At 34.2% G+C, this 72089-nt stretch overlaps 1 protein-coding gene across 6 annotated transcripts; it reads left to right on the forward strand.

Moving 5' to 3' along the window:
- Positions 1 to 4079: 4079 nt before the first annotated feature.
- On the forward strand, positions 4080 to 39154 carry POSTN (periostin). Of its 6 annotated transcripts, XM_027590981.1 has the most exons (23): positions 4080 to 4435; positions 5736 to 5834; positions 10415 to 10479; positions 12389 to 12546; positions 14122 to 14286; positions 15181 to 15327; positions 15841 to 15982; positions 17086 to 17298; positions 17867 to 18001; positions 19124 to 19272; positions 20384 to 20520; positions 21608 to 21738; positions 22243 to 22373; positions 22479 to 22581; positions 22688 to 22755; positions 23412 to 23457; positions 26657 to 26737; positions 29670 to 29759; positions 30489 to 30578; positions 31296 to 31373; positions 31747 to 31830; positions 36159 to 36200; positions 38375 to 39143. In XM_027590981.1, the coding sequence occupies exons 1-23, from the start codon at positions 4317 to 4319 to the stop codon at positions 38410 to 38412; spliced, it is 2511 nt and encodes an 836-aa protein (XP_027446782.1). In that variant the 5' UTR covers positions 4080 to 4316; the 3' UTR covers positions 38413 to 39143. The 6 variants fall into 6 exon arrangements, with proteins under 6 accessions (XP_027446782.1, XP_027446783.1, XP_027446784.1 ...); XM_027590982.1 differs by lacking the exon at positions 26657 to 26737 and having other exon boundaries at positions 38375 to 39154; XM_027590983.1 differs by lacking the exon at positions 31747 to 31830.
- Positions 39155 to 72089: the final 32935 nt, after the last annotated feature.

The raw sequence follows: 72089 nt of genomic DNA on the forward strand, positions 1-72089 counted from the left end.
CCTCCACTGGAAATATATTGGGGGTATGGCTTCTTGTAGGCTTTACACTGTGTCAGCCACAAATACCTGAGCCTATTTATTGCCCTTTGACTTCTTTAAGTCGGGTGATTTTTCAATTTTATTTTAGCTATATTTTAGCTAAAATTTTATTTTTTTATTTTCCTTAAAGATTTTATTTATTTATTTGACAGAGAGAGAGAGACAGAGAGAGCACAAGCAGGGGGAGCAGCAGAGGGAAAGGAAGAAGCAGGCTCCCTGCTGAGCAGGGAGCCTGATGCGGGGCCAGATCCCAGCACCCTGAGATGGTGACCTGAGCTGAAGGCAGACGCTTAACCACCCAGGCGCCCTATATTTTAGCTAATATTTTAAAGAGGTAGAAAAAAATCACAAAATTTAATTTTTGCTTAATTTGAATTCCTTTTACTGTTGGCTTGCCCGCACTCAAAGGAAACAAAGATCACTGGGCCTTTGTCAGAACTTCAGTTTACAGGGCTGCAAACCCTGTCCCAAAAAATGCTAAGACCTTCACTGGCCAAGCACTTGGACACTGAGACATGCTGTCCCCATGAATGTGTGGCATTAACTTCAAGGCCTTGTCATGTTTTATAATCAAGCTCTATTATCTGTAGTTTACAAATAAGCCAGTAAGAAAGCAGTGATACTCAAGAAATGTTTTTAAGACCCCACAGATGATATATTAAAAAGCAGGAGTTTAGACATGACTTGGGGCAAATAACTACTCTGGATCTTTCAAAACCAAGGAAAAGCCTTTTAAAAAAATCTACTCTTGGCTTAGGTATCCAGGCTTATTGAATCCATAGACAATGTCCAAACCTAGAGAGTGAGGACATGTTGGTTACATGCTAGTGAGAGTAAACATGATACTACAATGACTTCACAGTCTCCAGAGGCTACAAGACTTGCTACAAAGATCCACTGGATAATTTGTGAACTGCCCATAAATTAGCATCCTGATAGCTAGGAACAAATGTCTCCGTCTTTCAGACACATTATTTTTCTTTGGTTGCATAAGAAGCCATTTCCTTTTCATTAATGACTTACATTTCCAGGTCAGACTTTACAACCCTGAAGGTCAGATTCAATTGCCAAGATTTCAATCCTCCTCAAAACTGCGAATAAAATTACGCAGCCAACCCAGGGGCAGTATCCTTTCATGAAGCAGAAGAATAAGGGCCCTGTGTGGGGAGAGAGAATGAGAGAGAGATTGATGCCTGCTGAGTGCTCTGAAAAGAAAGAATGGTGTCCCTCTCAAGCTTTTTCTCTCTTTTCCACATCTTAGACTACCTTTTCTCCCATTCTCTGAAACTATTTTCTTCCCTCACCCTACCCTGCACTGCCAGATATAGACTAGGATTCAATTATTAGCCTCCCTGAAGCTAGGATCCTGGCTAAAGAAGTTGTTTGGAGTTTGGACCACTCCATAATACCGTATAATATCACACTTCCAGGCTGAGCTTGGCATTTTTAGTCGCAGTGCTTTCATGTTTTTATATTTACCCTAAAGTTTTCCTTCTCTTGGAATGCTCTCCAACCTCTACATTTACATGTAGTCTATATGTACAGTCTGGCCCTCGTTTTCAAGATCCTCCTTGATGGCCTTACTCATTCTGAGTGTAAATATTTGCTGAGGGCTAGCATTTGTTGACTTCTATGGGACTTACACAATTTCCAATAAGATGCTCAGGATGGATAGATTTAAGACTCTATTATTTGAAACTCTGAAAAAAAAAAGATTTCAGAGCCTTTTTAGTATATGAGCATATATCATGCTTTTTATAAAAAGTAAACCTGTATCTCCAGCCAGAAAGGAGCCGTCCTCTTTTGAAATATGAATGCATATTCATTTTTCTTACTCATCTCATGTAATTATTTGTCCATTTAGACCACTGAGGGAATCAGTGGTCTAGGTGAATGGATGCCATTGATTTCAATGGTCACAAGGAACTAGGTCAAAATCGTTCTTAAAAATAATATATTTTCAATGTCCTGCAGACACTACGAAGAAAGTAGGTAACGGGAAATTACTGATTCTACCTTCACCCCTGTACTTATAATCAAATCTTTTTGTCATCATTTAGGACTGTGTTTAAAGACATCTTTTAGCCTTGATACACATTATCCAAGTCTATAGCTTTTTCTTTCAATACCTCAGTCCTTCCTCTCCAGTCAAACCCCATTGGATTTAAGCAGATTTCAGCTTCATTACAGAAAAGCTTATAAATAGTTGCAGCTGTCTAATAGGAAAAGGGTTGCATTAATAGCAGTGAGCATCCCAGTAAAGAATGAATGACCATTCATAATGGTGTTGTCAGAGACATCTCTGTATTATAAGTTTGATTTATCCTTCTATAATTCCAAAGTTCCATTATTGTCTTAGAAGATAAGTAATCTACATTATAATGTCTAATCAGCCTAGAATTGAAAACTTTTATATAACTATGTTACCAAGAATATTCTAACAGTTAACTTACTGGTATTAAGAAGCCTGCTTCTCCCTCTCCCACTCTCCCTGCTTGTGTCTCTCTCTCTCTCTATCAAATAAATAAATAAATAAAATCTTTCAAAAGAAAAAAAAGAACTTATTTTCATAAAACAGTCTTTCCATGCTACTCAGTAAACAATTACTGACTACCTAACAATTTACACACATAAGAATAATAGAAACTTATGATATAAAGCAAACCAGTAACATACAGATGCAGTTAGATAATTCCATTCAAAGATATATAAATGTTAGATAAATCTTCTTCCTGCAAGGGACCAGGGACAGAATTTATCTTTTATGCCCTCTTCTCTCCAGGTCTCCTTTTGAATTCCTCTTTCATTTTCTATACCAAGATTTTCAAATTGAAAGCAGCATTCTGAATCATATTTCAGAATATTGTCTAATTGTAGGCTTTCTTAATAGACTAGCTGCCAGTTGCAGAATGATTTTGGTGCCTCAAAGCAAAATTCTATAACAAGTTTAATATAACTCTCCTGATACCTGAAATCATCTCGGGCCAATCCAGCCTCTCCTTAAAGACTTTGCAATTGGAAAACATGGTGAGGAAGTTATCAAATTTCTCTATACTGCCAGTGAGGAAACAATACCGACGTGCCATAACAGAAGGAACACTTTGCAACAAGACTGGAATTACACTTTTATTTTAGGATAGCGTGCAACTTATGTATTCAAGAAGACTCATGTCAGGTTATCGTTTCGGCTTATTGTTGACATCTGACATTCAGATTTCTTTTACCCAGTGTTCTGAACATTTGATGTACCATGTGTGGAGGGGTAAGAGCGCATATTCCCTTGGATTGGAATCACATGGTGTAACAGTAAGACATTTTGGTTACTCTTGATAAAAATCAGAAGAAGATTTCTGGCAATGCTCTTGTTTCTTAATATGTCTTTAATCTATTACAGCTAGATTAGTAATACTTGTTTCCAATAGGGGCTGTTTTTGTCCAGTGGTTATGAGATGTGTCGCCTAGACAAGTTCATCATCATGTGAAGTACGTAATGAAAAAACAAAAAAAAGCACAACTGTTTTTCTTTTCTGCTTCATTTCAAGAGTTAGGAAAACTTGCCAGAAGTAGACTTATGTTAACTCTATCTATTCCTTGATATTTGAAAGGAGGAGTGAAATGGGAAGGATCTCCCCAGTTTAGTAGTATTGCAAGGAACATGTGGTCTCTCCTATATTTTTCATCAAAAATTAGAGTTCTTATTTCATATTTTGTACAAGTCTTAAATCTATCCAACATCTGTTTTTAATCAACAGCCATTACTGTCTTATGATTATCAAACCTAATCTATAATTGCTTTCTGGTGAAAAATAATAACCCTTCAGTTCTGATGTGAACTAAATGTAAGAGATGTGATAAGATCAAACAATGATCTCATCGAGCACAGGGACATATACTCTGCAAGGGATGGATTGCAGAAGAGTCCTTCAACCCCAAACAAAACCGTTTTCCATAAACCCCTCCAAAGTACAAAAGAATAAAACTGAAATATGAACATGCAAAGGGTCAGTTATTAAAGAGGAAAATAAATAATTTAAGAATAAAAATGAATATCTTCTTCAGAATGCGGTGTAAAAGAGGCTCAATGTGTTCAGTAAACATCACTAACAAAAGTGGATGTTAGCTGCCAACTTGAAGTTGCTGATGTTTTTTGGAGAGAGCTCAGATTCCCAGGTTATACAGTGCTCCCTCCCACGACTCTGACATGTATATAAACTCTGAGCTCTCCAAAGCCCACTGCCAGTTCTCTTCATGAACTAACTGCAACGGAGAGACTAAAGATGATTCCTTTCTTACCCATATTTTCTCTACTCTTGCTGGTTGTTGTTAACCCTGCAAATGCCAATGGCCATTATGACAAGATCTTGGCTCATAGCCGAATCAGGGGCCGGGATCAGGGGTAAGTCAGTGGTTAGGTTTTATAAAACTTTTTTTTATTTTTCCTTAGCTTGTTATATGTATAAGTATCTCTAAAGTTCCTTATATACACCAGGGTTTTTTTCTACATATCAAAAAGTAATAAGAAAAAGGAGAAAAGGAGTATTCTGTGATTTGTATATGTGTTTTAAACTTTAAAAATTACTGTCAAAATAATTTGCACGTAATTTTTTCTGAAGCATTATATAATTTTAATCTAATTGATAACATTTAACAGAGCATTTCATTATTATTTCACTTATTTGTATTTTTATTTCCTTCCAAAAATCTGAATGAGGTTTTCAAAATTAAAAATATATGGTTAGGGCTTTCATTATGTAAACAGCTTTGAATTATCTCACATGATGTTAGGGAAATTTTCCTTTAAGTTCTGTATGAAAATCAAGTAATGATTAATGTTCTTTGAATATTTTAAAGCATTTAAGCATGCTTTTGAATTCTACATTCTGTAAAATTTGCAAACATAACATATTTCTTGGAATAAATTCAACTACAACTTAGCATTTTTAAAGTTAATAGGCATAATTTAGTAACTTAACCAACCATTTATAATTTTCTTTTGAAATGGATCTTGGCACTTCTTCTAATGTCTCAGAAGGATTTTCACAGTGCTCAAAAGTTCCTTTGCTTTACAGTGCAAATATGACTTCCTATCTTTTTAAGAGAGAAAGACTTAAAATTCTGGCAGAGGATGTTGCTGATCTACTATTTCCACTCAGAGAAATAGATTTTCCTTTGTGCAGCCATATTATTCAGTTAATTTTAGCACTCATTTATTTCTGTGATTACTTACCTAGAAAACTACAGCGTGTCGTGTCTTTGGACCTAGTAAAAACCTGTCTCTTTTCCTCTCTTGATTCCTCATTGTTCCAGAGCCCGTCGTTCCAGACTAGAGTCCAAAATGAGCACATGTTTGGTTTAAAAAGGGTCAGTAGATTGTCTTACTATTAAAAGTAATAAGAATGAAAACAAAATTAAGTTGAACTTAATGCTCCTTGAATACTCCTACTAGATTAACTTTTGAAACACCAGTGTTCTCCTTTCGAGGATGTATAATTTCCTATTTTTCTCTCCCATAGACTTTAGTTTTTCTGATGATTCAGTATGCTTGCAACAAGAAGCAGATTTTTGCAAGACTAGAATCACATCTTTGAAAATTGAGTCCACATGTTAACTTTTTTTCCTGAACCATCTGACCTGAAGATATGAAAAACTCATTGTCATTAGGACGCTAACTTTCTTTTCTTCTCTCTCTATTCCAGCCCAAATGTCTGCGCCCTTCAACAGATTTTAGGCACCAAAAAGAAATACTTCAGCACTTGTAGGAACTGGTACCAAGGTGCCATCTGTGGAAAGAAAACGTAAGTTTCATCTTTTTCTTAATGCGCCAGTCCCCAAGATGTCTATGTCTTTCCTTAGACATATACACCATTTTACTTGAAAATACTCTCCCAAATTGCAAGCTTTAAAACAAAAATTGTATCATAAATGTGAATAAAGGAATTCTCCCTGCATTTCTCCCTCTGCTAGTGGACCTCTCATGAGCCCTGAATTTATCTGTCATGGAGGTCCAAAGGAAAAAATCACATGGCAATGTATAGAATCAGTGTGTGACTATGTCATTTCTACCCTTGGTTTGGCCCTCTTTTTTGGGCAAGACACTTAATCACTATGCCTCATTTTATAAAAATGGTTTCCTCAGTTTCCTCATTTTATAAAAAAAAAAATGAGCCAAGAATAAATTGATCTAAAATATCAGGATTTTTGAAGCACTATTTAATGTTTGCCTACACTCATTTGGAAATTATCTGAAATACTCCAGTTTACCTCAAAATTTTCATCGAAGTTTGAAGTTGGAAAGAACTTAAGCTTCATCTCTTCATTTAATCCAGTTATCCCACCCCAAACTACCAGATCCACAGGGGTCCACAAAGGTGATAAAGCCTGTTATTACATATATTATTTCAATAGCCAAAATGACAATTATATTTACTTAGTTAGATATTTCACTGATTAACTTAAAATCAGAAAATATTTTTCATTACTTGATAGAAATGTGTATTGATTTAATCTGTCAATAAATGTTGGTAGGAAAATACAATCCTGAGCATATAAAAGTTGAGAATGACCCATGTGGTCCAAGTTCTTCATTTTAAAGTGAAGGAGTTGAGTCATACAGTAAGTTACTATATCAGAAAAATTAGAGATACCATTGCTGGTCAAAAAAACAGTGCTTCCTATTAATTTGGACACCACTCCCAATGAAAGATGCCTTGAGAACCAAATATCTGAACGAGAACCTGCTTACTACATCATCATTAAACTTCAGTTACCCTAAATAGCTGGAAGGATTGAGGGATTGTTAAAATCTTATTCCTAATTTAATAATGTTGGTACAAATACTAAACATAGCATCACTTAACTTCTTGGAGCCTTCATTTCTTTACCTGTGATATGTGGATGTTATAGTTACAGAGTTTTTTGGGGTAGAATGATTTGATGAATGTGAATTTGCTAAGTAACTCACAATATCAATTGTCCTTAAATTTAAAGTACTTAAACAAATGGATATGTGTGGGTGGGAAAAGGAGTTATGACCAGAGGCCTACCTAAAATGCTAAGATTATCTTTATTTCCAGATAAAAATCATGTATTCAATGCATATCACCTTAGCTGGACTCTACTTCTCCATGGTCACTAAATCTAGGACACCACAGAACTTTGCTGCCTGTTCCTGTTCATTTGCTTAATAGAGTTTCAACTGATGATACGTTTTGGCCTAGACCTTATTCTTATTAGTTTGCAGACATCTGCTAGACTTGTGAGTCATTCACACAATTACAATGTAAGTCAGTGATTGCAATGATCTTGGCCATGATGCAGGCTGGGACCCAGTTGGGAACTCTGAAGCTCAGGATTCTCTTCCCTTTGTTCTTCATATTCGTGGTTACCATGAGGCATATTTGGAATGCACACCAACTACATAAGGACTTGCTCTCTGAATTATTCAGGGGATATCTTTATTACATCCTTCCTGGAATTTAGGAAAGTATGATATAATCTCACTCCAACCATCTAAATATATTAGAGATGCCAAGGCTTGTACAAAGGTTATGCCAACATTCTTTCTTGTTCTCCATTTAAGAAAAAAAAAATCCTGCTTTGAAGCCTGGCTTTTTACCAGGGACATAACAGCGTCTCCTTTGTTAAATTAAATTAGCTTATTTCCCCGAGTAGCTTAATTTTCACAAGCACATTTACATCTGTGCTCTGAAATAAATGTAAATGCTAGACGTTAGTTTCAAATAATCAAATAAATCAATAACATTGACAAGAGGAATGCGTGTTTTGCCATCTGCATGCAGCTGCTAACGTTTCCAGAGACATCTTTAGGACTTTTTGTATCAGTTGACAGAAATGTTTGTCTTTTGCTTGAACAGTTGCTTTGCAGATTTGAAGGAAGTAATTATGCAGGTCTAATGATAAACATGAATTTCCTAAGTTTAAGACATTTCCTACAACATATACTGGCCAAATAGTACAGTATTTTGTAGACGTCTTTTCAGCTGGCATTTTTATGAGATTTTAGATAACTAATCAGAAAATGGAGATAAGTTTTCCACTTTTAGAGATGTGCATAGTAATGATTTTTCTTTACTCTTGTTTTGTCCTACTAACCATGCGGGAAATTTAAGTTTTGTGTAGAATAAATGTTCTCCTGAAAAAAAACCTACATTTTGTTTCTTAGAATATCAACTCAGATAACCATATTGTTCAACTATCAGCTGAAATTGCAACTGATTGTTTTGGAATTTTATTCCATCTGGTGTACCAATTGTCTACACTAAGGCTAATCTTTGGTTCATATTAGCATGTGTTACAGAAATTTTTGTTACATTAATTTCCTCTTCTATTCACTCTTTTACTTCAAGTTAGTACTATCAATACTGGACCAATAAATATGTAGCTCAATTTTTTAAATTGTATACAATATATGCTAAAGCTAATGTGTAAGCAATTCTGAATCAATCCTTTGGCATCCAAATATTCACATTTATTTATATGGGGATCTAAGTAAATAAATTGTTTCAGGGGCCATCTTAGGATTTGCATAAGTCTCCCATACAGTTTCCATATGTTTCTAATACCAGCTATTCTTGAAATTATTTTAAAATTGAAGAACAAGGGCGCCCGGGTGGCTCAGTTGGTTGAGCGACTGCCTTCAGCTCAGGTCATGGTCCTGGAGTCCCGGGATGGAGTCCTGCATCAGGCTCCCTGCTCAGCGGGAGGTCTGCTTCTCCCTCTGACCGTCTTCACTCTCGTACTCTCTGTCTCTCATTCTCTCTCTCTCAAATAAATAAATAAAATTTTTAAAAATAAATAAATAAATAAAATTGAAGAACAATTTGAAATTGGCATGTCTCACTTAATTTTGTCGATTTTTTTTAATCTATCAACTATCTTTGAGTCAGTTTTCCATGCCAGAAATTTTTTTCTCATTCATCTTTCATATTTTACTACATACGTGTATATGCATAAATAATGTTATATTGTACTTTTTAAATTGACATCAAGAAAATAGAGAAATAGGAATCTAAGATCACAAACAAGACCACAAATCATGGATAATCAATTAATAGACCTGGCTTTAATTTGAAAAGCTTATTTACTTTTTAAACTATAGAAGACCATTTCTTATATCATTAATAATTCTACTTTTTACAAGCTTTCTTTTATTGTAACTTTTATCATACTAAGAAAAATTTTTTCATTCTTATAGTGATCTTTTTCTTAAATATATCCAAATTCTCTCATTCATTCATACTTTTTGAATACGATTATCACAACTAGGAAAAAAACAGAAATAAATAATATCTGGACTAGTCAATGTGTGTTTAATTACTAAATTAAAGATAATCAGTCCTTAAGTAATTATCTTAAACTGCACGACATGGAATTTATCTATTAAAAATGACAAAATGGTCTGTAATTCCTCTTTACTTGTAATATTCCCCCATTTACAATTTTTGTTTTGTACATTCACCTTCATATTTCTATTGAGAGGAAACAAACAAATAAAATTATGTAAAATTTTAATTAAAAATACTACTTATGCTAGATTTTGAAGTAGTCCAGAAAATGTCAAATGGAATTTGATGAAATGAAGATCGGGATTATATTTTTAACAAAGTAAGAAATAAAAACAACTATATAGATGATTTTAGGTTGCTATTTTCCCACAAAACAGAGTAATTTAAACAAACTTATTTTGGATATATCTTTGTTTGCTGAATTTTCTGGTTTGTTGCCTTAATTATACCTTTATATAACTTAATACACTTTGTTAATTTTGAAAAAATAGCACTTTCTTGAATATTGTATTGTAGAAGATTTTTAAGATTGCATTTAATATGATCAAACTAATAGCTCTATTGGCAATTCAAATCTAAAATATTATTTTAGTTAGCAGTAGAATAGCTTTTATTGATTGGAATGGGTTAATGTATTTACTGATGTTTCTAGTTTCTAATAACCTTATACTAATAAACATTTCTAACTATTTATAGTTCACAAAATGATCTCAAAAGCATCATTTTATTTGAGACTCACAGCTAGCCTGTGAGTAGGTATCATAGCTACTACATCCATGTTAAATAGGTGGAGAAACTGAGACTCAAATTTGTTAAATTACTTGCTCAAGGTCACACATCTACCAAGGACAGAGCTGGGAACCAAACCTCATCATCTGCCTCAAGATCCTGGAACAATGTCATGACACTACATAGAGAAATCAAACTAATATAAGTAACTTGGTATCAGGAAAAAAACAATTCTAGAGTCTCATAAATTATAGCAATAAGTGGCATATTTTTGCTAAGTTTATATGGAAATGAATTCTATGTAGTTCCTCATTTTAATATTAGTTTCTTCTGCTATACAGGACTGTGTTATATGAATGTTGCCCTGGTTATATGAGAATGGAAGGAATGAAAGGCTGTCCAGCAGGTAAAATTTCAATTATTGAAATAAATGAGGAACTTGTCTTGTGTAAGGAAAAAGATTTGAGGTAGCTCAGCTTATAGAAAAGCCAAATGTGTGTGTGTGTGTGTGTGTGTGCGTGCGTGTGTGTGTGTGTGTGTATGTGTGTGTGTATTTAGCACCATGGTAAATCCTAAGATATACCACCATCTTTGTGTTAATCATGACTTTGTCATGATTACAAAGTATTAAAACATACTGCTCATGCACTGAATGTTGGACCATACAACAGAAGATCGATCATAAATTTAAATTAGTTCAACTTTCCTTCAGGAATGAAAATCCTCTCTACAAAATCCATCTTTGAATTTGTCTAGAAACATGGAGTGGACTAGTTGGGAAGGCATAATCTTCTGTAATTGAACAGCTCTGTTCAATTTTTTTTTCTTAAAGATTTTTTATTTATTTATTTGAGAGAGAGAGAAATGAGAGCCAGAGAGCATGAGAGGGAAGAGGGTCAGAGGGAGAAGCAGACTCCCCGCTGAGCAGGGAGCCCGATGTGGGACTCGATCCTGGGACTCCAGGATCATGACCTGAGCCGAAGGCAGTTGCTTAACCAACTAAGCCACCCAGGCACCCTGAACAGCTCTGATTTTTAAAACTTCCCTCATATTGAAAATTGGTTTTCTAAATTTGCCAAAAATAGTTAATCCAGTTCCTCTTTGAAATAGCAGCCATTCAGATATTCAACACCAATCATCACATACGTCCTCTGGCTAACCTCTCTTTCTCAACAGATTTCTCTTCTCTGAGCTATCACCCCCCAGTTCTTCTAATATAACATAAACTTTGGGGCCCTCACCATCATGGACACCAATGCATAAAAAGTCTCTAATCCAGTCATTGTCTTTCTGAATGTGATCCTGGACTGGTGCCTGTATTCCCTGTGTGTCCCAGCAGCTGAGAGAATAAAATCAAGACACTTCCCTTTTGGGGTCCCCTGAACTTTGGTTAATGTCATTGGTAACCACGTCTTATCATTAGCTCATAATGAATTTATGATCAATTAAAATTAATTACAGGACTTTATATCAAGTCAGGCCTTTCTCTAGGATTTATTTTTTCAACTTGGGCATAAGGACATATATGGAGCTCTGTTACCTTTAACTTGTTAATTTTGACTCGTTTTCTTCATCTTTTTGGGGTCTGATTTTATAATTTATTAATTGTGTCACCTAGTCTTTATATATCTGCAAATGTAAAACCATTTCTCCTGTGATATTATCCAAATCATATGAGTTTTCAAATAAGATAGGGTCAAAAAATAAATAAATTAGCTGCATCAACTTTCAGGTTCACATTCATATATTAATATTTCTTCTGAAGTTCAGGAAAAATATTCTGGAAGCATTAGATACTTCCATCTATTTCCTTCCTGAAATTATGCTGAGAGAAGTAGATCTACATGTTTCTTCCAGAAACCCAAATCTATAAAAATGAATATCCCAGTACCTAACAATATTATGCCATTTAGGAATTTAAGCCAACACGAAAAAAAATATGACCTTTGCCATCCTCAGTGAGAAGTGAGGAGCATCTTTTTTTTCAGTGAATCAAAATATTTACTGATAATTATAACTGAACTAGTACTGACATAGCAGGAGTCACACCTACATACACTAGATGTTAACCAGGATGATAATTTAAAATTCATTTTCCCTCAACACACAAGATATATGAAATAATAATTTTCAATGGCATTTTATTAGTTAGCCCTCAAAAGGCAACTTTTATATAAAATTGATAGTTCATAGAATTTTATTGCCAAAATTATCAGTGAAATGTATTGAGGAACTTAGTGTAAAATTTAAATGATTGTGAGATAATATTTGTGAAATATTATCCTAAGTAATTCTTCATTTCTTGATTGTTTCAGTTTTGCCAATTGACCATGTTTATGGCACTCTGGGCATCGTGGGAACCACCACAACACAGCGCTATTCTGATGTCTCAAGACTGAGAGAAGAGATTGAAGGGAAGGGATCATTCACTTACTTTGCACCGAGTAATGAGGCTTGGGACAACTTGGATTCTGTAATTCATTATTTTTATTAATATCATCATTTTTATTGTTGTTTCATTTTAATTGTTTTAACTTGGAAATTAATAGAAATTTTATATCTTTTTTGTTATACATATATGAGGATACATAAAAGAATGAGTTATTAAGTGTAAGGATGAAAGCATCTTAATACATCCATAAATGGAATAACTCCCCAGCAGGTTCATAGACTGATTAAAAAAGGCAAACCAAGAGTGGACTGAACTGGTGTTTATCATTATTCTAGTTTACTCCTTTCCTCTTTCCTTTTTGATTGGGAAGAAACATATTGAATTTTAGATGACATATGTAATAGAAAGGTAAGTTAAGAAGCCTAGTGGAATTTAAAATTTATTATAAGGCATATTATAAAGATATAATTAATTATTTTTAATTATATGTAAATATACTTGGCTGCTCGGATATTGACATATTTATAAACGTGTATGGATATTTAAATGAAGTATTATAAGCAACGCATTTGATTTTCAGACTTTTTGTACATAGTCTGTAATACACAAAATTTCCAATCTGTAACACTGGTATATTCCTGCTTTCTACTCGATATGAAGGTGAATCGATAATTACTACTAGAGTCAAATAATACTTAGTAAAACTTAGGCAGATTTCTCTAGATATTATCTTGCTACATTAACCGTGTGGTTAATTGCTTGCATTACAGAACTCTCTCTGCTGGTTGTCCTTGACCGCGTCTCTTAACCACCTTTCTAGTTCCTTTTGCTGACTCCTCTTCTTCCTTCACTTGAGAATGAGTCTTATTAAAGTCTCTTCTGGGAATTAGACTTTGCTCTTTATATACACTTTTAATGGCTTCAGCTATCACTTTAGTGCATATAACCATGAAATCTGTTTCTGAAGCTTGTTCTCCTTGGAACCTCAGGAGAATATTTCTAATGTCCATTTTAATATTTCTCCTTAGATACACCACTGCATCTTTAAACAAAAAGTTATCTAACATATGTGCCACTTTCTTTCTCCCCACAAACAATTGCTTTTCTGCTGTCTTTTTTTCCCATAATTGGCAGTACCTATCTTAAGTGTTTAGACTTGAAAATGGTGAGTCATCCTGCTTCTGCTCTAATTCTTACAAGCTACTGTTAGTCATCGAGGTCTCATGTTTCATCCTCCTCTCTGATACTCTCATTTTTGCTCTGCATTAGCACCAGATTAACCTTCCCAAAGCCCAGTCTAATCATTATATTCCAGTGCCACAAAATCTTCAGTGTCTCCTTTTTGCCAGTTTACTCAGGCATTAAAGTCTTCCACATTATTGTCCCACATACTTTTCTAAAATTCCTTCTTAATATTATCTAAGAAACATAAAAGTATGTGCTAACCAAATGTACAACACCTGCTCTCCCAACATTCACCCCTGTGTCAACAACTGGACTTAGAATGGTCACTACTATTCCTACCCTATGTACCCTTTAAGGCCTATACCCACGCCTTGAATAGCTGCCTTTCCTTATTTGACCCATAGTGTGATTATAAGTATTTTAATAATGAACTGCAATAAAATAAACTTCTATCATTTCAATTTTTCCTAGGATATCCGGAGAGGCTTGGAGAGCAATGTAAATGTTGAATTACTGAATGCTTTACATAGCCATATGGTTAATAACAGAATGTTGACCAAGGACTTAAAAAATGGCATGATTATTCCTTCAATGTATAACAATTTGGGGCTTTTCATTAACCATTATCCTAATGGGGTAAGTTTCATGAATAAAAAATACATTTCTGAGCAATATCACCTTTAATATTTTCTATACCTTTTATATCATGTTCATAGAAATAGTAAAATATTAGTGAATGTAAGGACTATATTATACTTTTTCCTCACATTTAGAGCATGCAAATTTCTAATTCATTGGCTGACTTCTACTAGAGAATGATTGGGAGGAGGAAATTAAATTCACAGTTGATTGACAGTAGCCTTAGATGTCCTAAAAAAGGGAAATTTTAGTAGTTGATGTGTTTGAAAAATAATAACCAAAGAAAAAATAGTAAATAAGAATTTATCAAAGAATAATCAGAGAATGGTATTCCTTTATTCATCCTCTAGCTACTATACTGATTTAGGTTCTTGTGTGTGTAGATAAGAGTCTTTGTGGGAAACTTTCAACAGGGTCATAGGGCTCTTTCAACAAATTTCCAGGGAGAAAAAGGGTCAGTGATGAGGCAATAATTGGGAAATCACTGGAATAAAACTGATTATATTTGTGCAATAACTATTTCTCTCTCTCAGAACTTCCTTTAGGGCTGATAGACTTTTTCATGTAATTCATTGGCCTGCAGTTAAAATAGTTTATGACTATCTCTATAAAGAGAAGAGAAGGGAAAAAAAAGCAATAACTCAAATGAAAAAAAATGCTTTTTTGTATGTTAAGTGTAACTGGATTGGGTTTTCAACTGGTCCTGTTTTCTCTTAGTTTCTTTTTTAGACAGAGCAATATATGTCTTTATCCTCAACATTTACATTTAGAATGTAGGCTTCTTCATGTTACCTTTACTAGTAGAAATGAAAAATAGATAATGGTCTTGCAGTCTCAGTGGTCAATTGATGGCTCTGATTTCTGCACTTTGATCTTCCCAAATAATTATAGGTTGTCACTGTTAACTGCGCTCGAATCATCCATGGGAACCAGATCGCAACAAATGGTGTTGTACATGTCATTGACCGTGTCCTTACACAAATTGGTACCTCAATTCAAGACTTCATTGAAGCAGAAGATGACCTCTCATCTTTTAGGGTAAGCACAGGAAATAAAAGCAGATTGTCTTGCATCATTGAAATTTCTTTTTCTCTGTCAGAATCTAACAATAAAAATGCTTTTTAAAAAATATGGCAGAATTGTAACAAATATGTTTCTTGAAATGAAAAGAGTTCTATTTTACACTGAAGAGGTCATCCCATATGACATAATAATACTTGTGTGGACATGATAGATACAGAAAGGTTAGTTATGTGCCTATAGTGTATTTACTGCATTTAGTATGTGTCCATCTCAGTTACATGTACTGTTGGATATTGCTACAGTCACACAAACATGGGCAGGATTCCAATTCTTACAAACAGGTTTGAGGAAAGTTGGAAAGGACGCAGTTGGTTGTGCCAAAAAATAATATTTTAAAGATCTAACAAAAGCAAACTTCCATAATTTCCTATAGAATCAACTCCCTCCTGACAGCCTAGGTTAAGTGTATTGTAATTTTCTTTTGGATTTGCAATGTGCAAGCCTCTAAAAAGCACATTTGTGTTTCAGGCAGCTTCTATCACATCTGATATACTGGAGTCCCTTGGAAGAGATGGTCACTTCACACTCTTTGCTCCCACCAATGAGGCTTTTGAGAAACTTCCACGAGGTGTCCTAGAAAGGATCATGGGAGACAAAGTGGCTTCTGAAGGTACTAAAATGTTCTCTTCTATGAGAAGCCTCCCAGAATTCCAAGAAGAAAAGAAAATTAAAAAAAAAAAGATTAAGTCATGCCAGTATTATCAGCTTTGATAAGCAAAGGCAAAGAAAAACTTTTGTTCTCAGGTGGACCACAAAAATCTTAAAAAAAACAAAGTCCTTGAAAGAGTCAGCAGAATAATTGAATAATTAATAATTAATTTAAAAATAAGTATATTATAAAGATCACATTCTTTTTTACTGCTTTCAAGTAAGTAAGTAGCAGGCATTAAAAGTTGGTCACTGTTGAAAAGAAATAATAGATCAAATTTTAGTATCATATACGTATTATGTAATGCTTTTAATTCTAAATTTATGCTAAAAGGTATAATTAAGTTGAGAAAATTGCATGGTTCTCTTGAGCTATTACTTAGTTATACACAGAATTTAGCTTCGTTCCAGTCTCCCTTTCTACTCTCAAATAGATTTTACATTGTGAGTAGTACATTTAACTTAGCCTCTCCCAAAATACATTTAACCAATTTAAAATGAGAAGTTTTGATGATACAGATATAGATATAATACAGTTGAGGGATAGATACCTTCAGATATCTTCCAAGAAATCATCTTTATTTTGGCTACTCTCCAGATGCTTTCTGTAGGGAATTATTTGTCTTACCCTTATCTCTTTACAAATCATATGCAGTTATTCTGTCATGAGCAGCTAATGCAAGATGCTGTTTGGGTGTTTAGGAATAGGTATCTCTAATAAGTACAGGAACATTCTTCTTGTTTTCACATCAGAAATTTCTTTCTTATGATAGTGGTTGGAACCTGCCTTAACACATTTTCTAAGTGCTACACAAATCATTTCATGCAACCGAACTTCTCTTCTTATTTCCTACTGAGCTAAGCTATTTCTATTGTATAGTTCTTATAGTTAATTGAAAAAGTGTTCCTAGAACATAAACAGAATTTAAAAACCTTCAGTCAATACTTAGGTCTTATGTGTATTGTATTTCTTAGGAATACTTAGGTCCACAGTGAAACGTCTTTTAAGGGTTAAGTGCAATTTCCCTTGATCTCAAAACTTGCTGCTTTTAATTTGTCCTCCAGCTCTCATGAAGTACCACATTTTGAACACCCTCCAGTGTTCTGAAGCTATCATGGGAGGAGCAGTCTTTGAGACTCTGGAAGGAAACACCATTGAGATAGGATGTGATGGTGACAGCATAACAGTAAATGGAATCAAAATGGTGAACAAAAAAGATATCGTGACAAATAATGGCGTCATCCATTTGATTGATCAAGTCCTAATTCCTGATTCTGGTGAGCAACAGTTTCAGATTCTTCCACCTACTATGTTTACCAGTTATGATGCCTCTAGACTAAATCCATGAAAAATGAATGTGTGGTATAAGGAAAGGCATGTGAAGCACAAATAACAGCCTACTGAACTGAGTACCAAGTAGCCTGTGTACTTATGGGCTCTCCACGCAAGGAACTCTTGCTTTCCAGGGCTTCTAACAGTATTTATAAAGGGTCTCACAGTACCACAGTTTTTCTTGAAAATGAAAGGAAAAAGGTATAACGAAACGGTCAGCTTTGGATAACTGAAAGGGCTATGACACTCACAACAGAGGCAGGAGGTAAGCAATAGAGAATTAAAGACAATGAAAATAAGAAGCCAGAAAAATATTTTCTTTCTGAAATCCTCTGTGGTTATCAACCCCCAAAAAGGAATCTGGAACTCTTACTAGGGAAGGGCAGGATATCTTATCACATTGTCATTGCAGCAAATAGTTTATAGAGAACAACCAAGAATTGATTTACTAATTTCAGGATGATGATAATAACAAAGATGACATTGTTGGTACGGTGATGGTTTACTTTACAGCCAAACAAGTTATTGAGCTGGCTGGAAATCAGCAAACCACTTTCACAGACCTCGTGGCCCAATTAGGCTTGGCATCTGCCCTTCGGCCAGATGGAGAATACACTTTACTGGCACCTGTGAATAATGCATTTTCAGGTATGTACTGGACACTGTCCTTCCTACTCTCCCTCCCCCACCAACCCTCACACAGCTTTTCTCTTCACCATATTGTTTGCATTAAGGAATAACAGACGTTTTACAAGGTGTTGATTATTTCTTTATTGGGTACACATCATTAGCACTATGTTGTCTCTACTAAAATGTCCTTCATTTCAAAACATTTCATTTTAATAGATAATAACCTATAGAGAGTGAAAGTTTGTAATAAAGCGTATTCATTTATTTTATGAATCTAATCATATTTCCAGCACACATAAAGGATATATTAATAGATCTTAAGAAAAATTGATCTGATTTGTTTATTGAACACCAACATAATATTTAAGAATAAATAGTTTCATTTTTCATCTCAAAATTTGATATAAGGTGTCAAATTATAAATAAAAACAAGAGACTATTTTATTATAACTTTTATATTATGATGTAAACTATTATTATAAGTATTTTATCTAGTAGCTGCTCCTCAAGGATGGTGTTTAGATTAATGTAACCTGCCACTTTTTCCAGAAAAATGATTTCACAAAGACATATTTAAATTGTAAAGCAAAATTTAGTAATTAAAAAGTATTATTTTAAAAATATTTTTCCAAATGCTAAATTGTGATACATAAAATTATTAATAAAAATTCAAATTCCTAGAAATGCTATTATTCCTCTTTGTAATAACTATACTCAGATGTGTTGACATTAACCTACCTTTAGGATGGTGGATGTGTTTTGATTTTCTTTTCAGAAGTAAAGATAAATTTACAAATGATTTGTCAGTACTGTTTTATATGACCAATGTATATCACAATCTCGGCCAATATTAGAGTTTAATTTTGCCAATGACCACATAAAACTATGTTACAGAGATGGAACCCATTGTTTGAACCCCTTAGAATAATGTTACAGTCATTTGATGGAAGAGCTCACAGAGTCTCTAATTGGTGCATGGAACACACAGCCTTGAGCATTTAGCTGACTCATATATTTTATGAGTAAAAAAATCCATAATATCCATAGTATTAGGGGTTAGCCATTTTCATGATTTTCTCTTATCAGGAGGAATTTTAATGCTTTCTAAATAATCCTATTTCTTCATGAATTTATTTATAGATGATACTCTAAGCATGGATCAGCGGCTTCTTAAATTAATTCTGCAGAATCACATATTGAAAGTAAAAGTTGGCCTTAATGAGCTTTACAATGGACAAAAGCTTGAAACCATTGGAGGCAAACAGCTCAGAGTCTTCGTCTATCGTACAGTAAGTGAATCAGAAAAAGATAAAATATCCACATTGCCCTAAATGTCAAATGCAATGTCCTTGTCTGAGAATATTGTTACAACAAATGTTTCCAGAATTTTATTACTGTGGTTTTAGTAACAGTAAATATTCACAGGAAGATCAGGGAACTGAGTAATGTATGAAAAGACTGTGAGAAAAGCACACAAAAAGTGGTGAGTATTAATAATTCAGGTAATTTGCATTCATTTAATTATAAATAACTTTCTGTTCTAAACAATTAATTATTTCAATTCTAGAAATCATTGAAACTCCTTTAAAATAAGCTTTTGATTTATGGAGTCCTGTAAGTTTACAAGGTAATTTTTTATAGACATATAAAGATCTCTGAACTCTATAAAATGGTTCTAACATACTTTATCTGAGGGAATATTTCTAGAAAATATTGCTTATGAAAATTACAATGCAAGTAGTGGTGCTGTTCAATTTCTGTCCTGGCAACAGATGCATCTAGAGCTCAAAGATTTCACAGGAAGTCGAACATTACCTGATGCAATACACAGCAGCTGCTCACGATGGTTCCACAATCCCAAGACACACATTTTACAAGATGCAGAAAATGGGCTGCATGTACATATATTTGTTCAAAAACACTATAACAAAATCAATAATGTGACATGATTGATAGAACCTTACAGTCAGGAAAATATAGTAAATATCTACGGAGATCGCAAAAGGCACTGAAGTCAGGAAACTTTATGGTTAAAGAGGGTCCTAAAGAGTTAAAGGGTGAAAGTTTCTTAAAGAGGGTGTGGATGAATGGTTCAAACCTGGAGAAGAATGATGAAAAATATAGACATGGAATTCTACGGAATTTTTGTTATTTGTGGATGAAACTACCTGCCTGACACATAGGATAGCTTAACCTGTGGTAGAAAACCTGATTGAATAAGAAGTGTGAGGTCAGATAGTGCCCAACCTTAAAAACAGAAGTGAGATGCTATTTCCTCGGGCTGGAGAGGTCAGGAGACCTCTTAGAAAAGTCAATCCATTAACTCAACTATGCATCTACTTCCACATAGGATATTTCAAGTAGTGAAATGGACAGTTGTATCTTTCCCTTCTTTGCTAGGCTGTCTGCATTGAAAATTCATGCATGGTGAGAGGAAGCAAACAAGGAAGAAATGGTGCCATTCACATATTCCAAGAGATCATCAAACCAGCAGAGAAATCCCTCCATGAAAAATTAAAACAAGATAAGCGCTTTAGGTAAGCCTATTGGTTTTATCTCCACAAAAAAACAAAAACAAAAACAAAAACCACCATGAGAACTATTGAAATAGTTTTGTTTCACAGTTAGTATTCCCAAAGGCATTCAGTATTCAGTATTACTGAAAATAGGGGAGTATGTCAGAGGGGGAGACGAACCATGAGAGATGATGGACTCTGAAAAACAAACTGAGGGTTCTAGAGGGGAGGGGGGTAGGGGGATGGGTTAGCCTGGTGAAGGGTATTGAGGAGGGCACGTTCTGCATGGAGCACTGGGTGTTATGAACAAACAATGAATCATGGAACACTGCACCAAAAACTAATGATGTAATATATGGTGATTAACATAACAATAAAAAAATTAATAAAAAAAAGAAAAAAAGAAAAAAATAAAATAAAAAAAGAATTTAGAATAAGAAGTCCATGCAAATGTTTTCAAAACTGAAAGATATTCTTAACACTATTTTGCTTCCTGGTGCACCATAATATGATTTGTTGAGTGAAACAATCTAATAGATTGACCTACTCCTTGCAATGTTTTTACATTTAAGTTTTTGAAAAAATGACAGTAAACTAGCAAAGACTATTTTGTGAAATATTAAATGAAAAACACACACTTCTATTTTGTTATGAAATGTGACCTTGTCAAGTTTTATAAGATAAAAACTGAGTTTAGGAAATTTAAAAACCATATGTATATTTAAATAATTTCCCCATGATAAAACTTTTTTAACAGGTAAACTGCATTTGAAACATGAAAATGGATGAACAGGGGGGCCTGGGTGGCAGAGTCAGTTAAGTGTCTGACTCTTGGTTTTGCTCAGGTCATGATCTCAAGGTTGTGATCTCAGGGTCATGAGATCTAGGCCTGTGTCAGGCTCCACGCTCAGCACAGTCTGCTTGGGCTTCTCTATCTCCCTCTTCCTCTGCCCCTCCTCCACCCCTTCAAATAAATAAATAAATCTTAAAAAAAAAAAAGAAAATGCATGAACAATTTCTCATGCTTTCCACCATAAATGGATTCTATTCTATTCCATACATACTTAAATCTAAGTCTAACAAATAAACATGTGTCTTTCCTGCTTAGCATCTTCCTCAGCCTACTTGAAGCTGCAGACTTGAAAGAGCTCCTGACACAACCTGGGGATTGGACTTTATTTGTTCCAACCAATGATGCCTTTAAGGGAATGACAAATGAAGAAAAGGAAATTCTGATTCGTGAGTAGAAGTGAATACCAGATATTTGCCCCTAGAGTTCAGGATCTCATTTCTTCTTCAAGCATTCCTGCCCAGAAGTCAGCCTCAAAAATGTCCCCTCTTTAATATTCATGGTTAGCCTTAGTTTCCTTTAATTCACTTGGAATATGTGGAGGGTCACTCGTTAATGTTCTTAATTAACTACTTGCTGTTGTGGTTGTTGAGCTAGATGTTCACTTATGCTATTTCTATTAAAGTCCACACAGTTAGGTGACAAAGAAAGTAATCACAATCCCAAAAATATTTTGATTTTCTTTCCTTCCAATAAGTTGGCTAATATTTTGATTGAACAGACTGAAGTGACTGTCTCAACAGGGCATTAATAGCAACTTAAGAGAACAATGACATGATGAGAAATTACAGTGTGGAATAAACAAAGACAAAGAAATATTTGTATCCTTAATCTTTCCAGCATCAAAATACCAAAAAATATGACATGTTATAAATATACATTTCCCCCCCCAGGTGACAAAAATGCCCTTCAAAACATCATCCTTTATCACCTAACACCAGGAGTTTTCATTGGAAAAGGATTCGAACCTGGTGTTACTAACATTCTGAAGACCACACAAGGAAGCAAAATCTATCTGAAAGGAGTAAGTTCTCTAGAATGAATTTATGGTAGCATTCATCCATTGTTCAGTTATCTTAATGTTAATTTTTCATTAAATTCTCATTGACATTATCCACTGTTTTGATAGGTAAATGATACACTTCTGGTGAACGAAGTGAAATCAAAAGAATCTGATATCATGACGACAAACGGTGTCATTCATGTTGTAGATAAACTCCTCTACCCAGCAGGTTGGTAATTATTGAACTCATTAATGAATTGAATCTTTTTCAACAGAAACCTAGATTTTTATTTCACACTTTCTTACCAATATTCATTTAATCTTCCTCTTCATAGACACACCTGTTGGAAATGATCAGCTGCTGGAAATACTTAATAAACTGATCAAATACATCCAAATTAAGGTACAGAATATTATTAGATTTGTTTATAATGTGCTGAATAGATATTGCAATTTTAACATAAAAGACTAGAAATGTATAAATTAATGGGTAGGTGTACACTGGACTTGGATTGCTTTTTGTTGATTCCATATCACTGGCCCACCTGGAATAAATGACATAATTTCTTTATGGTTTTATTCAACAAATATCTATTAAAAGCTACTCGGGTCCAAGCAGTGTATTAAGTGTAGTGGAAAATACAAGTTGAATCAGAGATGGCCCTTTATTTAAAAACTTACAGCCAGTTGGAAAGAAAAGACATGATGATAAAATGGCTATAATCTTTCTATTATTAAATACCTTTGCGACAGAATATAAGGTAAAGTATTTACTTGTAAAAAGTTGTCACTAAACACAGTGGTTAAGGGCAAAAAAGTGTTTTGCTCCTTTGTCCTTGTAGGGTCTAAGCATCAGAAAACCTATGAAATACTCTTTAAAAGCCTACTTAACCTTAGATTAACTATTTTATAATTTTTAAGACTCTGAGTATCAAATCCAATAATTTTTATGCCATCTGGCCCAATAACAGGAGATTGTAAAATGAATTAAAGTGGTGCCATAATTTTGTTAATAAAACTACTAATTTCACATTACTAAATACAAATATTTATTTTCAGTTTGTTCGTGGTAGCACCTTCAAAGAAATCCCCATGACTGTTTATAGTAAGTACATAATGAATATTTGTCACATACCAGTGGCAAGATGTAAAAATAAGAAAACAAAATAATTTTCTTTGTACTTGGAGGCAGAAATTATTGATAATCTGGTATTTAGAATTCCAAACAATGGCAAATTTCATCCCACTTGAAGCAGGCTTAAGGTCTGGATGAGACCTCTCAGCCAGGGCCATACCCTTCAGCTCCTATGAACTGAACTGAACTTCCCCATTCATCAAATAAACAGGAATGATAAGATATGAGAATAGCAGTAAAATATAATAGCTAGCATGGAAAAGAGGCAGGGAAAAAAAAGACATACAAACATACGAAGAGGAGAGACAGCTAAAAGGCACTCCAGAGTTATCTGAAAATTCAAATGTGTAGACATAGAAATAACACAGCTGAAGGATTTGTAGCTCATTCCACCCTCAAGCCGTCAGCTGTCTAAGAACAGGGTGGACTGTGGTGGGTCAAAGCATCCTAATGTTTATGAATTGGCAGTTCAAAAACTCTCCCCATCCAAAACTGGATGAAGGAACAAAGAATTTGCCAGACAATAAACCTAAAATTTCTAGATGCCAAGGTTCTTTTATCCCTGACTCTACCAGATTATCAAAATTAAACCTCTACTACTTAATAACGGGAAAGGGTATTTCATTCTCATAAATGTAACTTGTAGTATTCCTTCTTCAATGTGGCTTTTTCTTCATTTGTCTTTTTTCTTTCTTTCTTCCTAGCTTTCAAAGCAGAAATTCTTTTCATTTTGTTTTGGCTCTACATTTAAACACTCAAAATGTACCAGTAGCAAAAGCATTACTTCAATTCCCACTGTTACCCTTGCTAGAAAATAATTCTATTTTATACTCTGAGCATTCTGTATTGAATTAAACAAATTTTCCTTAGGATTTACACTAGATATGGAAAAAGAATGAAGATAATGTGAGGAGCAAAACAAAATGTCTTCTGCTCTTACTGATTTCAATTATGTAATAATAACATATGCAAATCCAGTATCAGGCCAGCTCAGTACTATTTTAAAGATTTAGTCGGAATAGCTTTGATTCAACATGGCGTAAATTCCAGTATGGAAGTATACAATCTTGTATATATTTTAAAATAAATTAAAGAATCATTATGGGCTCTATTCATCAGAAATGTTATGTCATCTTTCTCCCTAAAGTTGTATATCTGCACTACATTTCTTTCCCTTTCCTACTTTACCCATGATAGGTCCACTACTTTCTATCTATGCCAATGCAATATTTTGCTTACAATGAGCCAAAATCTTATAATTCCTTTGTCTTCCTCTAATAAAATTGGATCTGCACTCACAGAAAAGAAGTTACATTTTACGAAATAATGCAAGTCTAGTAAACCTTGTCTATCTACTCAAAGCTCTTGAAACAGCTCTGAGATTTACATTCCAATGTCAGATGTTTCTTTAACTCCTGCCCAGAAGGGCATGCTGCTATTTAGAAGTGTACTTCAAATAGAGGTAGAGAGTAATTAAAACTAAGATTCCATTTTTATGTTCCTTCATTGACTTGTCTCTAAAACTTCTTCAATCTCCTTGCTACATATTATTCTTGTCCTCAGAATGTCATACATTTTCATTGTGGGGGGGGGGGGGGAATGCTCTGTAGTATACGTTGCCAAAGATATAACATTTGAGGCACAGCAGAATAAAATCAGTATTTAATCCTCAGACCAGGACCTGTCAAAACTATTTAATTTTTCAGGCAAGCAAGATTGAAATAAAACTTCCAACCAACTAAATATCCTACACTTCAATTTCCTTAATAAGAAGTAAAAATTTAAGCTAAAAGTAATTAACCCATTTTGATAGTAGCAGCAGAGACCTCTGTGGATTTGGCCTTCATGGAAAGGTTCCTCTGTGGCAAGACCACTTGTGGGATCAGTAATTGGATGCCTACATTTGATATATTTTAGAGCTTCATAATTTAAGATTTCAAAATAAAAATTTTGATATGACTGAAACATAGTCACAGTTAAGATCTATAACCCATATGAATTTTAAAAAGTTGACATTTCAGAAGCCTGAGGTAAGAATGTGACAGAAACCCAAACTGTGCTAACATCTCACCTATAATGTGTCAACACAGCCTGTTGTGATTGAACAGTTTTAGCGCAGCCCCACTATCTAATGGAGCTATCTTTTAAGGCTTCTAATTAGAAATGACAAAAAGCCAGTAGCCCTGGTTGTAGGCTCCAGAGGCACATTTCCAGTTAGTCTCTACAACCAAAAGCCAAACAGTTTGCTATTTTAAATAAATTTTGCATATTATTGTTTTAGTTGGGTGAATGACACACATTTAAAACACATAGTTTTAAATTTTAAAGAAATGATCATGATAGGGGGCACCTGGGTGCCTCAGTCGGTTAAGCGTCTGCCTTCGGCTCTGGTCATAATCCCAGGGTCCTGGGATCAAGGCCTTGTCAGGCTCCCGGCTCAGCGGGGAGTCTGCTTCTTCTTCTCCTCCTGCCCCTCCCCTGCTCGTGGGCTCTCTCTCTCTCTCTCTCTCTCACTCACTCTCTCTCTCAAATAAATAAAATCTTAAAAAAAATGATCATGATATTAAAGCTGAAAATTAAAGACATTTTAGCCAATAACTTAAATACTGATCATATCATGTTTGTTGCATAGAGCTCATAGTTGGCTGGCTGAAATTTATTTTTACTTTTAATTTTTCTGAACTATTTTTCATATTTTCCTTTCTATATCACTGTTATCAGATGCATGAAAAAATATTTTGTCTTTGTCTTTCAATTTTTCCTTTTGAAAAAGAATCCAACAATGCAATTTAAGATATTATGAATTGCATGAAATTAATCATGTTTGTCTTCTGTTGCTATGCAGCCAATATTTTCAAGAAGTACAAAAGAAGGTAAAGAGCTTTAGTGGTGCAGTTCAAAATTACAGATTTCTAGATAGCATTCCTTACTTAGTGTGTATATATTTCACTGGAACAAACCCAAGTCACTGGACTTCAGAGTACACCATCTGGACATGAGAAGACAAATAGATAATGTACCATGAATATTTCCTGTATCTGACTGCCTGAACATATTACCACAACTTATACCTCAGTACCTAACAAAAATTAAAAAAAAAAAAGAGGACAACTTTGTTCAGGTTGTTTTTATGTAAACGTCATTTATGTTCCACTTTCTATACTTTCAGCAACTAAAATTATAACCAAAGTTGTGGAACCAAAAATTAAAGTGATTGAAGGCAGTCTTCAGCCTATTATCAAAACTGAAGGTAAAAATCATGGTTCCTTTTATTGTGAAAAAAATTCCAAATAATAGACTGATTTCTATGAATGTATCTACATTCTTTTTGAAACTAACATGCTAAATATTTCTATATCAATGGCATGCTCATGTAATTGTAGAATGCGGAATGCAAATTATTTAGCAGAGTAGATGGTGCATTCCTAATATTTCAGTACATTTGCTTGTACTTGATTTCATTTGAACCTAATTGGCCATTGCATTAGCACTAGTACCCAGATTAAAAAAATAAGTAAACAAACAAACAAATCCTGAGCTTTTTTTTTTCTGCAGTTGACTCCTTCAGAGTATTTTTTTGTAGGTTTATCTCCAATCTCCCCACATGATGTCTTGTTTAAGAAACTCTTCCAAAAAGTACAGGCATTTTTCATTCAACAACCTAAGAGAGCATTGAAGCTATACATCGATGAAAGCTTTTAAAATTACAAGCACATGTGATATATTTTTAAATTAGACCACCAGAAACAGAAGAGGGAATAAGTAGCTGGTGCAGTGAGTCAAACCTTAGAATTCTTAATTGCAATCCTGATCTTCTACCTTTACTGACTACGTTAGCCAACTCCATCCAACATCTTTGATGCCACCTTCATTTCATGTATTTTAATTATTACCAAGGGTCAGACCTTAAGAATGATTTGTTTGTATGTCTAAGCATCTTAATGGGGTGACTTGCCACAAAGAAAACACTAAGCTTTCTTCTTTATTCTGTAAGAAGGATAAAAACGGTCTTCCAAAAAAGGAAAAAAATCATGTTTTCAGTTGAATCTCAAAAAAACTTATTTTAATTTTTTTATTTTTATATTTCTTCTCATTCTCTGAAGTGAGATGGCAATTTCTTGAATATTTTTATCTATTCCTTTATAGGCAAGCCATGATTTACATTTAGATATTGGAAACTTGTATGCAAATTTTATTTCCTAGCTAATTAGTTATTCATATTTTTATTTCTTCTTGAGACCTAAAATTGATATAGTCTTTGAAATCTGTGCTTATTAAAAAAAAAATACTCTACCTATGGCCATTGGATTACTTTTATATTTGGATGAGAATTTGGTGTCTTAAGAAATTAAATCATAGAAATGTTTTGTTGACAAAATGCTTTTTGATCATTTTAATAAAAAATGATCAAATGATCCTTGGTAATACACTTGATTTTAACATTCTTGTACTGTTTTTAAAATTAGATCCCCTAAAATTTTGTATAATAACTTGTACACAGCTTCTATAATCAAAATCATTCACATGTGCTATTCTTGTTTTCAAAGATTCCTACCTTTTCTTTCAAGCTTCTTCATTCAGCCCATTTATCTTCCCAATCTTTGTCAGTGGGAATCTACTGTATTAATCTTTCTTCAATTAGGAACACAGTGAAGCATCAAATCTACCTGAATTCTGCCTATAAAGGGAACAAGGATGAAAAATGGGGTCATGTCACTTATGTGTTAAAAACTTTCAGTTCAAAAATTCAGAAGTTTTACTTCTGTGTAACATCCTGAAGGAAACAAATAATTATTGTGGCAGCCATTTACAATTGTCCAGCTTTAAGTTTGCTACTGGTTTTTCCTTCTCATTGAGCTTTTGCAGGTCCATTGATGATTCTTGAATTCCCTCTAAAAGTGTTAGACTCCAAAACACAATTTTAAAATATTTCTTATAAAAGGTTAACCTTAACCAGATTATAGAATTAAGAATTAATCAACTGAAATTCATTTCAACAAATGAGCATCTTATTATTGTGCTGGGCACTCTCCTAGGTGCAGGGAGTAAATATGAAAAAGAGATTTGATAAAAACTGCCTTCATAAAGCATAAGGATAGAGGGTATTTCTGAAATTTCAGTTTAGGCTCTTCCAAAGAAATGTCGATTTGGTATTTTATTAACTCATTTCTTGTTCTTAAACTCCTTAAGGGTATTTTCCTTTTGAAATTTCTAAACCTTAAAAACCTGGCCTTGCATTTGATACTCAATATCCCTTGATCCCGTAGATCAAATATTATGGTATGAAGCACTCCTTATTTGAAAGAACAATTGTTTTCACTATTTTAGATTGTTTTAGACTAATTCTGGGTAATGGTGTACATTAACAATTTCTGGACAAGCAAATAAATCCTCTCAAAGATAAGCAAATATAGTGATATTCAACTGTTGAAGGGTGTTAAGGTATGAGTTAAATGTACTGAACTTTTCTTCTCTATGAAATAGTCTTGGTTGACTAATGTAGTAACCAGCTTTCTAACATTCAAAATGATTTTCTCTGGGAGTGAAATCATTTTGTACGTCAAATGCAACACTTGTTTAACTCTTGCATTTGAAGGACTATTTTATTATTAATTAGTAAATTTTTGCATCATTTTCATATATAAGGTAAATACTCAAATCCATTTTCCTATAAAATCTTAAATTCAGTGTCTTTATAGGCATAAAGTTGAGATCTTTTAATGTTCAGTCTTATGCCCATTTGATAAAAAGTGGACAATACTGAGTAATTAAAAATTAAATTAAATTTAATAAGGAAAGAGTAATTGATGATACCAGTATAGTCAAGTAAGATCTACACTAGTTATCATTAGAGCAACTCATTTTCGTACATACTGTATGATTCATAAAGTACATAATACCTTGTGTGATCCTACTTTATGACTACAAATAAATGGATGGACTTATGCTAAATGCTAAAACAGATGAAAGTTAATTTTAGCAGCACCCCAGTAGACTGAGTCATTTGTTCTCATAAATACTGCCTAATTTGAAGACAATGGGAAATGTTTAAAACTGATTTCATAAAGCCTGAAACCACTTTGACGTTTGAATAACAGCAGATGTCAAAATAAATTTCCTGTTCTGCTAAAGTTAAAGAACTACTTTAACATGATAATTTGTCTCCTAAAACAATGCCTCAGGACCCACAATGACAAAGGTCAAAATTGAAGGTGAACCTGAGTTCAGACTGATTAAAGAAGGTGAAACAGTAACTGAAGTGATCCATGGAGGTGCGTTATATGTATTTCCTAAAGCCTAGTTAGGATCACTGTGATTATTCTGAAACAGTGTTGGTTAAATATATTGAACATCTGATGTTTTCTGTTGGCTTTTGTTTTATATAAATTGTGGGAATATTCGTTTCACGGGCTCTTCCTGTTAGGTGTTGTGGTTTTTTGTCTTTTTAATTTTTTTCCAGTGAAATAAAATACAATTTACCTTTAATGAAGTTAGAGTAATTTAACTACTTGGAATTAATTTACCCATTAAGTCACCAGGTCCAACAAAACCATCATTACTGTGCATACGTCAGTGATGATTATGAAGTAGAATAATAATGTCAATACAAAGTAATCTATTGGATTTAGAAGAAAACAATGGCCATTGTGTTAAGATTGACTAATAAATCACTGCTGAGACTGAATATAGGGCTCCCACTCTAATGATGAAGAATTCCCTGGATTCTCACTAAATACTCATTCTGCGGTCAGAAAACAAGTATGGCAGTAAGACACGGAGAGTTAACTTGCCAGCTGGCTGTCTCCCTCACCCAAGATTCAGGACATAACTCTACCATTTAGATATTTGTTGATCTGACTCTGTTTGAGATATGTCCCCAAAATGATTAGGATTGAATTCTAAGCCGTATTGCTTTGAGAACTATATTTAATCATTAAAATGTCTAGCTTATGTATCCATAAAGGGCTACATCAAATGTGTTTTTCTCCCTCTACTTTTAGAGCCAATTATTAAAAAATACACTAAAATCATTGATGGAGTGCCTGTGGAAATAACTGAAAAAGAGACAAGGGAAGAACGAATCATTACAGGTAAACTTTGATTCCATATATGGCACTATGCCTGAATTATAAAGGTAAAACCATGGTAAATCTTAAAATAGCTCTCTCTATAAGAATCATGAGAGAAATTGACTAAGTCATTTTCATGGTGGTTACTAAAGTTATTTCTTTTTGGCAGAAATAATATTATTCTTAAATATGCAATCTATGTTTTTCCCTGAATTGGAATCTGTGGACAAATCTATAAGCATGTGTTTTTACTATGCAGACTCATACATGTTATATAATATTTTCACTTAGCTATGTATTAATGAATTAATAAATCCTAGAAGAAAAACCATTCCCTCCTTTGATTTTCTGTTTAGCCTAAGGTCTACACATCTACATACCAAAATATATACAAGTTTGTATAAGACAACTGATCTCTAATTTAAGTAAACCTCTGTGTCAGTCTCCCACCAATGAATTAGTCTAAAATTCTGAATTCAGCTATTTTGCAAGTATTTGTTTAAATGAGCAGTCAGCAACTATGGCCTGTACCACCCACTTATGTAAAGTTCTATTGGAACCCAGTGTGACTATCCCTTCATATAATGTCTATAACTGTTTTACCCTAGAGTGACTATTTGAATCACTGCAACACAAGTCATATGGCCTATAAAGTCTAAAATACTATCTGGCCCTTTAGAGTGGAAGTTTGCTTACCACAGTTTTAGACCTTTTTTAAAAAAATTGTCTTTCTTTCAGGTCCTGAAATAAAATATACTAGGATTTCTACTGGTGGTGGAGAAACAGAAGAAACTCTGAAGAAATTGTTGCAAGAAGGTCAGCATGTCTAGAAACATAAGAATGTGACTTTACTTAAGCTATCTGTTTCAAAGTCTAAAATAGTCTTTGAGGCCTTTTACATATTTTCTACTCTATCTCATTCTTTTGTTCAAATTCCATGCCAACATATGAAAAATGTTCAAAGATAAAGAATGAAACTCAAATGACAGTCATGTTGATTGTTTTGTTAATATATTATATATTGTTCAATAGCTTTAGAAATTGGCTTATCGAAACAGCACCAAAACTAGAGAAAGATCAAGTGTTGGTCTGGAATTCATTGTTAGCCAGATGCCATTATACATCACATCAAGTGTCCTGTGTTTTTATTACGTAAACCAATTTCTGCTATAAACATGTATCCTCTCAGAGGTCACCAAGGTCACCAAATTCATTGAAGGTGGTGATGATCATTTATTTGAAGATGAAGAAATTAAAAGACTGCTTCAGGGAGGTTAGTAAAAGGGAAACGACTAACCCACTTAACAGGTTCTGGAGACTGAGTTCTTCAACTTTTTAAAGACTGAGCATTCAGGTTTTTCTTTTAATAAGGTTAGAAAAAGACAACATGGTGTGTTGTCTTAAGAGATTGATTGGTTCAATAGTAGTTTAAGTAATAATAATGAAAAAATGATTACTAATTTAAACAGTCTTTAAAAAGTTCTATGATATAAAACTTGGGGAGCAATGAATATTTTTTTTTCTTTGATACAGATAATCAAGGATATTTTAAGTATCTGACAGGGGAATACTTTTTAAATTGGTAGTTGTTTAAAGAAGCCCAAACTGACATATTATATTAGAAAAATGTATTCACTGCCCCCAGAACAATAATAAAAGGCATGTTTATGGATTTTTTAAAGTGCATACATCTAGCAAAAACAAAATAGTGCATTTAGTAATTTTCTTTTCCAAACTACATTCCTGAGAATGGATATTTGTTTCTTCTAACAGTTTGAATGATAATCTATAACTGGAGATGGAAATTATTTTGCATATGAAATTAATCTTTAAAGTATGGAATGTTCTCTGTCTATGGCATTAAAAAGACCTACTTTTAAAAGCAAAGGAGAAAAAAAAAGAATTCAAAATCTTACACAAACTCTAAATGATAATTATTTGAAGAAACAGTAAATGCTAATAAAATATAATTTGGGTAATTGGCATTTGAATAAATGAACTTTTAGTTCATTTTACTAACAACAAAAGTATTTAGACGACAACTTGCTTCAGAGAAACAAGCATTTAAATTATTCAGAAAAATCAAATATGCTTCCTGAAATATACTATGAGTTGAGAGACACAACTACAGTTTGGTATTCATCCAAAATATCATCCAAGATGGCTTTTCTGCTTAAATTTGTATCCCTCTGTTCAAGAAGATGTAAATTCTCTTGGAACCATACATATTATAGGCAATTGTTTCTTTATTCTTTATTTTAACCTAGGTAAAAATCTCTTTATATAGTGTTGAGACTGTTCAGCGATAGTAAAAATAAATTGACCCAATGATTGAATTACCCCTCAATAGAAAAATATGTGTCTGAAAAATACAAGATTTAATTTCAGACAGCAGGGAGTGTGCGGCAAAGCCAAAGCCATAAAAGAACCAAGGTTTTCTGTATTATCTCACACAGAATTCACCATCTACCTACAAATGTTTAACTGTCTGCTAGGAAAACAGGGATTTGAGGGAAGAGGGGAAGAGATTATGAAGATTAAATTGAATTCTTTTTTTTTAAGTCCTTACCATAGTAAGCAGCTTTGTAGAATGGCAGTGCTTTCTAGAGAATGAATCATTTAGTAGCTCTACCTGTATATACATTGCTTTACTTTATTTAGGCTTAAACTTCAGGTAAGTATGTTTTCTTATCCTTTAATAAGCCCCGCTTAACAAGTTGATTATAAACAAGGAACTAAGTACATAACAATAACTTCAGGCAAAAGAAAATATATCTGCTACAAGAATATGATATTTTAATTTTAGTTAATGAAATCTTTCTTTAACTCCTGTTTTCTTTTATCCCAGGGGGTGGATTCCTTTAGTTCCCAATATCTGGTTTCTCTACATGTCTATAAAGCATTAATTTCCACAATGCCACATCCTAAGTTTTTATCAGAACATTTCCAAGGTTTTTTTCACATAGTAAAGACAATATAAGCAGTCTAGTTACTAGTATAACTCATATATAGCTAGTATAGTTCAGTATAGTTACTGAACACTAATTGGACATGGTAGGTTTTTTCCTACCCCTGTAAAATCAATGGGTCATCACTGAGTTACAAGTGTCTAGATCCTGAGATACCTATTTACAAAGAAGCTGCTGTGAGTAAAGATTACATCATGCAAGACTGGCCTTCGTTTCTTCAGAATATAGATAGGTGATCTCTATCCCAACTACAGTCTTCATCTCAAAAGTTTGGAGTTTTCAATCTAGACTGTTCATAGTGGTACATATAGTACATTCTGATGAATTGAGTGTATTCCTCAATTATTTTAGTCATGACTAGTAACATGGCTAAGTGGTCCTTTCGGTACCAATATTGTGGTTTATCACTGAAGTGCTTCAGGGCCCTTACCTCAAAAAATGTTCTCATGAAATGCATAAAATTTCATGCTTAGGTAAAGTTACATTTACTGAAACTGCTAAAGTAATTAAGGGAAAATATCAACCTATAGAGAAAGGAACAAAGATGTCATTTTGGATGATTTTGACAAATCTGCCAATACAAAATGTAAATCCTGTGTAGAGAATAGGGATCAGCTTATAGGTCTGGCTTTTGATCTGGGCTCCAACTCAAACTACTTAAGTAAGTTGATTCTTTTTTTGCTTTGGTTTCTTCTTCTGAAAATGAGGATAATAATGTTACTTATGTCTTAATGAGTTAATGTATGGAAAGCGCTTGGAATAACGCTCGACAAATACAAGCTCCCAGTAATGTTAACTATTATCAGTATCATGGCCAATTTTATATACATAATAAACTTATTAATATAAACTTAAGAAAGTAGTATTTTACACCTAATTTAAATTTCTGAGAGCCATAGCCATATAAATATGCAAAAGTCTTATAAATAATTGGGCTGAAGCACTTTGCATATATCATGAATCGTGGTAGAGAGGGGCATTTGTGTGGGATCATTCATATGACTGGTTTATCTTCCCACATTTTGTTTCTTGAAGCATGACTTGATACGACTCTCATTCATTTTGAGATAGCAGAGAGCCAGCCACTGGGAACAAATCTGACTTTCTGCGCTTTATTCAGGCTTTCTTCTAAAGATTTTTTTTTGCCACAATTAATAATTCTTATTTTACTAGTACCATAGCAAAATAGTAATAAATTAACAAATTACTTAATTGGGTGTTCATTAAGTGGATGCTGACAAGTGTATGAAACAAAATCTGAATGTAAGTGCTTGTTTTGAAATGTAATGTTATAAATACTTCTGTGACCTTGTTTTAAATTATACAATAACTGTTATTTGGAGTGTAATTAAGTCCATTATAAACAATGGTCTTAGTCACTTAAAGATTGAATCCATCTTTTCTTGGCTGTATTTTATAAGCCATTATTCTGTTACCAAATAAACCTGATTTTCAAGAAAATATATCAATTGGAGCATATTCCATAATAATCCTATCTCAAACTTTCCCCTATTATCCAATGTAATGAGGTTTTCTACAGTTCTGTATGATAGTATTAACAAGAAATTATAAATGGTTATACATCTTATATTTTGTGGGAAAAAACATGTTGGAAATGTGCCACATAGAAACAAACTTATTTAAACATTTTAAAAATGTTTCTAGGTGACATACAGCCAATATACTGTTGGTGGTAGTTTCTTGCTTTACTTTTTAACAGAATTTCAGAGAATTGAAAAAATATATATAATAGAAAAATTTTGACTTGATTATTGGGCATAGATAATATATAAAAGCAAGAAGTCAAAATTCAGAGAAAAAAATTTTTAAAGGTAAGCAGAAAAATGAAGTCACTGTAGGAACCACATTTACACTTTGATCTTAAGCATCCGATAGCAGAGTGACAATGTGAATTAGGTCTTGCTGATGAGTTAAAGAAAAAAAAAACAAAGAATTGGAAAATATTTTGTAACTATAACGAAATACTGCATAGTTATGAAACACTTGAAATTCTTAAATATGAAAGCTTTTATTATTTTTAACTAGTTAATATTATAAATGGTCTTGTAGGATTAGAATTAAATTTGCAAGTATGTTGGCACACATTTCCTGAATTGCATAATATTATATTTCTAGAGTTACTAGGACAATGCTATTTGTTGTCCTCATGTTCTATAAGGTAATTATGAATTAATTTACAAGGAGAATTTTACAGAGGCAGAATTCTGATACATCACAAATAGGAATGACTGGATAAATGACTGGAGCTCTCTGAGAAGATACTTCTGCTAAACTTTATATAATGTTAAATATCCCTTCATCATAAAGCAATGCTTTTTGTAAAACAGGTGAAAACATCATGTAAGTCACTTACTCTATGCAAAAATGATACATTATATGAGGCTCCAAATGCCATAATGAAACAATGTTTTGCAAATAGTGAGCATTCATTATGATATGTGGAAAACAAATGTCTGTCTTTGGCCAATGAAAAAGTCTCGCTGTTTCAAAAGAAAATCTACATGTTTAAGTGATGCTTATTTTAAAACTTTTTACTTTTCTTTACTTACGGTCTCTTGTCTGATATTTGCCATAATTTCAAGTATTTCTAACTACAACTATTTAATTTTAGACACACCTGTGAGGAAGATACAAGCCAACAAAAGAGTTCAAGGTAAATGTATTGATAGTAATGTGCATATGGGACACATGTTTTGTTATGTTAAGAGAAGTCAAAGAATAGGGTTTTAATATATTTTATTGGACTTTGCTGTCTTTTAGGGAGAAAAGTTAGCAAATTTGAGTCAAAGTATTTTGATGATAAAAATCAGAAAATAGATTATTCATTCTCTGCACTGTTAGTAAAATCTAAGGATGACAAATGTTAAAGGAAAGGCAATTATACTCACATAAACTGCTAGATTTTTGGAAGCACTGAGATAGACTCAAGTAGAGTTAAGTTGAAAAGAAATCTGTTACTATGAGCCAAGAAAAATTTGGTTGCTACCTGAACTCTCTAAAAATGTTATTATTTGAGATCAGGCTACAGTTTGAAACATAAGTAAATTAAAAACTGTACACATAGTTATTAATATAACTTTGTACAAAATTTTGATACAACATGTAGATTATACACATGTATGTATCACTCATGCACTATAATTTTCTTCATAACCATACTTATGTGCATTTTCTAATCTTTCACTTAGGTTACCTTGCATTCGGGTACATTACATAATCAAAGATTTTCTGTATAGAAATTAGAATAAATTACAAGTTTGGAATTTTTTAAATAATTACATACTAATAGTCAAAAAATTGCAAGGCTTATATATGCATTATAGGTATATCTGATTTTAAGCCAATCTAATATAGACTTTTGAAATAAAAAATCAATTGCATAGATAATTTCTTTTTTATTTTTTTATTGTTATGTTAATCACCATACATTACATCATTAGTTTTTGATGTAGTGTTCCATGATTCATTGTTTGTGCATAACACCCAGTGCTCCACGCAGAACGTGCCCTCTTTAATACCCATCACCAGGCTAACCCATCCCCCCACCCCCCTCCCCTCTAGAACCCTCAGTTTGTTTTTCAGAGTCCATTGTCTCTCATGGTTCGTCTCCCCTTCTGATTTACTCCCCTTCATTCTTCCCCTCCTGCTATCTTCTCCTTTTTTTTCTCTTAACATATATTGCATTATTTGTTTCAGAAGTACAGATCTGTGATTCAACAGTCTTGCACAATTCACAGCGCTCACCATAGCACATACCCTCCCCAATGTCTACCACCCAGCCACCCCATCCCTCCCACCCCCCACCACTCCAGCAACCCTTAGTTTGTTTCCTGAGATTAAGAATTCCTCATATCAGTGAGGTCATATGATACGTGTCTTTCTCTGATTGACTTATTTCACTCAGCATAACACCCTCCAGTTCCATCCACATCATTGCAAATGGCAAGATCTCATTCCTTTTGATGGCTGCATAATATTCCATTGTGTATATATACCACATCTTCTTTATCCATTCATCTGTCGATGGACATTTTGGCTCTTTCCACAGTTTGGCTGCTATAAACATTGGGGTGCACGTACCCCTTCGTGTCCCTACATTTGTATCTTTGTGGTAAATACCCAGTAGTGCAATTGCTGAGTCGTAGGGTAGCGCTATTTTTAACTTTTTGAGGAACCTCCATACTGTTTTCCAGAGTGGTTGCACCAGCTTGCATTCCCACGAACAGTGTAGGAGGGTTCCCCTTTCTCCACATCCCCACCAACATATGTCGTTTCCTGACTTGTTAATTTTAGCCATTCTGACTGGTGTGAGGTGGTATCTCATTGAGGTTTTGATTTGAATTTCCCTGACGCCAAGTGATGTTGAGCACTTTTTCATGTGTCTGTTGGCCATTTGATGTCTTCTTTGGAAAAATGTCTGTTCATGTCTTCTGCCCATTTCTTGATTGGATTGTTTGTTCTTTGGGTGTTGAGTTTGATAAGTTCTTTATAGATTTTGGATACTAGCCCTTTATCTGATATGTGCATAGATAATTTCTAACTGAAGGTTTTATCAGGGATTTCTTCTAAACATCCTAATCCATCCAGATTTTCAAAAGAACTACAATCCTCAAATTTTAAATTATTATTTTCATATACTTTTGATCAAAAGATAACCTTAATTTCATCATCATAAACAGAGGATATGACCAAGAAAACATAATCTGATGTTTATTACAATAAGAAATGATGGTCTTTATAGATATAGTCATGCACAGAATATCACATTATTAAATTCTAAAGTTTCATCACATTTACAATCTATGTGTTCTCCCTTCTTCCTCTCAGGATCTAGAAGACGATCAAGAGAAGGTCGTTCTAAGTGAAAATCCAGTAACCAGACAACAAAGTTTATACAACCCTAAATGAATAACCTGATCTTAAAGGAAAATAACAAGAGCCACATTGACTTCAGGAAATGAACAACCAGCACAAAAAAGCATTGAACACTTCTGAATACAAATTTCATCTTTTTTTTCTCTGAATGAAATTGTGGGGTTAGTCTCCTGTGGGATAGGAACTGAAGGAAATAGAACACCTTACATACAGGTTTTTACATCTTGACATTAAAAATTCTGGCTAACTTTGGAATCCATCAAGAAAAATTCTTGTCAATGCATTTATTACAACTTAAATCTCACATTCCATTGAGAAGATTGAGCTTTGAATCTAAGAGATAGATAAAATGTATGCAAGCAGGTACCTCTCCATGGGAAGCTAAGTTATAAAAATGGGTGCTCATTATTAAAAAATAACAAAATGTTTACTTCAAAAGGCTTTGCACATTTCTAATACAATATGGGTTTACCAGTAAATTATGCTATTTCTACAACCAATTTTGTACTCTTGAAATGTTTGTCATATGCTTTTTGCAATACATATTTTTATCTCAAACATTTCAATAAAACATTTTGTTTCAGTTATAAACAGAATTACTGTTTATACTGTACTTTAAATTGGGTAGTTCAGAAAACTCAAGGTTTAAGTTAATAAGTGGTTTGGACTTGGGAACAGGACTTTATACCTCTTTTTTATAACAAATACTCATTAAAGGGAATTGAATGAATTTAGTGTTTCTTGAATTTTTAAAACTATCTGTTATATAAAGAATCATTACACAATGAAGCAATCATTAAGCCTCAACTGAGTGCCTAATATAACCCTAGAACCATGCTAAATTGTGAAGATCCAAAACATGAATCAGTTAGGGTTCTCAAAGAGTAAAGAGACAAATCACCAATAATTCACAATGTACCATGAGCTATAGTAGAAGAATAAAAAGTACTACACAAACACCAATACAGCAATCAATTTTTCCTAGGCTTTTGCTAGAGATAGGGAAAGCCCCAGAGATGCCCTTAACTAAGAGTGAAGTAATGTGAGTGTCCATTGTATAACAAAAGAGGGGAAGAAAAATATTTGTTTGCAGAGAATGGTAAAGAGATCAGTTGATCTAGTCAGATCTCAGCAAGTAGCATCCTCACTTGGTCTAGTTGAAATAAAAGCAATCAGGGAACAGAATCCATACTGATGAGAAGCTGAGTGGTGACTGTGTAATAAAACTGTTTATTATAAAACTGAGGAAGGCCAAACCGAAGATACCAGTCTGGATCAGAGATGTCCAGCTTGGATTGGAGATTCGGTACTAAAGTACCACTAAAGGATCTGGAAATATTTTTGAGTAGGTGAAAGCATTGGGTCTTTGAGATGCAGTTGGGATGAGGAAGTAAAATAGAAAATTCTGGCAGTGACTCTTACTGAGGAAGTGCTCAATAGCCTTGGTTTTCCAGAATGCTTTCTAGTCTGGAACAGTGGTGAGATTTATGTATAGCATTTAAAGCCCTTGCTAGGAAGCAAAATGCCCTAGCAGCTCAGTACTCATCTAGAGCATTTAGAACTTCAATCTCAACTGGACAGAGTGTGGCCATTATCATCTCAAAGTGATTCAGAGGAGGTGGTTATATAAGGTGGTACTGGTAGAATATACTAAACCATCATCAACAAAGATAACTATTCCAGACAGTATGTTGTTCATGATCCTCTAGAAGATCCCAAGATAATTACATAGAACAAATAGTAGGTCAGCTTATACATTTAGCCCCCTTCAGGGTTTTCATTTGATGATGAGTTGGACTTTGAATATAGTAGTCCGGGACAATAGGAATGAGGTTAAAGTCTTTATAAAGACTGCTAACTTTAATGCCCTGCCTTTTTTTTTTTTAATTGAACCAAAGGAGAAAAAAGGAATCAGTTTTGGATAGTACACATACAAAAATCTAGCATAACTCTCTGGTAAAGAACAGAGTCTTTCAAATGACACAAGTAAATATATTTAAAGATAAAATTTAAAGAATTATTAATAAAAGATAAAGACAATAATACAAATAAAAAAACAAGATTTAAAATATATGAAAATAAAAAATAATTTTAAACCCCCAAATAAGAATTTAAAGGTAGACAAATAAATAATATAAATAAATCCTACTCAAACACTTTCTATAAATTGAAGAGGCAGAGTAGTATGTGCTTTTACATGCAATATTTAATCCTTTAAAAATTCTGAACTTTTATTATCTCCAGTTTTATAGGAAAAATTGAGGCTCACTTAGTTTATGTAACATTTTTTGCCTTGTAATCTTAAAACAGGCCATCAATCAATTTACCTCATGTTCATTACTCAACAAATACAAACTTGGGGAAGAGCAAACACATTTGTTTTTACAATTGTGCTGACTCTGTACTACCTGATTTCAGCTCTTTCTAATCATCCTCTACCTAAGTGGCATATAGGTTTGAGCACACTGAACTTAAGACTGCAGTTTCAAATAAGCCTTCCTAACAGTCTCCAAGAAACCACGATCTACTTTCTGTCACTCTAGATAATGGCATTTTCTAGACTTTTATATAAATTGAATCACACAGTGTGCATGGCTCCTTCTTTGCTTTCCTTTCTCTGGGATTCTATGTAGGAGTGGAATGATAGGACCACACAGAAAGTATATGATTAACGTTTTAGGAAACTGCCCAACAATACTCCAAAGGAGTTCTACTATTTTAAATTCCCACCAGAAGTATATGGGAGTTCCAGTTTCTCTTGCCAACACTTGATATGGACAATCTTTTTAATTTTACCTATTCTACTAGGTGTGTAGTGGTATCTCATTGTAGTTTTAATTTGCATCTCCCTGATGTATGCCTTTCATGTGCTTATTTGACATTTGTATATATTCTGTGAAGTGTCTGTTCAAATCTTTTGCTGATTTTTAATTGGTTTGGTTTTTTATTAAGTGTTGAGAGTTCCATATATATATATACAGCTTATATAGATCTACTAGCTATATAAGATGCAAATATTTTTCTCCCAGTATGTGGCTTATCTTTTCATTCTCTTAGCATTTTTTTTGAAGATAACAAAGTTGAATTCATTTTTTTCTTCTATGGATTATGCTTTTGGTATCATATCTAAGAAAACTTCTTTTAACAAAAGTTCACAAAAAATTCTAATCTGTGTTCCTTTAGAAGCTCTACTAGATTTAGGTTTTACACTGAGGTATATAATTCATTTTGAATTAATTTTTGTTGTTGGTACAAGGTATGGATCAAAGTTTTTTTTCCCCCCTATAGATAGCCAATTATGCTAGCACCATTCTCTAAAAAGACTATTGTCTGTTGATATACCTTTACATCTTTGTCAAAATTCCATATATTTATGAATTTATTTCTGTTTCTCTTCTTTCTATTCTGTTCTATTAATCTATTTCTCTCTCTTAATTGAAACATCATACTGACGAGATTAGTGTAGTTTTAAATATGTCACGAAATCAGGTAGGGCTAGTCAATTTTGCTCATCTTTTTTCAAAGTTGATTTGGGTATTTTAAGTTATTTGCATTTACACATGAATTTTTAAATCAGCTTGTCAACGTCTACAAAAAATTAAGGTATTTGCTTAACTTTGAATTGAGATTGTATTGAATATATGGGTCAATTTGAGGATAATTAAAATATGCAATACTGAGTCTTCAAACCATGAACAAAATACATCTCTCAGTTTATATAGTTCTTCCTTAGTTGCATTACCAATATTTTGTTATTTTGAGTGTACAGATCTTGCACCTTTGTAGATTCTCCATAAGTACTTAATATTTAATTTTTGTGGTTTACCAACGGCATTGATTTTATTTCAATTGCTCATGGTTTATTTTCTGTGTGTTGATTTGTATTTAGCAACCTTGTTAAACTCATTTATTAATTCTAGTAACTTTTTATAGCTTACATCATATTTTCTACATTGACAATCATGTTGTATGAAAATGAAGACAACTTTACTTCTTTTGCCATCTGGATGCCTTTGACGCTTTCTTGTCTAATTTCATTGGTTGATATTGAATAGTAGTATAATGTCAAATAGAAGTGGCAAGAGTGACCATTCTTCTTCATGATCTTAAAGGGAAAACATTCATCCAGTCTTTTAACTTTAAGTATGATGTTTAATTTGATGTTAGCAGCATTGTCTTCTGTTTTATCATAGACATCCATTACCAGGTTGACGAAAGCACTTGCTATTCCAAATTTGCTGAGAACTTTTTATCAGGAATGAATTTTGGATTTTACCAAATGCTTTATCTGTACCTTTTTATATGATCATGTGGGTTTTCTTTTTTAGTTTGTTAATATGGTAAATTATATGGATTTAATTTTGAGTATTAAATCCTCATCCCATTTATCTTATTCATTCTAGGATGAATTCCACTTAGTCATGACATACTCAGTTTGTGAAATTGTGTTAAGCATTTTTACATGTATGTTCATGAAAGATACTTGTCTATCATTTTCTTTTTATAGATTACATCATTTTTCTACATTGACAATCATGTTGCAATCTCTTTGAGTTTGGTATCATGGCAATGAAGGCTTCACAAGATGAGTTGGGAAGAATTCTCTTTGGTTTTTAGAAAGTGTCTGTGTAGAACTGATAATTTTATTCCTCCTTAAATGTTTGGTAGAATTCACCAGTGAAGACATCTGCTCTTAGAATTTTCTTTGAAGAATGATTTTTGGATACAAATTCAATTTCTTTAATACATACAGCCTGTTTGGATTATCTATTTCCTTTTGAATGGGATTTGGTACTTTGTATCTTTCAGGGAACTTGTTCATTTCAAACAATTTTAAAATTTAAAATTGGTATAATGTTGTTCAAAATATTCCATTATTATCCTTTAACTAGTGATGTCACTTCTCTCCTGCCTGATTTTTGTAATATTTTTCTTCTCTTTTTCCTAACCATTCTAGCTAGCCATCAATCAATTTTCTTGGTTTTCTCAAAGAATATGCTTTTAGTTTCATTGATTTTCTGCACTGTGTTTCCATTTTCTATTTCATTGATTTTCACTCTTTATTATTGTCTTCTGCTTTATTTAATTTTAATCTGATCTTGATTTTCTAGTTTTGCTTATGGTGAAAGCTGAAGTCATTGATTTAAGAACTTTCTTCTTTCTAATACCAGAGTTTAGTGGTATAAATTCCTCCACCAAGTATTACTTAGTGGTATCTCATGGATTTTTTTAATGTATTTTAATTTTCATTCACTTCAAAGTACTTTCTAATTTTCTTTCTAAATATGTTTAAAAAGTCAGTTATCTTTTTAAGAAATTGAAATAATAAAAAATATTATCTATTTACACATGTAGTAACTATTTCTTGGGCTCTTTCTTCCTTTGGTAGATCTATATTTCGATCTGATATCATTTTTCTTTTCCTTATTTAAATTTTATTTTATTATTATGTTAGTCACCATAGAGTACATCATTAGTTTTTGATATAGTGTTCCATGATTCATTGTTTGTGTATAACACCCATTTTTCTTTTCCTAGTGTTTCTTTTAGTGCAAATCTGCTGGCAATAAATTTTTTGGTCTGAAAAATATCACTATTTTTCCTTTGTTTTGAAAAATATCTGCTGGATATGCAATTCTAGGTTGACAATTTTTATTTATACTATTTTAAAGATGTTATCTCACTGATATTTTTGCTTGTCTTGTTTCTTGTTTGTTTTGTATATGTCTTTTTTTCTCTCTTTATCACTGCTTTAAAATTTTCTTTTTATCGCTGGTTTTGAAAATTTTGATTATGATGTGCACTGGGGTGGTTTTTCTCATGTTTCTTGTTCCTAGGATGTATTGCATTTCTTGGACCTGTGGGTTTAGGATTTTTATCAAATTTGACTTTTTTTAGCCATCAATGATTTGTTCTGTCCCCTTCTTTACATATATATTAGGCTGCTCTTAAATTATAATACACCTCACTATTGCTTCTTTTTTTAATTCTTATTTTATCTGTGTGCCTTTCATTTTAGAAAGCTTCTATTTTTGTGTCTTCATATTCACTAACCTTTTTTTCTAGAACATAATTTGACCCCTAGCCCATTCTGCATTTTTCATTTCAGACATAGTTTTCCTCTCTAGAAACTTTTATTTGGATATTTTTATATCTTGCATGTCTCTCCATAATTTTTTTAACATATGGAATATAATTATAGTAAATCTTTCAATAACCTCTGCTATTCTAACAATTGTGCCAATTCTGGGTCAATTCAATTGATTGATTTTTCTTCTCATTATCCACCATATATCTCTGTTTCTTTGCATGCCTGGCCATCTTTGATTGGTTGCCAGAGATGGTAAATTTTGCCTTGTTGGGTGCTGGATATCTTGCACTCTTATGAATATTCTTGAACTTTATTCTAGAATGTAGTTAAGTTAATGAAACAGTGTGATCCATTAGGTTCTTGCTTTTAAGATTTGTTAGGCCGGGCTGGATCTATGTATTGTCTGGAGCTAATTACTCCCTGCTATTTAGGTATGGCTCTCCTGAGTACTATTCCCAATTTCCAGTGAATTATGAGATTTTTCCCATCTGGTTGGTGGGAACAGATGTTAGTTATTCCAGGCCCTGTGTGAGTGTGAGATTCTGTCCCCTCTAATCCTTTCAGGCGGCTCTTTCTCTGGCCTCTATTAGTTTCCATCTATACATGCGTTCATCAGCACTCTGCTGAATACTCAAGGGGGACTTCTGCAGGTCTCAGGAGTTCTCTCTACATGCAGCTCTCTCCTCCGTGGGCCTCTGTCCTGTGAACTCTAGTCTTCTTGGTCTCCCTTCACACTCAGCTCCATCTCACCACTTCTGTCAGTAAGCAGAATTCCAACTGGATTCTTTTTTTTTTTTAGGATTTTATTTTATTTATTTATTTGAGAGAGACAGTGAGAGAGACAGAGGACAAGAGGGGATAGGGTCAGAGGGAGAAGCAGAGTCCCTGCCAAACAGGGAGCCCAATGCAGGACTTGATTCCGGGACTGCGGGATCTTGACCTGAGCGAAGGGAGTTGCTTAACCAACTGAGCCACCCAGGTGCCCCCCACCTGGATTCTTACTCCCTACAGTATGGACTAAAAAGTCTCTCCACAATGCTGAGACAATCATAGAGCTTCCCTCATTTGTATCCTGCCTCTCAGGCATCACTGTCGTTTGTTGCCTGATGCCCGGCGTCTTGAAAATCATTCCCTGAATATTTTTTTAATTGTTTCAATCAGGAGAGTAAATCTGGTTTCTACTATTCCATTTTCCCAGAAGTGAAAGTTCCTCTCTAATTTAATTAAGTTGTATTAACTCCATTCCATAATAATGAATTGTAACTTTATTTTTTTAATTTATTCATTTATTTTTAAAAATTTTAACTCCAGTACAATTAACGTAGAGTGTTATATTAGGTTCAGATGTATAACATAGTGATTCAACAATTCCATGCATCATTCAGTGTTCATCACAACAAATGCTCTCCTTAATTCCCATCCCCTAATTAAACCACCCCCCACCCCCTCCCCTCAGGTAACCATCAGTTTGTTCTTTATAGTTAAGAATCTGTTTCTTGGTTTCTCTCTCTCTTTCTTTTGCTGTTTTGTGTCTTAAATTCCACATATGAATGAAATCATATGGTATCTGTCATTGACTGACTTATTTCACTTAGCATTAAACTCTCCAGCTCCATCCATGTTGTTGCAAATGGCAAGACATCATTTTTTTTTTTTTTTTTTTGGTGTGTGGCTGAATAATATATACCACCTCTTCTTTATCCATTCGTCTATTGATGGACCCTTGGGGGGCTTCTATAGTTTGGCTATTATTAATGCTGCTATAAACATTGGGGTGCATGTATCCCTTTGAATTAATGTTTTTGTATTTTGGGGGTAAATATCCAATAGTATAATTATTAGATAGTAAAGAAGTTATATTTCTAACTTTTCCAGGAATCTTCATACTGTTTTCCACAGTGGCTGTACCAATTTGCATTCTTGCCAAAAGTGCAAGAGTGTTCCTCTTTCTTCACATTCTTTCCAACGCTTGCTGTTTCTTAATTTTAGCCATATTGTCAGGTGTGAGGTGATATCTCCTTTAGTTTGATCTGCATTTCCCTGATGAAGAGTGATGTTGAGTATCTTTTCATGTCTTTTTGGTCATGTGGATGGCTTCTTTGGAGGAATGTCTGTTCATCTTCTGCCCATTTTTAATTGGATTTTTGGGGTTTTGTGTGTAAGTTCTTTATATGTTTTGGATACAAATCCTTTATCAGATATGTCATGGGCAAATATCTTCTCCCACTCTCTAGGTTGCCTTTTAGTTTTGTTGATTGTTTCCCTCACTGTACAGAAGTTTTTTATTTTGATGTAGTCCCAATAGTTCATTTTTACTTTTATTTTCCTTGCCTCAGGAGACATACCTAGAAAATGTTGCTATGGCCAATGTCAGAGACATTGCCGCCTGTGCTCTCTTCTAGGATTTTTCATGATAAAAGCCCTCAACAACGTAGGCTTAGAAGGAACATACTTCAAGATAATAAAGGCCACGTATGAAAAACCCACAGCTAACATCATCCTTAATGGGGAAAAACTGAGAGCTTTTCCCATAAGGTCAGGAATAAGATAAGGATGTCCACTCTCTTAACTTTTATTCAACACTGTACTAGAAACCTAGCCACAATAATCAGAAAACAAAAAGAAATAAAAGGCATCTAAACTGGTAAGGAAGAAGTAAAACTTTGTCTATTTGCAGATGACATGATACTATATTTATTTTTTTATTTTTTTAAAGATTTATTTATTTATTTATTCATGAGAGACAGAGAGAGAGAGAGAGAGGCAGAGGGAGAAGTAGGCTCCCAAGGAGCAGGGAGCCTGATGCGGGACTCAATCCCAGGACTCTGGGATCATGACCTGAGCCAAAGGCAGACGATTAACCATCTGAGCCACCCAAGCACCTGACATGACACTATATTTAGAAAGCCTGAAAGATACAACCAAAAAACTACTTTAACTGATAAATGAATTCAGTAAAGTCACAGGATACAAAATCAATGTGCAGAAATCTGTTGCATTTCTATACACTAATAATAAAGCAGCAGAAAGAGAAATTAAGAAAACAATGCCATTGTTTTTAAATTATACCAAAAATAATAAGATACCTAGGAATAAACCTAACCAAAGAGGTAAAAAACTGCACTCTGAAACACTGATGAAAGAAACTGAAGATGACACAAAGAAATGGAAAGACATTCTATGCTAATGGTTTGGAAGAACAAATATTGCTCAAATGTCTATACTACCCAATCTATCGATTTAATGTGATCCCTACCAAAATATAAACTCCAACTTTAAATAGGAGCAACCTACTGGAAAATGCTCATCATAAGAATAGCCAGATGGGAAAATGTTGATGGGATGCACACAGATCTATCAAAGTAACAGAAAAGGATTTTAGGATAAAATATCTTAGATCTAGTATCATTGCTATACAATGTGCACATGTACTCACACAGAAACCAATAAGAAATGATCGAAAGGAAATAGTAGTTGAATTTTATTTACTGAGATTTCTTTTGTATTTAACTGAACAGATATTTCTTTTCATCCATAAACCCTGAAAATAATAGTTCTTAAAATTTTAAGCATATCTATTTTTCTTGAAAATAGGCTCATTGTCTTCACTTCTGTGGGGTCTTTGGAAGGTTTTACATAACATCTAATAAATATTCATTGATTTCTACAGTCTGATGAGAAAAGACTGGTAATTTTCTAACCAACCTGAGTTCCAAAAACAACAGTTGGAAAATTAGACCATATGTGAATAAGGCTGTTAGATGACTTTCACTTTTAGTCCTAATGCAATTAACTAATGTATTTTCTAAACTTTTATGAAGTCTCACAAAAAGCTATGGAAACACAGAAAAATATGAAAAATTAAGAGTTGTTATGGAACTCCATGAAAGACAAATCAAACAATTCCATAATTACAAGCTTCAAGTGATTGACAAGAACACTTAACTTGAAAATATAAGAAATAGGGTGCCTGGATGGCTCAGTTGGTTAAGCGACTGCCTTGGGCTCAGGACATGATCCTGGAGTCCCGGGATCGAGTCCCACATCGGGCTCCCTGCTCAGCGGGGAGTCTGCCTCTCCCTCTGACCCACTTCCCTCTTGTGCTATCTCTCATTCTCTTTCGCTCAAATAAATAAATAAAATCTTTTAAAAAAAAGAAAATATAAGAAATACTCCATGCGAAGTAAAAATAAAACTGAGCAGAAATAGGATCAATAAACAATGTATTAAAAAAACAATATATAAATTAAGTATCCAGTTCAATTAAAGGAATTTTAACAAGTGCTTCCTGAATGAATTATTTCTGAAAAATAGTCCCAACTTAATTTGGCTAAACCTCAGAAACTATTTATTAGGCTAAAGTTTTAATATAAAAATCAATCTAGATTTTATCTCAATATGGCAAAATAAAACATCATTTGTTTAAAAAAAAAGATTGAAACTCACTAATTTATCCTGCTCTAAGAGAGCTCAAATTTTTCCTAAAGTTCATTAAATGCCACCAATAGTTGAATTTCAAGCACTTAAGCCACAATTTCTGTTTGCTTCTTTAACTACAATAAAATGACCATCTCTCACATCCTTGAGACTGATGGCATGCATGTAAACAACCATCAGAGACAGCAAGTGACCTGCTGGAACTGTACATAACTACATCATTATCACTGTGAACCCAAAGCTGCTCTCCCATATTCACCACTTTCTTAGTTGCGATATAAATAGATCTTCAGAAAAGCAAGCATGAAGAGAAAATAAACCCATGGATTTTGCTTAACTATGACAATTTTGTCTAATTTCATGGCTAAACACATGAAATGCATTGGAAAAATTAATGCAGCATACTGCAAGACTGAAGAGAAAATTAACACAGCTTATGCTACAATACTCTGAATACTTGAATATTTCAAATACTTTTTACGCCTGCGTTATTTAGGTGAATTCCTCAGTCCTTTATTATCTTTGTGTTTATAGGTATGCCTTTTATATAGGTCAGAGAAATAGGACTGTTAACTTGCTGCATTCCTTTAAAAACATAAGTGATATAATCTTAAATGTAATTACAGAAGTTCTACCAAACCAAAAAAAGTAGCTTGATTTAGGGACGCCTGGGTGGCTTAGCGTCTGCCTTCGGCTGGGGTCAGTCATGATCCCAGGGACCTAGGATGGAGCCCTACATTGGGCTCCTTGCTCAGGGGGGAGCCTGCTTCTCCCTCTGCCTGCTGCTCCCCCTGCTTGTGCGCGAGCTCTCTCTCTAAAAAAAAAAAAAAAAAAAGGTAGCTTAAACCAGTTTGAGCACAGATGAAAGCATAGGCAAACTATGGCCAAATCCAGCCCACTACCTGTTTTTGTAAATAAATTTTTATTGAAACAAGTAAGATGTGAGTATTTGTGTCTGTACTGTCTCGGGCCTCTTTCATGCTTGCAAGTACTGAGTTGAAGAACTGTGACAGAAACAGTATGGCCCATGAACCCAAAATGCTTAACTGCTTGGCTCTTTATTGAAAGAAAAGTGCCAATCTCTGGTATAGATGCCAAATTGCGGAATCTTTCTATAATTTTGTGCTTAACACATATACTGAATTCATACTTTTGCACCAGGTTGGAACTAAATATTATGTAAAAATCAGTCCTTTTTACACAAATGTAAGCCCTGCTTTAAAGAGATTTGTGTGTTAGTTGATGACTTTATATTAATTTCTGGTAATTCAGAATTCTTATATGCTTTCAACAGTAGAAAAAGAATGCCAGTGTATGAAGTAAAGTAAAATTAATTCTATATACTTTGTATATAATCAGTAAGACACAGGAAATGATAATTAATTTCTTTACAGACACTACTATCCAACACTGAATATGTCAGTGATGGGGGCTGAGGGAGCAATCGTCTTCAGGTATCTGCACCTTTAGAACTGTGGCCAAATTTGAAACATCATTTTTAAAAATATTTATTTATTTATTTATTTTAGAGAGAGAGCATGTGCACATGAGTGGGGAGGGGCAGGAGAGAGAGAATCCTCGAAGACATTTAGATTTGAACGCAGATGTTTCTTCCACTTACTTCCTAGATATCCAGCATAGTCTCTAGTTGCAGGTGGCATTTGCAGTAATTTCAAGCTAGGGAGGAAAGGTATGGAATTGCTCATGTACGCATGGAAACTGGAGACAACTTACTTCGATGTTACTTAGATGATCTGTTTGCTGCTCAGCTTTTTTCAGTTGTCCACATTGTCATGTTCTGAGGTAGACACAATTCCACCTCGTCTCTAGCCAGTTTGGTCCATGCAGTGGTACTGTTCCATTTGCCCTTCTTAGGAACAAAGTTCTATATTCATTTCTCAGTCTCATTCTGCCAAAACCCAAAACCACTACACCACCATCCCAAGAGGGCAAATATTTAAAAAATAATACTAAACTTGGGCAAAACAAAAAATAATAATATTAAATTTTGGTGAAAATTGAAGCACAAAGGGTACTGTTGGCACATTTTCTTCACCTCCTCTTTCTACTAAACATACCATATACCAAATATATATTTCATGTTCTTATTTCTCTTACGTATCCCACAGTTTGCATTACATAGAACACTGACGTCTCCTTATCAAGAAAAAGATGTCTATTTTCGTCACATGTGTGCCCCCACGGCCTTACACAAGGACTGGCAGAAACCATATCATTACAAAAGAGCATAAATTAGGGGTAATAACTCAAAGTGTAACTTCCCTGAATGGTTCTGCACTTTCAACTAGGAGCCTGTGCAGACCTCCTTAAAGACGGTAAACATGCCCTTGAACAAGAATTGAACTTCAAAAAGGAAAAATTCAACATCTACCTCTAATACTTACACTTAGTTTCCCTAAATGCCTTACATCATCTGCACTGGACAAATCCTTTGCCTCCTTCTAGGTTCCCTGGTCATCTGCCCTCTGTCTCCTCCACTGTTGCATCATCATCTGTGCCTTTGTTCTTTTTTTTTTTAAGATTGTATTTATTCATTTGAGAGAGAGAGACAGAGCACAAGCAGGGGGAGAGACAGAGGGAGAGGGAGAGGGAGAAGCAGACTTCCTGCTAAGCAGGGAGCCCCGATGCAGGGCTCGATCCCAGGACCCTGAGATCATGACCTGACCAAAAGCAGACACTTAACCGACTGAGCCACTCAGACGCCTCTGTGCCCTTGTTCTAATAAATCTGTCCATCTTTCTTGATTATTACTTGGTTATATTTAATATATATGTTTTTTCACAATGAACTCACACTGGGAAACGGCTTTCCTAGGACTCTCTTCTCGTGCTTACAAGCAATCACCACCCAGAGCATCTGACATTTCCAGTGGAACTCAGAAGTTATAAAATAAGAATGGTTTTTAAAATTGGTAACATCTATTAGGTGCTTATTATATGACAGGACCTATTAAGCACTTTTTATGAACCCTTCTGACAATTCTATGAGGTGGGTATGATTTTTACCTAGTTTAGAGAAGAGGAAACTGGATCAGTTTAAATAGCTTGCCCAAATTAGCCAAAAGCAGAAATAGAATTTGAATCCACATAGCATGGCTTTAGAGTCTGAGCTTTTTTATTTATTTATTTTTTTAATTTTTATTGTTATGTTAATCACCATACATCATTAGTTCTTGATGTAGTGTTCCACGATTCATTGTTTGTGCATAATACCCAGTGCTCCACGCAGAATGTGCCCTCTTTAATACCCATCACCAGGCTAACCCATCCCCCCACCCCCTCCCCTCTAGAACCCTCAGTTTGTTTTTCAGAGTCCATCCTCTCTCATGGTTCATCTCCCCCTCCGACTTACTCCCCTCCTAATTACATGACAGACTACTTATAAAAAAATGCTTTGAGCAAAAGGAGCTCAATTCTGACAACAGAATTAACAGAATTAAGTTTAGTGGATGGAAGGATGTCCTCAGGCATTGGGAGGATTTTCCTTCCCAGGAGATATCACTACACATGGGCTCAGAGGCGGCCCCTGAATGTAAGGGAAAGACACTTTACTGAACTTTATACTCAGAGAAACTACTTTGAAAACGATAGTACAATGTAAATACAAAGATAAAATTTGCATATTTACTTATTTTCGAACTACATGAGCTTTATTTTTATTTAACAAATGAGTTATTAGAGGCCAGGAACTTCACTGTAACATTGATGGTGCCCTGCACAGCAACATGGATTTATATCAAATATAATTATTAATATTATATACTAATGCATGGCTCCTAATAAGAAATAATCTCAAGGCTTCTGGGAAAAGGCAACACTTTAAAAATGCTAACTCATCTCAATTTTTAAGTAGTAAGATCAACTCCTTAATATGTTAAAATTTTCAACTTCTGTGCATAGGAAAACAAAACTAAAAGCACCTACTTACTCTATAATCTTCAAGAATTTCAACATATCAATATGTGACAGAATGTATAACTTTTTCTTTTTAATCTTATATAAATATCATCTTAAATATGAATATCTTGATTGGTGATTTCATGTTACCTTATATGTTGCTCTTTTTTTTTTCTTAATGAAGAGATCAGGTTTTATTTTTAGGTGGTCCCTCTTTTTTTCTTCAGGTCCCTTTTGACACACTTAGACATCCAATTGGAAAAGTGCTGATATCAACAGACAAGAATACCATACTTTTGTCTAGTTTCGGTATATAAATTTTGGTTTTCATTATTGTTTTTCTTGTTTAAATCTAATCCCTTCCTAATGTTATTCCTTCTTAGTAGAAATGTGGCCGAAAAGTCTGGTAGTATTATTAACACATGGGTACACGCAAAGGCTTTTAGGCTGTCTTAATGGCAAGACTAATTTCAAGCCCTGTCCTCCAAGTCTGCTCAATCTCTTTTCTCAGTTTTCCCTGAATCTGGCCTTGAGTCTCATTACTATTACTTGGATCTTTATGATTTATTTTCTGGACTATAGCAACAGTTTCCCAACTGGACATCATTCTTCTTGGGTCTCTCTCTTTGTCTTATTTCATGTGTAAATAATCAACTCATTTTTCTTCCTAAAACCCAATCCTGATAGCATCACTCCATTGCTCAGCAACTTTGAACACTTTCACTTAACTATCGAAGAAAGGCTAAACTTCTGTTCAGGCATACAAGATGCCCTTCAACATTAACCTAACCTCACACTAACATGACAAAGCCTGAATATACAACCTAACTGTATTACACCTGACTTCCTAGGTGCTCCTGGTCTGATATTTACCACATTTCTTTCCTCTTCATGTTGTGAAGGCTCAGCTTAATCCATGACACATTGTCCATGGCACCTATCTTGTTTTCTCTAGTCATCTTCTGATCTCACATGCTGCTTTGGTGGAATCTCTCGTTTGTCACACATTATAGCCAATCTTAATTTTCTCCCGTGTTAATTTATTCTGCAAACATAAAGCTATATATTCATGCCCTTTTTTCCTACAAAATTTTAGATTTTAAAGAGTTACTTCTTTTGTCCTCTTAATATTCCTATAGCTCTTAGCTGTGTTTTACATAGATTATACTTAATCGATGATGGAAATAAATACTTGTATTTATTCAAAATTTTATTGAATACTTTTCAGCAATTTCCCTAAATCAGACTTGTAGTGTTTCCAATTGTGAATCTGTCCAATTTGTCCCCATTTTTAGCAGTTATTCCTCAACAATAAGGCTGTAAACAAGACATTTGTGGGGAAAAAGTGGTCTCAGAATCTTCTCAAGCTGTTGTTCATCTGTACGCATCTGTTGGTCATTATTGGTCACAGGGAAATGTCTAAGAGTTACAAATTTTATTTAAATTCTTCTTCACAGTCTTTATATTAGCCAACCATCATTAGATCCTGGGTATACTAGCCCTTCCCATGCACAAAACTTGGCTTCCTGCTCTGAGTCTTCCTGCTCATTTTTTATATTGGCAAAGTGTAAAAACCCATAATCAATATCTGGTTGAACATAGTCCTGGGAATTCCAGATGCCCTTTTTCTTTCCTTCAGAAAGAAGAACAATTCACTACATATTTTTACCATTTTGGGGTTTTGAGAGATTAGTTGGTTCTTAAGACTTTTTTTTAAGTTTTTATTTATTCATTTGACAGAGAGAGCAGGAGTAGTGGGGAGAGGCTGAGGGAGAGAGAGAAGCAGACTCCCCACTGAGCAGGGAGCCCTACCTGGGGCTCAGTTGCAGGACCCAGAGATCATGACCTGAGCCAAAGGCAGGTGCTTAACCATCTGAGTCACCCAGGTGCCCTGAGGTTATTTGGTTCTTAATAGTGTGTTGTTAATGAGCAATTGCATTTGGCAAAATGATAGCCCCATTTTGAAGTTGATATCACTAACACAGACCCAATCACAAATATAAGCTCCTGAAAATTCATAAACCTATAGAATTTCATTCTACAAATACTAAAATTGTTATTTATTCATAAGCATAATGATAAATACTTGTCAGGTCTGTGCACAGAGCATATACAAATGCATGGACACAGATACTAAATTTAATGCAGTATGCCTTTGCTCTCAGTATTATGAATCACTACAAGTAAGAGCTAGAAAAAATTAATTTAAATGTTATGCTCTCACATTATCTAATTGAATATTACACATTACTTTTTTTTAAACCAAACTTCTTGGTTTTTATATTTATGTGTTTATTATTCAGGATTCATTAGCTTGTAAACAACAGAAAGTCAACTCAATAAATTGAACCAAGGCAAAAACGTTTTAGTTTATAGACTAGTAAATATAATAAAATAGCTCCTAAGTTTCAGAAATAGAGCTGCAGACCAGAACCTTAGAAACTGGACTGGAAACTCAGTGCAAATAAGGTCTAGCTCTCCCTGGAGTTTTTGTTTTTTGTTTTTGTCTCTGAAGAAAAAGCTACCACAATGTACAACAATGTGAAACATGTTGGGGACAAAGTCCAAGATAACACAGGAGAGTAAATCAGGAGAATCCATGCTTCACGGAGAGTGAAGTTTGGATGAACATCATGGGAGCTTAATAGTGCAAAACTATTTTAACATGTATGGTTAGGTAAAATAGAGTTTCTGGGCACTGAAATGGTTCATAATAGTTCAGACATTTTCCTAAAATGGGAGATGAAAGGTGCTGGAGGTTTCTGTTGTTGCCTCCACATCTGTCACTGTGAATGTTGCACCCATCCTATGTGGCACTAGCCTCTTTACCTGATGACTTTGTACCTGCCTTCACTGTTTTTTCTACAGGTTTCCTTGTTCAGGTAAGGAAATGTGAGTGAAAACTTTTATTCTAATTTCTTAATCTTTTATCTTTTTTTAAAAAAGATTTTATTTATTTCAGAGAGAGAGAGAGAGAGCACAAGCGGGGGGGGGAGGGACAGAGGGAGAAGCAGGCTCCCCACTGAGCAGGGGATCATGACCTGAGCCAAAGGCAGATGTCTAACCCACTGAACCACCCAAGCGCCCCTGATTCTTATATGTTTTAAAGCAAAATTTAATCTTTTGAAACATTAGTTATTCCTCAAAATGTTAGAAGCATATGAAGATATATATCAATTATAAGAAATCATCAAAGTCATATTTAGTTCTTTGCATACCTGGGTGTTCTTTATTTATAGCTGGGTGATCTAAAAATCCACTATCAACTTCTCTGATCCTTCTAGCTATAGAATATTTTAGTGGAGCATATCATATAATATAAAGAGGAAATGATCTTTCCTTCTTAGAAAATACTTGTTGGAATTTAGTTTTAATATTCATCACCAAAAACATAAACTTTAACTTCTTAACCAAAGGCAAATTTCCAAAGAACTACCAAGTCTATAAAGTCACAAGCTGAGACTTACTAGTATCTGCTTAGTAGAATACTATTGTTTCTCATGAATTTTAGACATTTTCCCTTAATACTTATCACTGACACCTACAGGCTTATGACCACCACATACCTACCACAACAGTCAACAACTCTCTGATGATTGGCTATTAACAGAAAAGTTATTCATATCACAGAAGTTATAAAATATTTTACATTCTTAACTTTAGTAATGTTCTTTATATGATGTGGTTTTGCTTATTTCCTCTCACCTTATCCTGACAATGCATCTGGGTACCCTCATACTCCGGTGGTAAAAGCAGAAATACAGCCAGTTTTTCTACGGGTCATTTTAAATTACAAACATGCCAACATTTTGGCCCAGTAATTCAACTTACAATAATTTATTCAAAGGAAATAATCAGAAAAGCACAATACACACTTATTAAAATGTTCACCATGGGTTCATTTGTAATCGTGAAAAATGGAAATAACCTTCATGTCAGACTTCAAAAGAATGGTTAAATTATGGTTATTAGAATAAGATTTAGGCAGAAAATGTTTTAATATGCTTTTAATAAAGAATCTGACAGAATGAAGAACAATAGAATAATATGTTATACGACAGGTTACTACAAAGAAGATACAGAATAGATCCAGTTGAGTAAAATATGTATGCATAGGAAAAAATACAACTTTTGGCAATATCTTAAAAGTGATTATCTTTAGTGGTAACATCATACTTTTTATGTTACATAATTTTTAAAAACTAAGATGCATCGCAATTAGAATAAAAAAGAGTTACAGAAATTAATCTTGAGTTATTTAATTTCATGCTCTAATATATTTACATGTACTCCATCCAAGGGTGAAAGAATATGTGGTGATATTTATGAAGGCAAAAGTAAGGACAGGTAGGAAACATTTCTTCCATTTTATAAAAGGGAAGGTTAGGGTAGGTATTACTTTCTGTGTATAAAGACAGGGATTACCATTTGTTTATAAAAGCAGAAAAGAGGTGCAACGATTCTGTAAAATTTTCTTCGAATGGATAGAGGTAGGAACATTGGGCATATAGTGTCCACTGTAAAAGAAAAAAGGACCAGATAGAAAGCTACTGAGACAGGCTGGGTGAGAAATCCTGGTGGCCTGAACAAAGATAGTGGCAATGAAGATGAAGAGAAGACGGTGGTTTTAGAGTATATTTTGAAGGTAGAAATGACAGGTCTTGGTGCTGGAGTGGGTGGAAGGTCAGACAGAAAGGAATCAAGGCTGATTCCCAGGTTCCTGGCTTGAGCAACTGGCTTGATGGTTATATCATTTATTAAAATAGGAAAGTGGGAGAAAAAAGATCAACAGAAAAAACAAGAGATAAATTTTGTACTTTATAACTCTCGGGATCTCTATAAACATACAAGTGGGTATATCTAATAGGTTTTGGACATAGGAATTCGGACTTCAGAGAAGATGTTCTAACTGGAGTAGATATAAACTATGTAGGTATTGTCACATTGATGTTTTTTGAATTTATAAAATGAATTCAATTAGGGGACAAGTTAGAGAAAAGAAAGAAAGGATATGCATCCTGAAGAACTTCAGTAGCTGGAGCTCAAGTGGAATAGAAGGAGCTAGGAAAGGAGACTAAGACAGAGCGGCAACCGAGGTGGGAGAGAAACCAAGATCCTACTCTCAAGGGAAGCAGATGTCTCAAGAAGAACAGAGTGGGCAGATGTGTTGGTCAATGGTAGGATGATAAGAAAGAGGATGGCAGAAGTACTCTCATTGAATATCTCAACAGAGATGCCCTTGTGGGTCCTGGCAAGGGCAGCACTGGGAGCAGAAGCCAAACATCAATGACAAGAAAATGAAAAGTAAGAGAATGAAAGTAGCAGAAATAGATACATTCCAACAAATTTGTCTTTGGAGGGAACAGAAAATGAGGCAGTCCTTGAAGAGGGCTGAGAAATCAAGGGAAGTGATTTGTTAAGGGAAAATTTTCATTATAATTTTTGTTACTGAAATGGTTCAGTAAAAAGAAATTAATATAAATTATAAGTATTATATGAAACAAGATGTATTACATTACAAACTGTTAATGAGAATTTTCTGGAAGTTAACTTAAAAATGCATCTAAAAGACATTTTAAAATCATCCAGTTGAGGTAAACGTAGATTCTGTATTTTCTTTTTGTCACCTCTTCTTCATTACCCCCTTATGATATTAATTTTTCTACCATCATTTTTCATCTGGATTACTACAGTAGCCTCTCACTGCCTCTAGCCTTGTTTTTCTACTATCAGTAACCTTTCAAAATCTTAAATATGATTACGTATCACTATTTCTTAAGGCAATCTAAAGTTTTCGGGATAAAGGCTGAACTCCTTAGTTTAAACCATTAAATCAGCCTCTACCTACTGAACATCTCCTCCCACTTCATTCCTTATGCACCATTTGCCCAAACTACAATGATGTACTCAATATATTCTGACTCTCTCCATACTTTTGCATATGCTTAGAATACCCATTGGCTTAGAATGTTCTCTGCAATAATCCCAATACTCAAACCATCCCTGTAAATACACACAGCCTTTCCCGTAAAAACCCCTTTGACATTTACTCATCTCTCAACTCAAATGTCACCTCTTCTGGCAAGCTTTCCTTAGTCTGTTAGTTTGCTTTAGATTCCGATTCCATAAAGTACACTTTACATATCATAGCATTCATCTCACTGTATCCTATCATTGGTTTTCTTGTCAGAATTGGAAGGAAACAGGAGGTCCTTGAAGGCAAGGGCAAAGGTTCATAAACCTTGTGGCACCTGGACAAAGCATAATGCCTGGTGACTGTTCTTAACGTAGGGTAGAGTCAAATAGCTGGAAGGAAGCTAGAAAGGGTATCAGGGGGAGAAAAGAAGGATTTACAATCTATAGACATTCCCCGAATGAATCTTAATTTCAATATGAGAACTATTTAAGAACTACTGATCTGGATGAACATCTATTCCTGGGAAGCAAAAGGAAAAAATTACTTCACTGTTTTGTTTATGGGTCTGAAATCATACCTAATTAAAAGAACACTTTGTTTTTCTTAACATAGCATATACTAAGAATTGCAGATGTCAAATCCTGGCACATTTGCAATAACTTACCAAACAAAAATTTTAAATTCACCACTTGAACCAGATAGAAGACTGGAGGAAAATAAAAAGTAACATTAATAATAACCATATTTTCTTCAAAATAGGCTGCATATTTTTTGAAGAAAAGTTTTATTTCTTATTATTTGGCTAATCCAAGTAAAATGATCACTGCAAGTTTTGATGTGGCATATTTTTTGATGTTACTGTTAAAACAAAACAAAAGAAAATGTTTAAATGTCTTCATCCCTTAAGTAATATGGCAAAATAACAACAAAGATATCCTTTGGCACAGTCTTTTTTTTTTTAAGATTTTATTTATTTATGTGAGAGAGAGAGATCAAGAGCAGGAACACAAGCAGGGGGAGTGGGAGAGGGAGAAGCAGGCTTCCTGCCAAGTGGGGACCCTGATGCAGGGCTGGATCCCAGGACCCTGGGACCATGACCTGAGCCGAAGGCAGATGCTTAACGACTGAGCCACCCAGGCGCCCCTCCTTTGGCACAGTATTATGTATACATTTTCAAAATTGATTAGGCCTTCAAAATATGGATCCTATTCACCTCTGTTTCCCTACTCAAGTTCTCTTCTCATACCTTCTGTTCTCTGCAAATGAACAACAGGTGACAAAGCAATCTACTTGCTGCAAATACACTCAGAATTTGTTTTTTACCAAATCAACAAAATCATGAATGAAAGAGGAGAGATCACAAGCAACACCAAAGAAATACAAACAATTATAAGAACATATTATGAGCAACTCTATGCCAGCAAATTAGATAACCTGGAAGAAATGGGTGCATTCCTAGAGATGTATCAACTACCAAAATTGAACCAGGAAGAAATAGAAAACCTGAACAGACCTATAACCACTACGGAAATTGAAACAGTCATCAAAAATCTCCCAAGAAACAAAAGCCCAGGGCCAGATGGCTTCCCAGGGGAATTCTATCAGACATTTCAAGAAGAATTAATACCTATTCTCCTGAAACTGTTCCAAAAAATAGAAATGGAAGGGAAACTTCCAAACTCATTTTATGAGGCCAGCATTACCTTGATCCCAAAACCAGACAAAGACCCCATCAAAAAAGAGAATTACAGACCAATATCCTTGATGAACATGGATGCAAAAATTCTCACCAAAATACTAGCCAATAGGATCCAACAGTACATTAAAAGGATTATTCACCACGACCAAGTGGGATTTATTCCTGGGCTGCAAGGCTGGTTCAACATCCGCAAATCAATCAACGTGATACAATACATTAACAAAAGAAAGAACAAGAATCATATGATCCTCTCAATAGATGCAGAAAAAGCATTTGACAAAGTACAACATCCTTTCTTGATCAAAACTCTTCAGAGTATAGGGATAGAGGGTACATACCTCAATATCATAAAAGCCATCTACGAAAAACCTACAGCGAATATCATTCTCAATGGGGAAAGGCTGAGAGCTTTTCCCCTAAGGTCAGGAACGCGGCAGGGATGTCCACTCTCACCACTGCTATTCAACATAGTATTAGAAGTCCTAGCCACAGCAATCAGACAACAAAAAGAAATCAAAGGCATCCAAATCGGCAAAGAGGAAGTCAAACTCTCACTCTTTGCAGATGATATGATACTGTATGTGGAAAACCCAAAAGACTCCACCCCAAAACTGCTAGAACTCATAGAGGAATTCAGTAAAGTAGCAGGATATAAAATCAATGCACAGAAATCAGTGGCATTCCTATACACCAACAACAAGACAGAAGAGAGACAAATCAAGGAGTCTATCCCATTTACAATTGCACCCAAAACCATTAGATACCTAGGAATAAATCTAACCAAAGAGGCAAAGGATCTGTACTCAGAAAACTATAAAATACTCAGGAAAGAAATTGAAGAAGACACAAAGAAATGGAAAAACGTTCCATGCTCATGGATTGGGAGAATCAACATTGTGAAGATGTCAATGCTACCTAGAGCAATCTACACATTCAATGCAATCCCCATCAAAATACCATCCACTTTTTTCAAAGAAATGGAACAAATAATCCTAAAATTTGTATGGAACCAGAAGAGACCCAGAATAGCCAGAGGAATACTGAAAAAGAAAAGCAAAGCTGGTGGCATCACAATTCCGGACTTCCAGCTCTATTACAAAGCTGTCATCATCAAGACAGTATGGTACTGGCACAAAAACAGACACATAGATCAATGGAACAGAATCGAGAGCCCAGAAATGGACCCTCAACTCTATGGTCAACTTATTTTTGACAAAGCAGGAAAGAATGTCCAATGGCAAAAAGACAGTCTCTTCAACAAATGGTGTTGGGAAAATTGGACAGCCACATGCAGAAGAATGAAACTGGACCATTTCCTTACACCACACACAAAAATAGACTCCAAATGGTTGAAAGACTTAAACGTGAGACAGGAGTCCATCCAAATCCTAAAGGAGAACACAGGTAGCAACCTTTTCGACCTTAGCCGCAGCAACTTCTTCCTAGAAACATCGCCAAAGGCACGGGAAGCCAGGGCAAAAATGAACTATTGGGATTTCATCAAGATAAAAAGCTTCTGCACAGCAAAAGAAACAGTCCACAAAACCAAAAGACAACCGACAGAATGGGAGAAAATATTTGCAAATGACGTATCAGATAAAGGGCTAGTATCCAAAATCTATAAAGAACTTATCAAACTCAACACTCAAAGAACAAATAATCCAATCAAGAAATGGGCAGAAGACATGAACAGACATTTCTCCAAAGAAGACATCCAAATGGCCAACAGGCACATGAAAAAGTGCTCAACATCGCTTGGCATCAGGGAAATCCAAATCAAAACCTCAATGAGATACCACCTCACACCCGTCAGAATGGCTAAAATTAACAAGTCAGGGAACGACAGATGTTGGCGGGGATGTGGAGAAAGGGGAACCCTCCTACACTGTTGGTGGGAATGCAAGCTGGTGCAACCCCTCTGGAAAACAGTATGGAGGTTCCTCAAACAGTTGAAATTAGAGCTACCGTTCGATCCAGCAATTGCACTACTGGGTATTTACCACAAAGATACAAATGTAGGGACCCGAAGGGGTACCTGTACCCCAATGTTTATAGCAGCAATGTCCACCATAGCCAAACTGTGGAAAGAGCCAAGATGCCCATCGACAGATGAATGGATAAAGAAGATGTGGTATATATACACAATGGAATATTATGCAGCCATCAAAAGGAATGAGATCTTGCCATTTGCAACGACGTGGATGGAACTGGAGGGTGTTATGCTGAGTGAAATAAGTCAATCAGAGAAAGACATGTATCACATGACCTCACTGATATGAGGAATTCTTAATCTCAGGAAAGAAACTGAGTGTTACTGGAGTGGTTGGGGGTGGGAGGGATGGGGTGGCTGGATGATAGATATTGGGGAGGGTATGTGCTACGGTGAGCGCTGTGAATTGTGCAAGACTGTTGAATCACAGATCTGTACTTCTGAAACAAATAATGCAACATATTTTAAGAAAAAAGAAAAAGAAGAAGATAACAGGAGAGGAAGAAAAGGGGAGTATGTCAGAGGGGGAGACGAACCATGAGAGATGATGGACTCTGAAAAACAAACTGAGGGTTCTAGAGGGGAGGGGGGTAGGGGGATGGGTTAGCCTGGTGATGGGTATTGAGGAGGGCACGTTCTGCATGGAGCACTGGGTGTTATGAACAAACAATGAATCATGGAACACTGCACCAAAAACAAATGATGTAATATATGGTGATTAACATAACAATAAAAAATTAAAAAAAAAAAAAAAAAAAAAAAAGAATTTGTTTTTTACACTCAGATTGTCATAAAAGGGGAAAGGCAAAGAAAGTAAATTCAACTTCTTATTCTGTTACCCTCTGATTAGTTTACAGGTCCCAAACATAGAGAGCTTGCTTGTCATTTTGAGAATTACTTATCATAATGATATATGGGCTGAGTGTTGGTTTCTAAAAGGACCCACCATCTTGCTATACGAAAACTTAGAATAAACCACAGTGAAACACAAGTTTGAGCACCTCTTGGACAACACAACTCTAGAGCTGCAGTTATTAACGTGAAGCCAATTGATTTATAAGTCTCCTGCCTTCTCACTTCTGACAGGTCTGGATGAATCCATCTCTGATCCCCTCCACATCCTTGAGGCCATCTTCTTTATTTGCCCATGACTCTCTCTACCTCCATAATCTCTAAGTCTGCCCCTCACCTCATTCTCAGAGCACATACTCAGTTCTCATCCTGTTCCTAAGCTAGGTTCGTGGATCGATGAGAAATGAACTGAGGAACCTAACTTCTGATTTTCCTCAAAACAGCTGTGTCATCTTGGTTACATTCAAGACTGAGAATTATCAACGGCCACCACAATGAGATTACATTATTCTACAAACAACAAATAAAGCTTTCCTCCAAGAATGTAATTTACATGTCAAGAAATATAGTAAACATAAAGAAATTAGGTTTTTTATACTGAATTAAAGAAAGGGTTTTTTATACTAAATTCAAGAAAATGAAAATTATTAAAATTAAATTTAGGAAATAATTTTCCTAAAACAATTTTCTCTAGTGAGGTATGCATTTTTAAATATTTGCTTTAGATATGTGGGGTTCTTTTATTTCTCTTTTTTATGCTTGATATTTAGTTTTTGACATTATTCTACTTATGGGCAGGGTCATTTGGGGCAGGCAAGATCTTCATTTGGACAATTCAGGGAAACGCAAAATTTGTGAAACTAAATTACCCAACACCCTGATTTTTAAAAAATACTTTTTTTCTTATCAAAAAATATTCTAAATCTTTTCTATGACAATACAATGAAGTAAAATTGACAATTGGGATTATTATATTAAAAAATCAAGATTAAATCCAGCTTTATGTGTCATTGGTACTAAAAGTGCAAGCAGGGAGTAGGGGGGAAAAACAGGAGGATAATGCACTAAAGAACATTTCTTTCCACTACCTGTAATAAGCTCTATAAAGAGTTTCCAAACTATAATTTTTTTTCTATATGAAGAAGCAATATCAAGACTCTCAAGTTTGGATCCCTTTTCATTTCTCTAAAAAATAACCACATAGCTTTTGAACATCCAGAAAGTTTCATGACCCATCATCAAAAAAATCATTACATTCTGAGATCTTCCTTTTGGAATTCAAGACAACCAAAACATCATTCGATTACCATCTGTACAAGCTTATATATTAATTGCTTCCAATTTTCAGAGGCTATGGGGTAGTCTACTCAAGCCAAAGCCTGAGAACATATGAAAACACTATACCATCAGTCATCAGTGCTTTAACAATACACAAGTGAGAAAAAAAATGTGAAGTCTAGGAACTATGTCGAGAAAGTCAATTCCAATTTGGGAAATATCTGGCTTTAACACACAATAAGAAAACAGAACCTGGTAAAAGTTTACAGTGCAAAAGTACATAAGTTATTTCAGTATAAAGAATGTGTGTCTTCCATATTCCATTTCTGAAGAAAAATAGGTATTTTTATAGTAGTCTAGTATTTGTCTACCAAAATAAAAAGGCAGAATATTCTTTATGATATGAAGTAAATTCATCTATTGTCATGAGTTTAAAGGGAAAAGGATTGGTCAAAGTGTTGGTCAGAGGAGAAGAACAGAAATTTAGAATAATCACAGGGATAAAAACAAAGGAAGTTTCCAATTCCTTAATACTGCTAAAATTTTAGAACCTTTTAGCTCTATTGTAAACTTTTGCATTAGAGTTGCCAGGCATTTTAATTCCACACATAATTTTGGAATAACAATAATTGCTTGTAAAGTCAGTATTCATTTAAGTTTACATATTTACTCTCTTGTTCTTTATTCCCTCCTGCTCTTTCATGTTTTTAACTTTTTAATTTTATGCCTGAAAAAAAAAATCCCTTTTGGTTTCTTTTCTTCAGTTCAGGCTGGATATTGGCATATTTTCTCTGTCTGAAAATGCTGTATGTCACCTTCATTTTTGAAAGATATCTTGGCAGGGTATGGAATAATAATTTGGCCAACTAAATATGTCATTATATTATTTTCTGGTTTTCAACATTTCTGGTAAGAAGTTAGTAATTTTTGCTCCTTTGATAAGTAATATGCCTTTTTTTTCCTGTTTTTAAGATCTTCTGTCTTTGCTTTTCAGCAACTTGATTATATATCTTTTTCTTTTTTTTTTTTTTTTTTTGGCTTCAGGAGAATTTAGTGATTCATCACTTACATAAAACATCCAGTGTTCATCATATTAAGTGCCCTCCTTAATACCCATCACCCATTTAGCCTATCCCCCACCCATCTCCCTCCATCAACCCTGTTTGTTCTCTATTGTTAAGAGTTTTTTGTGGTTTGCTTCCTTCTCTCTTTTTTTTCCCCTTCCCATTTGTTCATCTGTTTTGTTTCTTAAATTCCACATGAGTGAAATCATATGGTACTTGTCTTTCTCTGATTGACTTATTTCACTTAGCATAATACACTCTAGTTCCATTCACATCATTGCAAATGGCAAGAATTCATTCTTTTTGATGGCTGAGCAATATTCCATTGTATATATATGCCACATCATCTTTATTCATTCATCAATCGATGGACATTTGGGCTCTTTCCATGATTTGGCTATTGATGATAATGCTGCTATAAACATTGGGGTGCATGTACCCCTCTGAATCTGTATTTTTGTAACCTTTGGATAGATACCTAGTAGTGCAATTGCTGAGTCATAGGGTAGTTCTGTTTTTAACTTTTTGAGGAAACTCCATACTGTTTTCCAGAGTGGCTGCCCCAGTTTGCATTCTCATCAACAGTGTAAGAGGGTTCCCCTTTCTCCACATCTTCACCAATACCTGTTGTTTCTTGTGTTTTTTATTTTAGCCATTCTGACCAGTGAGGTGGTATCTCATTGTGGTTTTGATTTGTATTTCTGTTTGTGAGTGATGATAAGCATCTTTTCATGTGTTTGTTAGCCATTTGTATGTCTTCTTTGGAAAAATATCTATTCATGTCCTCTACCCATTTCTCAAGTGGATTATTTGGTTTTTGGGTGTTGAGTTTGATAAGTTCTTTATAGATTGTGGACACTAATTCTTTATCAGCTGTCATTTGCAAATATCTTCTCTCATTCCATAGGCTGCCTTTTAGTTTTGTTGCTGTTTCCTTTGCTGTTGTTAGCTCTGGGTGCTCTGGTCTTTTTGAACATGTGTGTTGTATCTTTCATTGGCTTTTAAAATTTCTTGGCTGTTAATTCTTCAATATTGCTTATTCCTTATTCTTTCTCCCTTTTTCTGAGACTTCATTTAAATGTATGTTACGTTATTCTAGCATGTCAGACACTTCTGCTCTATTCAGTAGTTTCCATGCTTTTTACTCTGTGCTTCAGTTCAGATATGTTCTATTGGTGTCTTTTTTCACTTTAATAATTGTGTGTTCTAATGCATCTAATTTGCTAGTAAACACATCTATTGACTTGTTAATTTTAGATATCACATTTTTTTCAGGTGTAGAATATCAATATGATTCATTCTATAATTTTCTGATATTATTTTTGTACTTTCATCTATTTTGTCCAACTTTTTGTCTATTTTTTTAAAGTTTTATTTATTTAAGTAATCTCTACACCCAACATGGGACTCAAACTCACAACCCCAAATCAAGAGTTGCACATTCTTCCAACTGAGCCAGCCAGGTGCCCCAACTTTTGTTTATTTTCTTGAATATCATAATCAAGTTATTTCAAAGTCATTGACTGCTAACTACAATATCTGGATTAACTGTGCCTTTATTGTCAGTTATGTTTTAAATTTTCATTTGTAGTCATATTTTTTAAATTTTCTGATTGTTATAAATATTTGATTGCAGGATAAATACCATCCATACACAGAAGAAAACCTGAGACTACAGATGATATCTTCCACCAGAGTGTTGTCCTTTTCCTCTGTTAGGCAAATAGGATCTAAGTTGCTGTCTATATCAAGTCTGAGAATAAGCTTGCTCTGCATTTCCTTAGAGACTTAGTTTGAATCTATCTATTTCTGGGTCAATTCTGTTTTTCCTGCATATATGTCCTTGGCTTTATATTGAAAACACAGGGAAGATATCTATCTCATCAGTCTTCAAATTCTGCATTTAAAATATTCAATATTAAAAACAATAATTAATATTTGAATTTAAAATTAAATGCGTATTAAAGATTTCTAGCCAAGCTTTCCAACTTCTTGCCAATATGGCTTCAAAATCTGGCAGATATCTTGAGTTGGAGATTGGCAATGAGATTCAGCTGGCCTCTCCCCACTTGTAGGGCTGGCTTCCTAAACAGATGTAAAACTGTCAGAGATTCATTCTGTCTTTTTGGAAGATAAATCCTAGCTCTCCAGCTTCTATAGAGCCTCAGAGTCATCAAATGCTCCCTGAATATGTCTCAACTTTCCAAATTGTCACTGTAGCTTAGCATGACCACTAAGAGTGCTACTTTAGCTTCCAGTTCCCAACAAAAATTTTCGTCAAGATTAAGCCTAATCATTAGTTTTCCCAAAATATCAGCAAATGTCCCTAGGGTTGGAGGAACAGAAAGGTTCTATACTCTCTGGAACATTATTTCATGTAGTACTCATTCTTTCTAAAGCTCCCTATGAAATATGATTTATGTAACTTCTCCAGCTTTTTCTTGTTTTTATGGAAACCCTTGTCTGCAATTAACTGCTTCTTACCCAGAAATAAGAAGTTATCTCTACCTATCATTCTATCTCTATCTATTTATTCATTCTATACATCAAAGGTAGCGTATTAAAACTATTTCCTGTGCCAATCTTTTTTTTTTTTTAAATAGTACTATATTGTAAAGATCTTCCATATTGGTATATACAGGGCTATTTCATTCTTTTCAAAGCCTCCTAAGTTTTGTAGAAGCGTCCTTCTTTGATACAAGCTGGTCTCATAGTTTGTCAGTTAGTATAAATTGTTATTAAAGAAGGAAGTAAAAAGATAAACTTATTTAGCTCTTGGTCACTATCTTTTTTTTTAAGATTTTATTTATTTATTTGACAGAGAGAAAGACAGCAAGAGAGGGAACACAAGCAGGGGGAGTGGGAGAGGGAGAAGCAGGCTCTCCATGGAGCAGGGAGCCCGATGCAGGGCTCCATCCCAGGACCCTGGGATCATGACCTGAGCTGAAGGCAGATGCTTAACGACTGAACCACCCAGGCGCCCCTCTTGGTCAGTATCTTAAATCTTCCCATAAATAACTTCCTTTCATGTTTACCATATATGATAAAAATAATACATTTTCAAAATTGGCCTAATTTACTTTAGTTGTACTTTATTAATTGAAAATTTGAGAATCATGATTTCAAATAATATATGGCTGGCTTCCAGTTTTGAAACTACTGTACTCTTAGAGGAATTGGAAGAAATCCAGAGGAGTAATTACTGCATTAAAACTGACATCCATCCAGAAAGCCAGTTCCCCAACTGAGAGGCTGCTATAAATTTCATATTCATTAACTCCGAGAGACTTTACAAATATCATTTACATGTGTGCAGTCTCATGGGGATTTGGTTGCTGACTTGACCAGTTTGGGAAGCTGACAAGCACAGATCCTTTCAGAAAAGAGCATCCAATCTAAACTGTAATCTTTCCAAACTAGTCATCCACTTTGACAAAAAAGGCCAAATCTCCGGTCCTTGTGTTGGAATAGGAAAATACCGTCATTTAAAAAGCCTTGAACTGTATTCTGTTAACTACATGAATAACCTGAAATTGTGTGAAATAGGTATCAGTTAACTAAAAAAGTGAGAAATAAAATCAGAAGCAAGTCGGTTAATATCTTTGCTTCTCAGATTAGAGAAGTATAAAATAATAATTACTTGCATTTGCATGGTGTATTTTAGGTTTACAAGTACATTCACAAATACTGATTCAGTTAAATATTTGGAACTTTGTGTACCCGACATGCATTAACCATAAAAAGAATTCAGTGATTTGTACATTAACATAACACCATATGTTCACACAGACCTCTACTCAAGATTGAAGTTAATACCTTTAGGAAAATGATTTACAAGGCAGTAAATGGAAGGAAGTGGAAGGAGATAGGCTGCTTCTGAGATATTGATTATGTTCTGCTTCCTGATTTGGGCACTGTGTACACGGGCGTACTCCCTTTGTGAAAAGGCATCAAGCTATTCATTTATGATTTGCACAGATTTGTATACTTCTATTATACCTCAATTAAAAAGTTCAAAATGGTAGAAAAAGTACAAAGTAAAACAGGCTCCAAATACTGAAGAAAAATCTTGAAACATCAACCATAAATTTATCCAACTGTTCAGGGTTAACAAATTTTTTGGTCTATATATTTTCAATTTTTTCTATTCATATGTTATATATGTATTTCAACAAAGTAAATATTCATAATGTAGCACTTTTTTAAAATTCTTTTTTTCACATTAGGGCATATTGTGAACAAACATCTTTCCTTAATAATAATACCTCTAAAATAGCATTTTAATAATTTCTCTGTATGGTGACACCATCATTTGTTTTTCGTTGTTGTCATTTTCTTCTTCACAGAACACTAAAATATATCACAAATGAATTGGCACCTTTACCTGTTCTGTTAGTGCCGTCATGACCTCTGCTGAAAATCTAATTTGATCTCCATTTTTATTCTGAGCATCTAATGAATTCTTTCCCAAATTTTGCCAGATCATTAAAATTAGCTAGCAATAATTGGAATGTGATCCTTCAATGATTATTTCTGTTCTAAAAAGGATTTTATAAAGAGGAAAAGTTTTGATGTCCTAAAAGATTGGAATAATAATGGTGGGAAAATAGGTGCTGCTATTGATATCCTGGGGCAATGGAATTGGCTTGGACCACTGCTGGTCCTCCAGTGCAAAGACTGGCCTTGTATATATGTATATACATTCAAGGTAGATTATGAATCTCTCCCAAGTAGATTGTGAAATCATATATGACAGTAAACATGATATATTAATTTGCTTTGTATCCCTAACACCTAGAAGAGAACATGACAGGTAGTAGATGCTCAAAAAATTTTGGAATAATGAATAGATGATAATTAGGTGAGTATATGCATTAATAAACTAAGGAATAAATAGCTGACTCTTTTCAAGATGTCACAGATCCCTTCTTACTCATAATGATATAGTAAAGATGGTAACCTTTTCTCTATAACTGTGTGGTTTTGTACGTATTCAACTCAAAGTCATAATTCCAAATATACTCACTTTCTTTTACCATTATGAGAGATAGTGGTTTACACAAGTTCTGCTGTTTCCCTTGAAAAGTTAAGCTGCCTGCTTCTCACTGCCTGCTTCTCAGTCTATATGCTCTACTTTACCCCAAATCCCTTTTCAGTTCATCTCACCTTGAAGGCAGACAGCACCATCTTTATATTAATCTTTATTTACTACTCCCTAATGCCTAGCATAGTGATTTGCAAACCATGGCTCTATATTAAGTATGAGTAATATGTACTTGCCAAAAGCATTTGATATATTCAAACTTTGGATATACCCCAAGAATGCTTGTCAAATGGAAACCCACATTATGCCAATAAATCTGCCCACAGATTTAGGTTGGTATCTAATGTGCCAAAGCAACTTCATCACACTAATTTCTATTTCTAGACTAGATTGTTAGAAGTGATACAAAACAGGGAGAAAAAGGAACCTCTGCTCTCATGTGTTATCTAGCTGGGGAAAGAAAAGCACATGGATATGATTTCCCTGCTTTTTGTATGTTGAGAAAGATCAAAACAATATACAAATACTGACTGTACTGTTAAGATGACATAATGAAGAAATGTCCATGGAGTTTTGAGATGATTGAAGAAACTTTGGAGAGGTTAATCTTGAAGATAATGTCTATACTGTAAGGTAGGAAATTATAATCACATTTGTAGTCATGATGTAATTATAATTAAAATCACTGAATGGAAACTATCATCCATACTGAAGTCCTTTTCCATTAGCCATATATATGATTCATGGTTTCAAAGTAGACTAGTAAATATTGGCATATATCAGATCCAGGAGAGCCTCTAATTAATTACCTTATTGGAAAATTTTTTCTAAAGAGAAGAGATTTTTTGACAAGTTTATTTATTGAGGCAGAAATCTGGGCAGTGTGGTAATTTCGAAACATTTAAACTAAAGGCTGAGAGATTGAAGAAAAAATATTTTATATACATATAGATAGATAGATGGATAGATAGATGGATAGATAGATAGATAGATAGATAGATAGATAGATAGATAGATAGATAGATATAGATCTCCAGACCCATGTTAAAGGAAAAAAGATCTGGTCGAGAGATTTATATCTTTGCTACACTTATGATGCTCCTCTTATCTTTCTGTAATTGTAAATATGGGTTTCAATGTTATTTTAAGACTTCAATCTATAGTCTTCTGAACTCTGAATAGTTCATGTTATCTCTTAAGGAATGTGACCCTCAATCTCCAAGCTATGTCAATTAATTGTTTTTTAATCTTCAGGTGTTACCTCAGTTGTGTAAATATATAAATTTCATTGTAGAATAGGTTTCAGATGAATAATATCTATTTCTCTTCCCATAGGCCAATAATAAAACAAATAATAATATAACAAATATAGTACATA

The sequence above is a fragment of the Zalophus californianus genome, chromosome 3, assembly GCF_009762305.2.
Source record: "Zalophus californianus isolate mZalCal1 chromosome 3, mZalCal1.pri.v2, whole genome shotgun sequence".
NCBI lineage: Eukaryota > Metazoa > Chordata > Mammalia > Carnivora > Otariidae > Zalophus > Zalophus californianus.

Coding starts and splice junctions, on each gene's coding strand:
- POSTN (XM_027590981.1), top strand. CDS start 4,317: ATGATTCCTTTCTTACCCATATTTTCTCTACTCTTGCTGGTTGTTGTT. Junction 4,436..5,735: donor ATCAGGGGCCGGGATCAGGG/GTAAGTCAGTGG, acceptor TCTCTATTCCAG/CCCAAATGTCTGCGCCCTTC. Junction 21,739..22,242: donor AGAAAAGGAAATTCTGATTC/GTGAGTAGAAGT, acceptor TTCCCCCCCCAG/GTGACAAAAATGCCCTTCAA.